We start from the raw sequence: 72,089 nt of genomic DNA on the forward strand, positions 1-72,089 counted from the left end.
AAGTCCAGGGTTGTTATACAGAGGAAGGCAATGGCAAACCACTTCTGAACACCTCTTTCCTTGAAAACCCTACTAGGGCTGCGGTCACACGGAACAGAAGCCACACAAGTGAGACGGAAAACAGGTGGAGTTTCCGGGCGCGATCTTACCAGCACATCTGGGAAGCGTAGCACTCCCATGGCACAACCGAGGCTTCCAGCCGAAACTGCGTGGCAAAAAACTAGTACCTCAGAGGTACTAGTTTCCGGAAACTGCAGGGCAAGGGCGGGCATCTGATCGCGTTTCCGGTGGCATCCGGCGCCCACCCATGTCCCCTTGCAAATAAGGTGGGGTTTTTTTGTCCACATCTCTGTGGATGCGCACACGCACCCAACGGAGCATGCACATTAGTCGTGTACACACAAAAATAAAACATTTTGCCGCGGTGCGCGCTTCTTCATTGCGCGCCGGCTTGTCCTGTGATCAGCACCTCTCCCTTGCCATGGAACCTCCATGGTACCTCCACAGGACCTCCACGGGAGGTCTGATCGAGTAACTGCGCAGTAGTTTGCCCCAGGGCAAACAGCCACACTTCTCCCCCGCAGTTTCCTGCCCGTGTGACCGGGGCCTAGGTTGTCCTAAATTGGGTGCAACTTGACTGCAAAAAAGAAAGTCAAGGGCCCCGGTCAGATGTGCTGGAAAATGCGGGGGGGGGGGGGTAAGCTCGGCTATTTGCGCCATCGCATTCTGATGCGCCATTATGCGATCAGACGCGATGACAGCTTCCCCAAGGCAAAGAGGATGATGGGAGAAAGCCACGCACTGGCGCGATCACACCCAGGGAGTCCGCATGCAGCCCATGGCAAATCATTTGCCAGTAGGTCATCCCAGGTACTTTTTAAATGCGCATCTTTGCCGGAACGCCACGGGTGCGCTACACCTCCCAGAAGTTCCGGTGTGATCACGCCTGGAAAATCCACAGGACTATCGTGCCTTCAGCACAGCAAATGCTCCGTGTGAACGGGGCCAAGGTTAATTTTTGCTGTATGATGCAAAACCTCATAGGGAGATTCCTGAAAAGCTACTTTTCCTCATGTTTCACAAACCTACTATTTCCCCTTGTCTGTGGAACACTGGAGTTGGTAAAATGAAGGTTAAAACTATAAAATCTCTTGTAAACTTGGCCCTTTTTACTTACAAGCAATTTTCCAGAAAAAGTTTTTTAGAAATTGAAGAAGAACGGAGAGCGCTGGAAAGTCAGATGTGTGGCATAATGATGATGGATGAATTCTAAAGTCTGGCCGCATTGAAGTCAGAAAGGCTTGTGATGGATCTCTAGGAATGCGAAATAGGGTGATGAAGCCTGTAATATTAATAACGGTCCTAACAGTTCAATAATTATCTTGGTGAGAGCTGTTTTCAAGAACTGTTTGAAGGCTACTAAATAAAATGTCAGGGGTTCTCCATATAGTGCTTTCATGCTTACAGTTGTGGCTGATAGCTAAACTGAGTAAATAGATGGCCAAGTGCTGGTGTCAAGGGCTGCCACCATCCCTTCAACACCATCCCTTCAACACCATCCCTTCCATCAGCATCTGAGCATTATCCTCACCCAGTTGGTGTCTTGATCTCACTAGTTCTCGGTACCCCTAGGGTTCGTTTCCTCCATTCCTCCATGGCCAGTTAATTCCTGACAACTACTAGTGTCCCAGCCCATATGGCAGAGTGGCTATGGTGACAGACTGGGGAGAGCTGCATTCAACAACTCTTATCTGGAAAAGCTCATTGGGTGATCTTGGGCCAGTCACACAGACTCAAGTGAGCCCTGTCTCACAAGATTGGTGTGAGGATGAAGGGGAGAACCCTGTGGAAGAATGATGGGATCAAAGCATGAGATACCTTCTTCCCCATTCCTTGCCCCATGGCAGGTGTTTTGTGGTCTGCTATGCCCCTCATGGAAGCCATTTTGTGGTGGCTCCACTACCTATTTCCAAAATCCAAAATTGCCCACAGGCTCAATAAGTAGGGATGCCAGCCTCCAGGTGGGGTCTGGGGATCCCCCAGAATTACAGCTCATCTCCAGCCTTCAGGGATCAGTCCCCCTGGAGAAAATGGCTGCTTTGGAGGGTGGACTCTGTGGCACTGTACCCCACTGTCCTCCCCAGGCTCCACCCCCAAATCTCCAGGAATTTCCCAACTTGGCAACCCTACTTCCCTATTCCCTGCCGGAGAAAGGGGGGGAGGGACCTGGAAGCCCCATCAACAAGGTAGGGCACCACTGTTGTAAAGTAGGGGGAGAAGGGTTGAGAACATTATGTAAAACAAATCGGGAGAATTCTGGATTGCAGTATTTCAAACTGCAAGTAGAGGTGATTTTTTTTAAAAAACAAAACATTTCCTCACATAAAAATTTCCCTGAATGTAGCAAGCTGGCACACCAGGGAGATGTCTAGCTTTCATTAGGATGAGCTTGTTTACTGCATCCAAGGAAGTGGGTTTTTTTAAAACATGGGTGAACATGAAGGAATGTGTCACTGTCAAAAATTCTAACGTCACAGCATATTAAGAGATGAGAATCTCTTTCTGTGTAAAGATTGGATTTAAGCCTGCAGTGGTGCTGGGATAGCAATCCTAATTTTATCTCACCCTTCCTCCAAGGAGCTCAGGGGTATCCATCTTGTGTGGTTCTTTCCTTCTCCCTTTGTTCTTCACAACAATCCAGTGAAGTAGGCCAGGCAGGGAGAGTGATTGGGCCAAAGTCACCCAGCAAGCACCATGGCAGAGTGAGTATTTGAATCTAGGTCTTCTGGACCTTGGCTGACCCTCTATTATAAAATGCCATTTATGAATATGCAGAGATATAAAAGAATGGAAGGAAGTTGGGAGGAGGAGAGATGTTAAAGGTCTGCTGGATCCTTGATGATACTGGGATGTACTTGGTGGCATCTATAAATAATAAATTTGCTGCTAGCAAGTCCTTTTATGTTTCCCAATGTCAAAGGAAGCGGATCTTTATTTGTTTAAAAAAGGGAGTGACATTTGCCATTTATATTCAGTCTTTACGTGGAGATGTCTTTTCCTCTCAGTTTGTTCTGTACCCCGGCCGCATAAGGAACTGTTGTCACTTCCCCTGTTTTCCATCAGCAATGTTTTGAGACACTCTCTGTCTGACATGTTTCCAATTTATGTCATTGTCTCTCATCTCAGCAACTGGCAATCTCTTTGACTCCCGGAACATTGTAATCGTAAGTCTGTATCAGAAGAGTTCTTCTGTGGGCCAGGATAAGTGACAAGAGCGTGCAGAAGGCATCGTGTTGTGTTTGAAACTATGGCTACTTCGCCCCGGAGTGGCAGTGAAAGAGTTTGTTATTGTAAGCTTAAATGTACAGAAATGCATGCCAAGCATGTTCAACTCTTCCACAGCATACAATGATGCTGGAGTCATAGCTGCTATCGTGCTATAAACATGTCAGATTAGCAGCACCCTCCTAAGTTGAGTTAGCCCCTTCTAAAGCCCATTGACTTCAATAGACTCTGAAGGCAGTAACGCTGCTTAGGAGGGCACTATTGGTCACTTAAGCTGATATAATGAGCTTGGTTTAATAGGCAACATGTTTAACATGAATTGTTTATGAGAATCCTTCATCTAGCTAAACCAGGTGAGGGTTTTTTTGTAGAATTTTCACATGATTTGTTGGGGGTTGCTTAATAAGTGAATTGTAGGTTAGTGTGGGCACTGTGGGGAGGGAAAGCAGCCTGGTAAAGCCCTATTGCATCAGATCGCAGAAGTGAAGCAAGGTCAGTACTTGGATGGGAGAGGGAGACCACCAAAGAAGGATCTGCAGAGGAAGGCAATGGCAAGCCACCTCTGCTTCTTCAATTGCCTTGAAAGCCCCTTGCTGGAGTTGGCATAAGTTGGTTATGACTTGATGGCACTTCATATGGTGACATTGTGAGCCTATTATCCCTTTGTGAAGTCACTGCTCTTCTAAAGAACCAGAATGAGGCCTACCTGTCCTTCACAGAATGTAGTGATGCTATGATTCCTTGCTCCTCTTGTAGCATCTTTCACAATGGTCTGGAAGGAACTGATGGTGTATCTTTCAACTTAGGGATCTGCTGGTCTTATTGAGCCTCAAAATCCACCTTCAGTTATGCTGCAGACAAAAATTCCTGTGGCAATCCTAGACTCTCAGTTGATAGCCCAAACAGATGTTACCCAGCATGTTTAAAAGGCCAATAGCTGCAGTTCTGATTGGTACAACAGCACAGAGAGGAGAATGGTTTAACCCTTCCACCTCCCACCTCCCATCATGTTTTCTCTAGTAGAAACTGACTCCACCTACACATCCTGGAAAAGAAAAGAGATGGGCAAAGAGATTCTGCCCCTCTTCATTCTCCCTCTCCAGGGCTAATTGCATGAGGTGGGGATGAGGGTGGATGTTGCTTTTGATAAGCAAAACTGTACTGAGGAACTGTGCCACAGCCCTAGTCTGCATCAAGGAAGCTATACACCTTTTTAAAAAAATACTGGGAAGATGCAGTTATGGATTTCCCAGTGTTATCTGTTCTGGCCCTCAGCCAATCAAGTTGGCAGCATTCATAATGTAGTTTTAGCCTACTGGATAACAGGGTTTATGTCTGCACAACAAGGATATTATAAACAGATTCATATTATAAACACATTCATTCATGCACTAAGAGAAGAAGAAGAGATTGGATTTATAGCCTGCCCGCCTTCACTACCCAAAGGAGTTTCAGAGCGGCTTACAAACTCCTTTCCCTTCCCCTCCCCTCCCCACAACAGACACCCTGTGAGGTAGGTGGGACTGAGAGAGCTTTGACAGAAACTGCTCTTTTTCAAGAACACCTCTTATCAGAACTACTGCTTGCCCAAGGTCATCCAGCGAGGTGCAAGTGGAGGAGTGGGGAATCAAACCCAGTTCTCCCAGATTAGAGTCTGTGCATTTCTACACCAAACACTATACTAGTATTTATACCCCACTTTTCTCCCCAACTGAGACACAAAGTGGATTACAACACTATTCTCCCAGCCTCCATTTCATCATAACAACAACCCTGTGAATTAGCTTTGGCAGTGTGAAATGGGACAATCCACTCGCAAAAGGTCATTGAATTGGATTGAAACTCCATTATTTAGCATGTGGGAAAGTGGTAAGTGACCCAAAGTCGCCCAGTGAACTTCCATGGCAGAATGGGGATTCCAACCTGGGCCTACCAGATGCTAGTCCAACTGCTACACAACCATTACACGGTGGCATGTGGTATCATCCTGACATTCTCTGTGTCAATCCCAGTATTTAAGGCCAATTCTTTAGGAGCTCGTCCCTTATAGAAAATGCCCTAGGTTTAAAAATAGAGATGGTAACACATTCATAATGCAATAATAAGTTCAACAACTCGCTTCAAAGACACTTTTTCATTTCTTTTTTTTTTAATATGAAAAACATCCAAATAATACACCCCAACAGTGGCAGTTCCCCCTCCCCCAGATTGTATGTGTAAAATGAGGCATAGAGGCAGCTAATTTTTAGCTTCAAAGTGTTGAGAACATATTTGAGAAAGGTCTTCTTATAAACGATGAGGGTTTTGACCCCCATTAATAGGCTTCTGTGGTACAGCTGCTTTTGTGCTAAAAACAGAGCTGGCATATTTAGTGTATGGTACAACTCTTTTAAAAATCTGAGGATTCTGGATGACACAAATAAATAGATTTCCAATCCAAAACCCTTTCTGTTTCATAAATAGTCTTCACTTCTCACTTAATAAGGGAGCGTTCTGGCTTAGAACACGATAATTAGATTGAGTGAGTCTCCTTCTTTTGATCCATTTTCCCCCAACAGGGCCTGATCTGAGAGCACATTATATAGAATAATTGGTTTGCTAGTACACCAGCTACTGAACACACTAAATTCTTTACACTTTCCTCCCCATGTAATCATTATTACTCACTCCAAAATATAATGTATGAACAGTTTTGAGAAAAGAGACAGGGAGTGGATGGTAATAGACCTGCAACCCACACAAATTAAAAAGGCAAAAAAAGTGGGATTAAAATTGGTATAAATACCAGTTTAAAAAATACAGGGGCTACTGTAAACTCTTGGAGGATTGGCTACATTATGGATGTGTCGCCTAATATGCAAAGGAGTTCCTGCTACAAAAAGAGCCCACCCTTTTCAGAAGAAAACAGCATGTGGTACATCCATCCCGTACATGCGTTCACAGTGCAACAAACATGACATCTGAAAGGGGATTATATCATAGACCAGTCCTATACCTGTATGCCAGAAAGTTTGGGCTCAACATTTTTTTATATATAATATTTTAATTTTATTTTCTACATAACACCTACAAAAACTACACACTAACTAAAATTACAGCTATACAATGACCATATATGATAATAATTATTGTCTTAAGTCAAAGCTTTTCTCTTATTCAGGTTAAGAATAAAAATTCCATTCTGTTGTTTCAATAGAATGCAAAAAATTAAAATTGTTGACAATGCAAGATTATGTAATGTAATATAAACATTTCTTATAAACTTTAAGCTATTTTCTGCCTTTCTTTTCTCTCTTCTTGCTTTTATCATGCCGGGGTGGTTTGGATGCTGCCGCTCCCAATTCTGATTCAGATTCTACTTCTGAACTGCCATCTACGGATGTTTCGTGGCTTTCCAAGCCATGCTGGCTGTCCAGTTCTCCTTCTTCTTCTTCCTCTGTGTTCTTTATGTCTTGTTTGGGTTCTTTATGTCTCTCCAAAAACTGCTTCGCTTCCTTTTTGCCTTTGTAGTTGAACATCAAGACTTCAGGTAGTATCCATCGGTAGGTAGTGGAATTTTCCCATAGATAGGTGGTTAAGTTCTTGTATTGTTTTCTCTTCTTTCTTATCTCAAATGGAATGTATTTCAATATTCTGATGTCCTCTTCTTTAATTTTCAGTGTAGTCCCAGATGTTGCTTTCAATATTGCATCTCTTATAGATCTCTTAGAGAGTCTGACATATATTTCACCAGGCAGGGGTTTTTTTCTTAAAAAATTCTGAATATATCCGATAGATCATCATATCCATTTTGCTTTGTAGTGCTTCCACCTTAATGCCTGTCACTGGTGCAAGCGCTTCACTAAGGATTTCTTTCAGATTCTCGAATTTGTCTTCTGGCACTCCTTGAAATCTCAATGCATATGAAGATTTTTCCACTTGTAGCTGCAAAAGTTGAGTTTTATCTGAAGATCTTTCATTTCCCACAACTTCCATTTTTTGGTCAATTGCTTTAGTCTTGTTTTCAACTGCCTCTGTTCTTTTGTTAGATTCTTTTAGCTGTTTTTGTAAAGACTCCAAGGTCTTGCTGGTGTTAGTCATCTGAGCCAAAAGAAGATCACAGGTTTTCATTAGCCAGGTCAGATAACTAAAATCAAGACGTTCAATACAAATAAAATAAAAAACGTACTGGAGGCAGACATTAAAACAAATTTCATTAATAACTAATGTAAACTTACCTTATGATCTGGACTCCATCCTCTTGGAGACATAGCATGCATCTGTAAGTAACAAAAGTACAGAAACATTAATTTCTACCATATTGATGTTAGCAAAAATAATGATTGAACAAAAATGGAAGCAAAAAAATGTCCCTACATTAACAGATTGGGAAAAAATAATCTGGGATTGCTTTATCTATGGGCATACTTCATATAACTCCTCGGCTTTGCTGTCAGAAAAATATCAAAAGTGGTTCCAGGCAGTATGGTTTCCTATGATCAATTATTTAGAAAAAAACGAAACAATTCCAAGCAACCCAGCCTATAGAAATTTACTATTCTTTTGATTGCATTGTACTTTATTTGATTATATTACAATCCAAAATATCTTAAAGTTAGCATAATTTCCTGTTTGTATTGGAAACCGGATGTGTTGAGCTGGCAGTTCTTTGTTGAATCTTCGCTTTCGCCACCATCTTTTCAGCGCGATAAGACATTGTTTATGTTTTTATAAAAGTTCGCTTAAGTCTTTAGAAGTCTGGTGTATTGGGGGGGATGTTCTCTTTTACTGGAGAGCTTCAAGAAGAGGACCATAAGGCCCCTTTGAACTCTGTAAATCTATGTACTATATCCCACTGTATCAGTCAGTCTAGAAAGTCTGTCTCTCTCTCTGTGTTGTTGGAGTGTCTAAATCTCTGCACTGCCATGGAACGTTATTGAGTGACCTTATGCCACTCTCTTTTCCTCTACCTAACCTACCTTACAGGCTTGTTCTGAGGATAAAATGAGGGAAAGGGAAATGATGATATAAGCTGCTTTTGGTTGTTAATTGGGGAGAAAAGTGATGTATAAATATCTAAATAGATACACACACATATATCCTTGGCTATCCCATCAGACAGAAATTACAAATGCATGAGAATAAAATGAGAATTGAAACTTAAATCTATAAAACAATGTGAAATGAGGTTCTTTTCTGCCTCTCATACAATCACCTTACTGATATTATTATAGACCAAGCTGCAATCATTCAGAATTTTCCCCTTCTTTTTTAAATGGCTTTTCCTCCCAGTTAGCAGGTATTTTATGAATAAGTGATGTCTTGCTAGTCAACATGATTAATGTTAGGATATGTAGGGAATAGTTAAAGAATTTGTTTTAACTGTTATGCATTTAAATTGTTCTATTAGATCGGATGCTCTCGCCTTTGCTACCAATAAAAATTATTTTTTGAAGCATAGGATGTCCTCTTAAAGGAGCAACTTTTGTTATCTTGCAATATCCTGGACTAAATAAGTTATTATGAGCATGAAGTAACAGCTCAGCTCTTTCACACATTTATTCTTTAAAGCACTCTTTTATATCAGGTTTTTTAAAAAAAGAATCTCGGTATTACAAGGCACATGTTGAAGGTCATCTTAAAGATATCAGGATTAAAGTATTAAAATCACTGACTTGCCGATGCTAAATAAATGTTATGGCGGGGATGTGAGCAATAATATATGAGACAGCATGAGTTTCTTCAGGGTTCCACTCTCATGTAATCACTTGGGAAGAACTCTAACAATAACACGTCTGTCTGTTACATTTTACCTAGGAGCTTATAATGGAACATGCGGTTCTTCTCTCTTCCATTGTATCATCACAACAACCCTGTGAGTTGGGTTAGGCCATGAGAAAGTAAATGGTCTGCAGTTGCCAGTGAGCTTGATGTCAGGTTGCCAGTAGGCCTCTGGGCTCCAGTAGGATAGGAAAAAATGGGGGGAGCAATATTGTGACATCACATCCAGTTGTCCCTGGAAGTGATGTCACAAGCTCTAGGAATCATCCAATCTCTATGATAAAAAATATAAAGATATGGAGAATTCAGAGAGCACTGTGACATCACTTCTAGGTCCCACCAGAGCTCAGCACCTTCTTTCCTGCACAGCTACACCCATGAGCAGGTTGAACAATCTAAGCCTGATCTGAGCCACAATGCCACCCTGCAAGTGGCCTCTCAAGGAACAGCAGTTTGGGCCAGCCCAGCAGAGGCATGAGATGGTAGGAGTCAGAGCAGATCTGGGCCTATACAAATTCTGCCTCACACTTGGCTCTTCAGTCCTGTTAGCTTGTCCATGCCCTGACCTGGATATCCCAGGTTAGCCCGATCTCATCAGATCTCAGAAGCTAAGCAGGGTTGGCCCTGGTTAGTATTTGGATAGAAAACTACCAAGGAATATCAATGTCCCTACACATAGGCAGGCAATGGCAAATTACCTCAGGACATGTGTTGCCTTGAAAACCCTACAAGGTCGCCATAAGTCGGCTGCAACTTGATGGCACTTCACCCACACACACAGCTTGTCCATAATGGAAAAGCCTGATTCCTTTGAATTTGTTCCCATGGCTGCTTTTATCTTGACCTCTTTCTGGGTTATGATCATGCCTCTAGCCCATTGGATCTCTTATTTGCTGACCACCAGTAAGGTCCATTCTTGGCTCAGTTCACAAGAGGAAAGTCTTTCCCTCAAAAATGTACTTCTCTGCCACCACGAAAGTGTATATCTAATAGTCAGATACCACTCTTCTGTGTAATTTTCTGTCTGTTGATCAAACCATATGGTGTATCCTTGGTAACTTAATTTTTTTAGTTTTCTGCTTTGTCAAACAGAGGGTTGGAGCTAATGGAAGGTAACCATCCCTCCCTAACTGTTGCCTCCCATTGAGAGCAGCAAAACCTTACCTGTCCAATGGAAGTTGGAGCAAATTGGTTGCAAGTACCAGGGCTTGTTAAACACAACCCAAGGGTGCTACCACTATTGAATTTCTAATTGCATTCTCCTTCAGCCATAGCTTTCTGCCTGGGATGATAGTCAGGTTGCCAGTTTCCAGGCAGCAGGGGCAATCCCTTGCCAACACACCCAGTTGTCCACCACCTATCAGTGTGACAGTGAGACTAAAAGAACGGTGTCACCAATGCCTTCACATCATTTCTAGGCACCATGTGTTGGGTATGATGTCACTTCAGGTTTTGCCTGGAAATGATATTATAGCATCAGCAACACTAATTTTTTCCTCTCACCCCACATGATCACAGCCAGGCGAGCCTAGATTATAGGAGTCAGAGTTCTATCAGCATTCCAAATTAAATCTTTCCCAGCAGGAACGTTATTACAGTATTGTTTTTAATATTGTTGTTACTCACCCTGAGCCTTGCTGTGCAGGGGACGGTGGGCTATAAGTCCAATAAAATAAATAAATAAATAAGTTGTAACTGCAGCTAGGATTGCTAACAACTCTGGAGAAAAATATCCTGTCCCTTTAACAGAGTAAATTTACTGTGTGGAAATGGGCAGATAAACTTTTTGTGGCCCAGAGCTAAACAACATCATCTGGTAAATAACATCCCATTAAACCTGTTAAAAAGACTGGACATTTTCTCTCTCTCCAGGCAGCAGGCAACCCTGCCAGTCTCTGTCCCACCACCCCTTCCCCCATCCTTTACCTACTCTGGCAGTAGGGTTGCCAAGTCTTCTTACCTTGGCAGCGGGGGAGCCTCGCCGGGCTCCAGGAGCTCCTTGACGGTGTGTTTTCCCTCTAACGATCCCTCTGACTATCTGGGCCACGCCCCCAACATTTCTACAAGTCTGTTGTCAACCCTAGATGTAATATTTATGAGTCCACAAATAAAAACTACAAGAATGAAAAGTGGCTTAAAACAATTTAAGTCTGAAGAACTACTAAAACGTCTTGGACACTAGTCTCTAAGCCTTGTTCTCAAATAAAGGTCATGCAATCTTAAACCAATTCACAAATTACCAATTCTGTAACACTGTAAAATGGAATGGAATTGTACAGTCTAGCACCAGATTGGTGGTCTGAGCACCCTTCCTCCTGGAACCTGCATGGTAATTTCCATGTCACCTTAGCCTACAGGAAGTCGAGGGGCCTTGGCTCAATGGTAGGAAACCTGCTTTGCATACAGAAGGTCCCAGGTTCACCTCCCACCATTTCTAGTTTTAAAAGGACCATGTAGTAGGTGAAGTGAAAGACCTCTGTTGGAGGCCCTGGTAGGGATGCCAGCCTCCAGGTTGGACCTGAGGAGCCCCTGGAATTACAGTTCATCTCCAGACTACAGAGATCGGTTTCCCTGAAAAAAAATAATGATGCTTTGGAAGGTGGACTCTATGGCATCGTACCCCACTGAGGTCTCTGTCCTCCCCAGGCTGCCTCCCCAAATCTCTAGGTGTTTTCCCATCCTGGATCTGGCAACCCTACCCCCATCCTCCACTGGTGACCAGGAAAGCTTCTGGCATTCAGAAAACACAATGCTAATATTTTAGGTAGAACAGCTTTGGTCTATGCCTTTACTGCTGCCAAATAAGTTAGTGAACACATGTGAAACTGCTTTATCTTGAATTAGACCATCAGTACATCAAGGTCAGTATTGTCAACTCAGACTGGCAGCAGCTCTCCAGGGTTTCAGGCTGAGGTCTTTCACATCACCTACTGCCTGGTCCTTTTTAACTGGAGATGCCAGGGATTGAACTTGGGACCTTCTGCATGCAAAGCTCTTTTACTGAGCCACAGCCCTTCCCCCAAGTGCAGGAGGAAGGGTGCAGGTCAGTGTTTTGGGGCTCATTTGAGAGTGGGGCCATTCAGAATTTTTGGGTTACTTCTGCATCAGAATTACCTTAGTAACTTATTTCCTAGCTCTTTTCAATTCCAAATCGAGCCCAGGGGAAGACTGCTATCACTGAATAAAATACAGAAGGCAATCTTTTGCTAAGTCTTTCTTGTGCTGTACTTTCATGATTTAATGCTGGTAATTGAACTGTTTCTTCAGTTGCACTAACTGCATTGTTGAAAGATCCGGGGGGCAAGAAAACGTCTGACTGGGGAAGACACAGCATGATATATATAGCACAATTAAAGTTATAAACTGCGGCTTGAATAATAGTTGATTTTTGATCAGATGTTTGCTGTTGAAAGGGAGAATTGTCAAACGTTAGAACCAAAGAACAAAGCTGGGAGAAGTACAGGTGTTAATGGACTCAGTAGACTTTTTTTCAGGGATCTTTTTTCCCTCATTCTGCCTGTCTTCTCTGTGATATTGAAGTCTGCAGACATGGAGATTAAAAAAGCAAATGGCTACAGTGCTGCATCCTTGATTCTTTCCTCATCGAGTGCACTGAGAGAAGCACAGTAAAGATGGCTCTCTCCCCCTTAACAAACAGAAGCAGCGGGAGCTCATTATTTAATAACTGTAAGCAACTGCATATTCATTCTGCCTCCTCAGCAGTTTTAATTGATGTCGTTGTTTAATCTGTTTGCCGTCTGTGGCAGAACGTATAATATGCTTTTAGACGTGGAGTCGTATGCTTAATTAAAAAAGAATGGACAAACCTCTTTGAAATGAACCGTAGTCTCACAACAGCACAACACTGGAAGAGATCCAAGTGATGTGTGTCCAGACAGACTTGGTGGGTCTGGTGTCCCTAGCCCAAGTCAGCCCCCGCATAGGAGCTGCAGATTCTTCTCAGTACCTGCATGTGCAGTGCCCCATTAGGGTAAGGACCATGGTGCATATGAAGAAGGGGCTTCAACCATCCCCCAGCACCATTTTGTCAACCTTGAAGCAGTACCAGGGGACATTATTTGGCCTGTTGGGGGAAACACATGTATTTCACATAGAGTTGCCAACTTCCAGGGGGTGTCTGGAGAACTCCTGGAATTACAACTGATCTCCAGACAAGAGAGATCAGTTCCCCAGGAGAAAATGGTCACTCTGGAAGGTGGAATCTATGGCTTTATACCGTACTGAAGTCCCTCTCCTCTCCAAACGCTACCTTCCCCAGAATCCACCCCCAAAATCTCCTGGAACTTCCCAACTGGGAGGTGGCAACCCTACTCCACCCCAATTCATCAGGAATTTCCCAAACAGGAGCTGTCAACCTTAATTCCACAGAACATGTGGGTTTCCCCAAATCTCGTAATGTGTGGATCTGTATTTAAATGCAGTTGCTCCAGATAGCAAATTGGCAATACTAGTTAAGCTTCCTTTCAGATTATCCCCACAGGGAGTCCTGAAAAGGGAATCTCTATATTCACCTCAGTTTTCAGCTTTTTGTGAAATCTGGTGGTAATGCACCTGCATTATATCACAGAGGACATTTAGACATTTATGACTAATCCTCCTTTGGCCTATCTCCTCTATCTCTGGTTGCTGTGAGAGACAAAGGCTTTTCACATATACAGCGCTCATCACTCCCAGCTTTGATGAATGTGAAATATGTCTTCAGGTTTAATTCCCAATGTACAATGCTTCATCCCTTTGTCACTGAAGTTCTGTAGCTACAGTCTGCTCCTCCACAAAATATGGATGATATTTCAATACATCACAAGAGTGTTTGGTTGGGACTTAAATTAAGAGTTGTGGGGAGTTCTGGGAATGGGATAACTGAAGAGAATAAGATGCAGTTTGGTTCATCCCTACTTCATACATAATTACAAAACTAGCATTATCATAGACTAGGAAAAAGGCCCGTTGTGGAAATAAATACAACAGCCTCTAGAAAGAGGCTCTAGGCGGGTGCCCCGGCCTTGGACACTCAGTGTCAATTTGCTGTGGTGACCTCAGCAGGGTATAATGACACTGAGTCCACCATTTTCTCCAGAGGAATTGATCTCTGCCACCTAAAGAACAGTTGTAATTTTGAGTGCTCTCCAGCCCGCACCTGGAGATTGGAAATGATGGTTCCCCAGAAGGGAATAGTTGGTTTGGAGGGTGGAGTCTATGGCTTTGTACCTATCCGAGGTTCCACGCCTCCCGAAACCTCACTCTCTCCAGGCTCCATCCCTCACATCTCCAGGAATTTACCACCTGGAGTTGGCAACCCTATCTTCTTCCCAGCCAATCATCAACCTACCTTTATTTCCCCCTCACTCTTCAGCTTTCCACCCCCCACACACCTGCAGCCTCTCCCGTGCTCTGAAGCCCTGACTGCTACATCACATTGGCTGTCATACGGGGGCCACCTCAGCAGCATATAAGGATACAGAGACCACCATTTTCTCCAGGGGAACTGATCACTGCCATCTGGAAAGCAGTTGTAATTCTGAGTGATCTCCAGTCCTCACCTGGAGATTGGACACATTTTACCTCAGAAGAGCAAACTGTTTAGAATGTTAGAGGCAAAAGCCAATCAAGTCGCATATGCAAACGACCTCTGTGTTCCGAGGCAAAGGCCAATGAGGCTGCATATGCAAATAACCTCTGTGTTCTGACTGGCTATGGGGGGGAGAGGATTAGCAAAATGTTTAGAATGTTGGAGGCAGGACTCAGGCAAAGCAGCCAGTGGATAGGGAGACCCTCTGAATGACAGATCAGAGAGTGAACTGATTTTGGAGCGTGTGGAATGTTCTAGAGAAGTGCCATCACCATTCGGCTTTTATTTATAAGGGAGATTTCCACTGTGATTGCAGAAAAATATAGAATTTCTGGAAACATAACTAGGAAGTTTAATACAGTTAAAATAATTTTAGATTCTACTCCCAAGGCAGAAATGCTCCCTGACCTGGATAGCTGATGCTAGCCTGATCTTATTAGATCTTTTTAGATCAGGGTAATCCCTAGTTAGTACTTGGACGGGAGACCACCAAGGAAGTCCAGGGCTGCTATGAAGAAACAGGCAAGGGCAAACTGCCTCTGCTTGTCTCTTGCCTTGAAAACCCTATGAGGTTGTCATAAGCCGGCTGTGACTTGGCACTTTCCACTACCACCAGACACAAAATGGAGTGACGGTGAAAGCAATTGTGTTGCTCTGGACTGCATACCAAGGTAATAGCTATAGCACCCTGTTCCAAGTGGACTGACATTTATGCTATGTATGCATGGAGGGATCTGATATTTGGGTTTAGATTTTACCACCAACTCCCATCCAGGCTGCAACTGACACATTTATGAAGATCTGAAGTTTGTGTTTTCGTCCGAATTCTTACAGCACTGACAAAAACAGACTCAAGCGTGTCTACTACAAGTCACGGAAAACAGAAACACAGCATTTCAAAGAGTCCACAGATGCACAGTGCTCAGTACAGCTGCAATCAAGATGTGTATTCAGACAAGAATGGAGAATCATCCACCTGCCCAACTCCCCCCACCCATAACTCCATATATGCATGTATCAAAGTCCCATGTATGTATATACCAATGTCAATCCAGTAAAGCTGAGGAATAATTGGATTATGAAATCCTAGAGGACTGGAAAGCAAATTCTATCCATGTTTTCAGCTTCTTGTGATCAGTTTGACTCCATTACTATCAATGTTTCCTTACAGAAACTGTTTAAAGATCCTAAGCGTTCTAGTCAAATTGCAGGTGCAAGATAAATAAAAACAAATGGTAAGTCCCTGGTTTCCCTATAACTTATGAGGAAGATGAAGCACTAAAGAGGACACTAAAGGCTATTTAGAAGGAAATGAATTCAGTCTTTGGCAATCTGTTCTAACAATGACAATAAGGATCTTTCCTTAAAGAACTACCCCTGCCAGATGCTGTAGTGGTTGGAGGGAAGAGAAAACATCCACAGAGCAGAATGGCTTTGTCATCCAGGGTTCCTATCCTTCCCTCTCTAGTCTTCTCTCCTTCACCAATAATTTATTTATTTATGTTATTTATAGCCCTAAGACTCAAGATGGATTTATGAAATATAGAAATCATTTCAATCAAACAGCACAAAGCATCCAGGATCAATCCAATAGGACTAGAATTACAGAACTAGAAAACAATGCAAACAAACAAAAAACCAGTCTAAGGTATAACATAACCATCATGCAGAAAGTAGAAGATAATGCAGTAAAAGCAAGGGAATATGTACAATAAACACCATAATTGTTATGTATTGACATACGTTTGCTTATGTGGCTCAATGTAACCGTAGACTGGAGTTTCTGTCACAAGCTCCATAGGAGTTACGAATTGACATGCACTTGCTTATGGTATGGTTCAATATGACATTAGGCTGGAGCTTCAGGCACAAGCTCCATAGACACGACGGTATCGTAAACCCGGCTGTCAGTTTGGTCCCTGTTGCAAGACAGACCAATCCAGGAGGACCTTGTTTCTGGTGGGAACGAATCCCATTGGTCCCAAGCCTGCAAAGGTGATGTATTGTGTTCTTACCCTGTAATACTACATGTATGCCTGAGCTTCAGACAAGGCTCTATAGAAGCCTGGTATTCTAAAGTGCACGTTCTGATTGGCTGCTTTGCACATTGGGCCAATCAGAGCATAGGAATGGTTCTGGTAGGAACAAAACCCATTGGCCGTTATGTACACATTATGATTGGTTGTTATCTGTTTAGGGGTGTGGTTTTGCCCCATTCAAATCATATATAAGTCAGCCTTGTTCTATGTATATTTGTCTAGTATCGTTATGAGCTGAATAAAATGAAATCACTTGTTCAAGAGCTGCCTCCATCTCAGTTCATAATAGTAATAGACTACAATCCTGTTCTGACAGTGCCCTCCTGTACTGTTCCGTTATCCTGCAATTCTGATCCCTTTACAAAGATGCCCTCCTCCAGATCTCCACATTGCACATTCTGCAGTTAGATAGAAGTGTGGAAGTCTCTCTGACCTCATCAGGTAGGTCATTCCAATAAGAGGTCAGTTGTTGAGGCATTGCGCCAGCCTCGAAGATACCCTTTGTGAGACCATGGCCTTCAGATCCTCAGAATACTGTTCCTTCCAATCATGTAACCCTTTCCTGATCTTTCCCTTATATGCTCCAGCTGCCTCTGTGAATCTACAGACTTGACTTGTACCCTTCCAAAATGCACACTTTAAATCAGAGATCCTTGAATTTTTTGCTGCATTCAGTAGCCTGAATGATAATTTGTGATAAGGGGCATGAAATATGGCCAGACCCAGGTACAGTAAATGAGATGAGACAGTGTTCCATTACTCATCACTGCAGACTGCAATATTTATGGAGCTCTGGACAAGGCAAAGTTATCTGCATGTTCTTCAAAATAGGCATAGCTACTTTGTAGTAAAAGACAGCGAGTCTTTCAGACCAAAGCTGTCCCAATATTTTCTGTGTGGCAAAGTGAACTTTAATGTTCATTTTTAATGATGTTCTTTTTCCTGATATGTACTAAAGCTATTTTATCCAATCCCAATGCATTTTAATTTCTCATGATATTTCAGCTACTATGCTCTCAGTAATATGTCAAGAGGAGGACGCTTGCATCCTCCCAAATCCAATTAAAGAAAGCAATGTGATATTAATATGATGTTGCCTGTTTTACGGTTTAGCAAATGAAGAGGCCAACTTTCAGAAAAGTTTAGAGGAAGATCAGTGATTGTGACAGGTGTCATCAGGAAATGGAAGGAAAGGGTAAAATATTAATTTCAGACCTGATTCAGATGGCCCTAAACCTTTTCATACAATCTTCTTTCAAAAACACCTATTAAGGGAGACTTCTGAACAGATCAACCCACATTGTCACCTTTCATCCTTATGAAGAAGTTACCATACTAAATATGTCCTACCGCTGAGAGAGCAGGGACTCTACCCTTGTCCTTCCACCTCAGACTTTCTTTGTTTCTGTAAGGGGTCAGGTGTCCTACTTTAGGAAACCCTACTCTACATTATTTGAATATCAATCCTTTCCTTTTCTTTGCACTCTTAGAAGCTCATTGACTCGCAAACCTTGTGCAGCAGAAGACACTTATTTCTTGTTTTTAAATGCAAGGGTTAAGGGGACTGAGACAAATGTTGCAGTTGCTAGAATGATTTTAGGATCCTTATCACTGAGCAGAAGAGCCAGGGTTTCCAGAATACAGGGGGAAGATTGGTTGACTAAAGGTTTAATATAATAATCCCTCATAATCTCCAAAAATCTGCATTCCAGTAGGGTGTGAAAGTATGTATCAATCCTATTAAGGCCACAAGGGCAAACTATCAGTGTATGGCCTATTCAAAAATCGCCCCTGCAAAACCATTGTAGGTATAATGTTCAGTCTTGCAAACAAAAAAGCTCTGCAATAACATGGGATGGTAAGACAGTACATATGGGAGGTAAAGATTTTGGGTAAGAAAGACCAAATATAGGGGTGATCATACTCTTCGGGCTCTCAGAATCAAACTACTATGGTTGATTTCCAGGATTTGCTTTTTGATCAGAGAAAATGCTTTGGTTCTGCCTATCTCAAAAAATATCATCAATCAACATTCATTATTTGAATATCAATCACTGCAGCATCTTTTTTTTTCCTTTGCTGTCCCCATCTCCCAGGAGGTATGGAGGATCTGAAGCAAACCATAGAACCAGTTCACACATTACATGGTTGTTTCCCTGTAGTGTTCCTTCTAACCACTCTGCTAACATTTGGCCTCAATTAACCAAATGGAAGGACCGCCTTTCCCCACACAGTCCCCAAAGAGCACTTCGGTCAGGGTCACAACACCGCCTGGTGACCCCGGGCCCTAAAGAGGCCAGGCTTGCTACCACAAGGGCCAGGTCCTTTTCAGTGGCGGCTCCTACCTGGTGGAATGAGCTCCCGGAAGAGATCAGGGCCCTGTGGGACCTTTTACAGTTCCGTAGGGCCTGCAAGATGGAGCTCTTCCGCCAGGCTTTTGAGTAGGAGTCGCCGCCGCCACTACCACCACCGTGCAACTGCAGAGCAGTATCACCGGGTTGGGCCGATTGGTTATCTGGAACATCATGGCCCATGGCGTCCCCCTCCCCTTTTTGATCCCCTCCTGATATGCAAGGGGGAGTGTGTATTTATAGTCTCTCATGTATCCTGTTGGATGTGAATTGGTTTTAACTGTTTTTAACCTGTTTACCTCTATTGCTCTTTGTGCCTATGTAAGCCGCCCTGAGCCCGCGTGCGGGGAGGGCGGGGTATAAATGAAAATAAATAAATAAATAATAGATTTGGGTCTTGTTTCAGATTAGGAACTCAGAGTCTTCTGTTTTACTTTGCTGTCTCGAATTCATTAATATGATTTCTTTTTTACTGGATAAAATGTAATCACTGCCATATAGTTTGTGAGTGGTGAGAGCTGAGAAGAAGGGAAGAAATGCCAGAGCCAAGGACCTATTCTGCAGTCACACGTGCTACCCCCATCGTCCGAAATATCTCTTGCCTGATTTTCCATTCATAGCAAGTATCTTTTGACTTTCATTAGCTTGCCTGTGCTTTTTCCTTAAGACAGGCTTGCTCTTTAAAGGAAACACGGTTGAACCCCCCTGCCACTGTTTTACAAGGCTCTGGTATTTCCCTGGAGTTTTTTATTTCAGGAGTTTGAAGCTTCATCTAAAAAAGAACTGGTGCTTACAGAGCCTGAAAGCCGAGAAAATGTTGAGCAGAGAAGAAAGGGAAATGTATAACAAGTTCACTCAACCATTCTGCCGGCAAAATACTGGCTTTGTACACAAGAAATGATGGGTTTCAACCTCCTCAGACAGTGTCAACATTATAGCATTTGTGAATGAACTTATCTGGGGACATTTTGGATCAATAACACTTTCTTCATAGAATCCCCCCCCAAAAAAAATCTATGCTGATTCAGAGCCTATTATGAGCACTTTCACACATACTCATTGTCAGTCCACTTTCAATGCACTTTGCAATTAGATTTTTCTGTGTGAAATGGCAAAATCCACTTGCAGTCACTGAAGTGGATTGAAACTGCATTATTTAGCATGGGTGAAAGCAGAAGGATGTCTACATTGCTTTGTGACTCCTTTATTGCAAATTTTGAAAGGAAATTCTTAATGGTATATCACACACACACCCCCCTAAGAGGAGAAAGTAGCAAATGACCAGGGATGTACTGTGTTTATTTGAATACAATAGCAAGATTTTGATGTCATGCAGGGGTCATTTCATAGAAAAAGAGCTAGGGGAACTCATTAGCATAACTCATTAGCATATGCCACACCCCCTGACATCAGGGGCCTGGCGGTGGACCTGCAAGGCCAGCGGGAGTGCGAGGAAGCCTCGCCAAGGCCCTCCCTGGCCCCAGGCAGGCAGGGGTGGGGAGAGGCGGGGAGGAAGCAACTTACCCTCCCTCTTCTCCTGCCTCCTCCTGGATGAATGAGGGCTAGAAGCGGGGCGGCTGGAAGCAGGGGGCGGGGCTTTGTCATGTGCCCCGCCCCCTGCACCTCACCCGGGGGAACTGCGTTCCCCTGCATTCCCCCCGAAATGACCTCTGATGTCATGACAAATTATGATGATTATTAAAAAAAATTGCCACCTCTCAGAAACTTGCCCAAGTAAAAACAATACAATAAAATCATAAAACAACACAATCAATAAGTACACCATTAAAAATAAGCCATGGGCATAAAAACAGCACTTAGCATTCTAAAATGATATCCATAAAAAAGCCTTCAGGCTAGAAGATGTTAATAAAAACAGCTTTAAAAAGATGGATCCACAGTTAAAAGTCTGTGTAAAAAGAAATACTCTGGCCTAGCACCTAAAGGACAGTCAAGTATGTGCCAGGTGAGCCTTAAGGGCAAAGACATTCTAAAAGTGAGATGCCACCACTGAAAAAGCTCTAAAGAACTAGCTTGAGCGATCTTCAAACGTCTGTAGTCCCCCTTCCAATTGTACAGAGTTAATTAGATATTTCTGTCTTCTCAGCAAACCGCACTCTGTGATTCCATGAACACTTTCCTGGGAGTAAAATAGACCTGAGTGGGATTCTGAGTAGACTTGCTTAGGGTAGCACTGATAATATGCCATTACACCCAGCCCAACAAACAATAGTTTGCACTTGTCTTGCAGACCATGGAAATTTTCATTTTAGAAAAGAGACAACTGGGGGGGGGGGACGACATGATAGAGGTGTAAAAAATTATGCATGGAATGGAGAGAGTTGACAAAGAGAATTTTTTTCTCCCTCTCCCCAAAACTAGAACTCGAGGGCATCCAATGAAGCTGATGGTCAGTACGTTCAGAACAGACAAAAGGAAATATACTTTACATAGTGATTAAAATGTGAATTTACTGCCAGAGGATGTAGTGATAGCCACAGGAATAAATAGCTTTAAAAGGCAATTAGATAGATTCATGGAGGATAAGTCTATCAATGGCTACTAGCCATGGTGACTGAGGGGAACTTCCACATTCAGAGGCACTAAGCCTCTGAATCCCAGAGCCAGAAGGCAACATCAGGGGAAGTGTCAGAAAGATGTCATTTTAGTTGAAGTAGTAGAGGTTTCTGCCCTGACCTGGATAGCCCAGGCTAGCCTGATCTCACCAGATCTCAGAAGCTAATCAGGGTCAGCCCTGGTTAGGTCTTGAATGGGAGACCACCAAGGAAGTCCAGGGTTGCTATGCAGAGGCAGGCAATGGCAAACCACCTCTGAACGTCTCTTGATTTGAAAACCCAACTGGATCGTCATAAGACGATTGCAATTCGATGGTACTTTCCACCACCACCAGTAAGGTTTTACTATAGGTGATCGTTTCTCCCTTCATGAAGCAAAAAAGGGAAGGGTATGCAATAACTCAAGACTCCATCTGCAAGTTCTTCTCAGAACTAAACACTGTAAGCCATCTTGTCAATTTGTCTAATTTTTGTGGCAGAGAACATGTGCCTTTCAAGAAATGCATGACTTGCAGAAATATAGTTGGTAGGACTTTTTCCTCATGATTTTCTCTTCATGATGGGAATTTTTTTTTTCTGGCTACCTTTATGTACGGCCTTAACATTTTCGTTCAGTCATGGACTCACTAGGTGAACTTAGGCACTTCTGTCTCACTTCGAGAAGAGGCTTTGCTGTTATTAGTTGGGGTATGGGAGCCTGGTATCTTTCTCAAAGCAGTGCTTTTAGAGATATCACCTGTCCCCCAACCTCACATTTACCACTGTTAACATGATTGAGAAATGTGATTCTCCATGCTTGCACTCACATACACGTGGCTAATCCATGTATAGCGTGAAATGTGACTGGCTGCTACTGCCAGTATGACTCTACCCCAATGATCAACATTCTCTATCCCCCACCACTTTAAATTCTTAGCATTATTTATTTATTTATTTATTTATTTATTTATTAAAAAAATATTAAGTACTTGAATTATTAAGCACCATTTTGGCATTCCTACTGAAGAACAGTAGTGTTCTCATTGTAGAGGATGACAGAGGGGCAAGAGCAGGTCGCAGTAACCAAAGAAAAGAAGAGATGAAAGTGAGAACAAAGGGAACAGCAATTCTCTGAAGGCTTTGAATCCTCTGTTGGAATTTTGAGTCATTGACAGATGTAGCAGTAATAGTAGTCACAGTAGTCTTTTCTAGCTCGCCTTTCTCATTGAGACTCAAGATGTATTACGCAGTTATAAACAATGCAATATATAAGGCAACAATATGATAAAAGTAGTTGACTGTATTAGAGAACAGTGGATTAAAAAGAGTATGATATGCACAATAACTAGTATAGCATGCGACAAAATTGCTACAAAAATAGATTGCGAAATGAGAGAAACAGTTTGACAGCAAATGATAGGGTTGCCAGCCCACTCCTGGCACACAGTGGTTTAGGAATTCCACAAATCTCTAAGGTAAAGAGATATGGCAACTTCACTAGGCCATCCTAGTGGGAAAAAAACAAAACAAAGGAAACGACCCAGCATTTCATAAACCTTACTTGTGACCTATGATGGATGCCTCCTGTTTCTTTACTTTGAGGCAAATGGTTGGCCATTCCTGATTTGCTCAACTGTCATTAGCTCTCTGCAGTCTCCTGTGACTAGTTTTTTTTTTAGCCTCACAACACTGAGCTCTGCAGCTGACCAATCAGATAGTGGGGGGGGGGGGGGCCAAGAGGAGAGAAGGCAGCAGCCTGGCAGCCACATGGGAAGCAATGGGGGGGAGCACGTTTTACCCCTTTTGACCCCCTTAGGGGTCGAATTTCTAAAAATCCCTCCTTAGTGAGCATCTATGTCATGGTAGGAGTGCTCTCCCTGAATTTCATGTTTCTAGGTCCAAAGGTTTGGCCTGAGCATTAATTTTACAGTGAAGGGGCTTTCTTTTATATATATAGATGGGGGAGCAGGGATACCAATCCCCAGGTGGGGGTGGGGGATCCTCTGCTTTTGCAGGCTCTGGCCTGCTGCTGGCCAGCTGGCCGGCAGGAGGAAATTCCCCCCACCCTGATGCTGTGTGCAATGCACTGACACCACCTGGAAGTGATATCAGCACGTTGGTAATGTTGGGGGAGCGATGCTCTTCTTTTGGGGCAAAACTCTATTGTTTGAGTCCATTTTTACCATAGAGTTTTGGCCAAAAAGAAGAGTGTAGCCCCAATGTTGCTGATGCGCTGACATCACTTCCGGGTAACAGTGTGTCGCGCAACATCCCCAGAATGCCCCCTAAATCCCCCCACTGGCACAAGGAACCCTATGGGGGAGGGAAAGCAGCATGGTATAGCCCAGTCTTGTCAGATCTCAGAAGCTAAGCAGGGGGGTCAGTACTTGGAAAGGAGATCTCCAAGGAAGACTCTGCAAAAGAATGCAATGGCAACCCACCTCTGCTTCTCACTTGCCTTGGAAATCCCTTCCTGGGGTTACCCTAAGTCAGCTGTGACTTCACAGCACTTTACACACACCCATAGAGTGTCATGGATGGAGTTCACACACTCCTTGTAAGCCTTGAGGTGTTGCTGCAAGACTCCCCTTGCTCTTTTTCCTGACAGGGAAGGCACAATCAATGTTTCCTCAACAAAATGTTTCTTTAAATGATTATTTAATTGCAGTCCCTAAAAGGTAGCATTTATGTGCTCAGAAATGTTAACTTTTCAAAGAAAGCTGATATAATTTTCTCTTTGGGGATGAAAGGTTTACCAGTTAAAGAGAAAATAACTCTGAATATGAGGAATGCACTTTGCTGCTTTTAAGGTACTTAATTTGAATTCATGGTGATATTGGATGGGGAGGAAATAATTTTCGATAATCGAGCTCCATTTTCATAAGAGCTTGACTTCTTGAAGCATATTATTCTAGCGGGAAGCGCACAACAAGCTGAGCTAAACAGAGATAAAGGAGATTAGGTCTGTTTGCACGATAAGGACCACCTAAGTATGTTCCTTAAGTGATATGATCTGATGGTTTTGGATGAGGAATAATGGAAAGAAGCTGAAAATAGCAGAATGGGGTACATTCCTTTTTAAAATTTACCATCTAATACTTGAGAAATCACATCATAGTCCTACGAGTCTGGTATTGCACACTTGGAAGGGCTGTGCATGTAATGATACTGCACCCCCAAAATACTGCACACAAAAGTGTGGATCCTATGACCACATTCCGCACTTGCTGGACAATCTGACCCTCAGAGCACACTTCTGCTTTGCTAGCACAAGGGCTTATTGAATAACATTGATATCGCACGAGCGGAAGTGCTAGTGGCAGAGGAAGGACCAGAGGTTACCCAGCGCATGTGGAATGCAGTCAATGGGACTCAAGCCAATACCTTCCTGACTCTGTACGCTTGGTTCTCAGCCACCATGCTGTCTACTTTGCATGCGAAGCTTGGCAGTTGTGAGTCAGTAATGACTGGAAAGAATAATTCTAATAAAGATAATTAAATAGGCAATAATTCAGGGTCGTTAATGGGCAGTTATTCAAGTACAAGACAGAGGAGATGCTGGGAGATCCATGATCAGATCTTCCTCAGCATCTTTGTAAGCTGTCTTGCAGCTGTGCAGGACCCTGATTTGGATTGGGTCCATATGAGGAGGGGAGAGGAGGTTTACCTATTTCACACACACACACCAGGCTCATATATTGGATGAATCCTGAGCAGAAAGCAGGTTTTAAAAAAACATGAGGTATCCATCTTTTTTTCTTTGCAAAGACTAATCATGCTGTAGAGGCCCCTAGATTCAATTCATGAAATGAAATGAGTATGGAAATGTTAATTCCCCCCTGCCCTATCCATGCACAGCTCTGATCCCCATATGACCATAACATGCCTTTAAAAATACTGACTTAGGTTAAGGTTGCCAGCTCTGAGTTGGGGGGAAACTGGAGATTTTGGGGGGTGGAGCCTGAGGATGCTGGGGTTTGGGGAGGGGAGGGCCCTCAACAGGTTACAATGCCATAATTTCCACCATCCAAAGCAGCCGTTTTCTCCAGGGGAACTGATCTCTGTCTGTGGTTGTATTAGTCAGAGATCTCCAGGCCCCACCTGGAGGCTGGCAACCCTAGTAGATGCATGCAAAGACAAAGTCAGAGAGACAGGCTGAAGGAAAGAGTATCAACACACAGAGAGAAGGACAAAAAGAGAAAAGGACTGGCATTCTAAAAGGCATTTTCTTTGGCAAGTGGTTGAGGCTAAATCCAGATTTCAGGATCAAAAAAATTAAAACTGCTTTCAAGAAGAAGAAGAAGAAGAAGAAGAAGAAGAAGAAGAAGAAGAAGAAGAAGAAGAAGAAGAAGAAGAAGAAGAAGAAGAAGAAGAAGAAGAAGAAGAAGAAGAGGAGATTGTATTTATACCCCGCCCTTCACTTGGAGTCTCAGAGCGGCTTACAAACTCCTTTCCCTTCCCCTCCCCACAACAGACACCCTATGAGGTGGGTGGGGCTGAGAGAGCTCTGACACAAACTGCTCTTTTTCAAGGACAGCTGTGCCAGAGCTTGTGACTGACCCAAGGTCACATCAGCAGGTGCAAGTGGAGGAGTGGGGAATCAAACCCGATTCTCCCAGATTAGAGTCTGCACACTTAACCACTACACCAAACTGGCTCTCTTCAGTTTCAAGGGCTGTGCCCCTGCCAAATTATGCTTGCATGCTCTAGAAATGTACCTGCAGTGCACTTTAAGGTTTTAGCATGTTGAATGCAAGTGTATCCTAACAAATATAACATATGAATAGTCTGGAGACCATTTTTTTTATTCTCCCCTTAGTTTCTGGGGTTGTAAAATATTCCTCAAAATCTAGGGTTGCCAACCTCCAGGTGGTGGCTGGCGATCTCCTGGGATTACACCTGATCTGCAGATGACAGAGATCAGTTCACCTGGAGAAAACTGGCACTTTGGAAACTGGACTCTAAGGCATCATACCCCATTGAAGTCCCTTCCCAAACCCCACCCTCCCCAGGCGCCATCCCCCAAATCTCCAGGTATCTCCCAACCCAGAGCTGGCATCCCCTAAAGGCCCCTGCAAATCCAAGGTCTATGTGTCACTGGCATGAACCTTTAGAAGCAGCTGGTTTCTCATTTGAGTTTGTTTATAAGAACAGGCAGGAGGAGACTGTTAATATAGGTCCCCTGCTTTGAAATAGCCTTTCCCCAGCCATGCAGATAATTTCTAATCTCATTCAGAAGTGAAGGTTTTAGTAAAGATGTGCTTTACAATCGTGACTGTGTTTCAGCCTCTGCATGTGGTTGTGTCGTTGCAGATGGACACAAGGTAATTTATTGAAGTTCTGCACTGCGATGTTTTATCTCGGAGACTGAGCACAGCTCTGCAGCATGCTGGGCCACATTTGTGTTCCTCTTTACAAAACTCACGTAAGCAAGATGTATGAAATGAGTGCACTTAGGAATCATAACTTCAGTCGGAGCCGGATGTCTGCAAGGGTGGTTTTCAGTCCCACATCAGCTATAGCATTAATAAGCTCCAGCTTTGTGTTGTGATATCTGGTTTATTTAAACAAAGTCCACTGTAACAACACCCAATATATATTACGTAGGTATGTATGCATTTAAGACATTTTATTCATTTAGAGAATTTATATGCTGCCTCTCCAGAGACCAGCTGAAGGGGGGGTTCACATATTTAGAAATGATACAATAAAATCATTAAAATGACAAGATAAGTATCAACAGTAAAACAAGCTATAAAAACAGTGTAAAACAACGTTCAGCATAAAATGATGTCCATAAAATGGCCCCTGGCCTAGAAACAGACCAGAAAGAATGGAACTCCTCATCTAAAAGAAATATTTTGGCCTGACACCTATAGAGCAAAAAAGTAGATGCCATTAAGCGGGGGGTGGGGGAGAGAAGGTGTTACAAAACAAACCAGTGGCCACTGAAAAAGCTCTCTCTGGTCAAGACCTGCTTCACCAGAGAGCAGGACTTTGGAAGAAGATCTTATCTGGCAGTAGGAAAATCCGTAGAAGTCCTGCATAGCCTTCATTCCTTTTCTCAAGCTATGACTGGTGCCACAAAGGTATCTTGATTTCAGCTCCTTCTCACTTGCCTTGGGAGAAAACAGGGGGAAGGGTTGATGTTGTGGATTCAGTGATGTCACTTCCAGCTGCTGCATCCACAATGCTCTAGGAATTCACCCAATATCTTTAGTATAGAGCAGGGCTTTTTTTGGTAGAAAAAGCCCAGCAGGAACTCATTAGCATAAGAGGCCACACCCAACAGCAGACATGCACCAGCATATTAGGCCACACCCCTGACAGCACAGCTCATTAGCATATGGCTGTTTGGACGAGAGCCGAATTATGTTCAGTTAATAAACAATGTTAAAATTTGTGGGGAAATATGGGTTATGGATATTGGCTTCAACAACACATGTCTGAAAATTTAGATCATACAGAAGAGTCACATGAGACCTGTGCAAGGATGAAACACAACATTTGTGAGAACCTGGGCTGTAGTCTCTCATAAAACTACAAATGTTATTTTTGTAAGAATGTGGATTTGATGGATCCCTGCAGAGTCTGGAAAACAACAAAAGGATTTCCTGTGGCACTGAAGTTCTGGGCAGAGTTTGGCATGCAGTGAAGCAGTTGTGCGATTGCTTCAGCACATACCCAAGGGATACAAACATGGCTCAGCACGCTGCAGAGCTGTGATCAGTCTCTTAGATAAAACATTGTGATGCAGCACATTAATAAATGATGTGTCCGTCTGCAACAGCTAGTGCTGACATAACCACATGGAGTGTTGAAGTGCAGTCCCAATCACATTTACTACTACTACATGGCATGGCGGGAAAGGTCCTACACATTATAGGGGAGAAGGACAGAAGGACAGAATTCAATACATGGATGCTGTTTTCTGCAGCAGACCCATGTACAGCATAATGGATAGCATTGACAGTCTTCAAGGCGAGGCTCACATAGATAGTATTACAACTGTCAATCTTACTAACTGCCCTGTAGACAGAAATTTTGGGTTGGTGGTGCATGGGGAAATTTTGTGGGGCAGCAGGGGAGGGGTGGAAAGGAAGAGGTGCCGCCTCCAGGCTGCAATTTCACTGTTTGGAGATCAAGTGTGGGCAGCCCCTGTTAGAAAAACAGCATTTAAATGGAACCTTTTACATGATGTCTTTCAAGTGGGGTGCCCGCACCTGAACTCCGAGGGGCGAAATTGCCCCTTGGAGTTCAGGGAAGGCATGTGGCTGGCAGCCACCGCTCTCCCTCACCTGCTGCAAGATTTAAAGGGCCCCCTCCAGCTGATCAGCAGGCCACGTGCTCCTGCTGATCAGCTGGAGGGCCCTTCTAATGTCACAGGACGAGGGATGGGGGGAGGGGCAGCAGCTGTTGTGGGGCATGCCTCGTGTTTGAGGGGGCGGAGCCCCCAAAATGCCCCACCAACAAGATTTTCAGGGTATGAGGTTTGAGAATCAGCTCTTGAAAGCTTACACCCTGAAAATCTTACTGGTCCTTAGGACGCTACTGGACTCATATCTGCTGTTGTACTTCAGACCAACACGGCTACCCTCTGAAACTGATTATACCAAGACTATCAAATCAAGAAGTTTACCTTTGACATCAGACTGTGTCCGTCTAGGAGATACAGGATTAGTAAGAATGCGAGACTGACGTACACATTTTGCTCATGTACCTGATGGCATGTTGTTGATCAGTGGAAATCAATAGTCCTAGTACATTGCTCATTAGATAGCTCTTCATACTGATTGACCTTGATTGACTTACACTGTACTTATTTGATGTCTGTTCGTGAGGACCGTTATCAATTTACACTGCCTAGTCCACTTTGAGTCTTAGTGAGAAAGCTGGACTATAGGCCCAGTAAATAAGCAAACAAACACAGAGAAAAGCAGGGAAATTGGGGGCAGCGTTCATTACTTTCTCTGCTTTTTTGCCTTCACTAACAACATAAGAAAAAACTGGGAGACTGGTAGATTAGGTTCATTCCAAGGCTCTGAGAGAGTTTTGCTGCAGCTGGAAATACAGCCACAATGAATTTTTGAGCGTCCAGTCAATGGCATCATGGCATCAGTCTGCCAAGCCATAAGCTTACCTGCAACTTATCCCTTACTATCTCCTGTTGGTCAATGCCTGAATGGACAAATATACAGTTTAAATGCACAACTCTTGATTTGTTGCATTGATCCCCAATAGGCTGTTTTATAGTCTGCATCACTTCTCAGCTGGTGGGCTAGAAATCTTCAGCAGCTTTTGGCTTTCAGGTTATCCACAAAGAATAGCAATTGCTTTACAGAAAATACATGAAGTAAGGGTATAATGTGTACTGTCTGGTACCTGTGCAATCACTGTTGACAATTTTTAAGTGACCTGAAGACTATAGATGCAAGTGGGAATAAAAATCTTGACATCCATTTTAAAATAAGGTTCTAGCCATCAGGGTTGCAGAGAAAAACCAGAAAATATAATGATAGTGTTCTTTTAATTGCTCAGAAAATTGAAGTTTTTAACATTCAATCTCCTATAATACCAAAAGGCAGGTGAATTCTTTCAGTCTGTGAACAGATGAATGTTCATGAGATCTGACCCTTAAGGTTTCTCTGACTTGGGAACCAAGGAATACCACATGATTTACTGGTTGAATAATCAGACACTGTGGAATAAAATCCTGTTCTCTCCCCCCTCCCTTCCCCTGTCAATCTGGAGGCTGATTTGAGGGGCTATCCATGCTGATTTTTTCTGCCATAGATGGAAAACTGAAATAGTAAAACTATTAACTGGACAAAATTCCAAATTTACCACATCACAGTAATGTGATGATGCTCTTAGACATTTGTAACAACATCACAGTTTTCCATGTGTGGGGATGTACAGTAAATATGCAGTAAACATAATTGCGGTTGTATGAATAGGTCCTTACAGTGTTTTGATCATTTTTATAATACATTTTGGGCAAAATCTAGAGAGTCACTTAAAAGCATATTCAAATGTTTCAGCATTTGCCCTTAAACTTTCTTATTATTTCCTTCTGATCTTATGCTATGTCTGAGAGTTTTGTAGAGTTCCTTCAGAAATATTATTTCCCATAAAGAAACTCCTGACAAAACCCTGATCATGACATTTTGGGGAAACCTTACCTCTTTGTTTATCCTTGAACATCTGTACTCCTGAGCTACTAACCTTCAAGTATCTTTTTCTGGCATGTATTAAATCACCCCAAGGTGTTGCTTGGATATGAATGAAGTTAGCTCTCCAGGGCAACTGTGTGCGTGGGGGGGGGGGAATGCTGGACTGCGAAATTAGGTGGGCCATTGGTCTGATCCAGCTGGGCTATTCTTATATTCTTAAGCTTTTCTGCCTCAGATAAGTCTTCTACAACAGGAATTCTCAGCTTCTGGTTTTGGCAGGTTAGAACTTGGCAGCTGGATCTACCAGAATCTAGATTTGGCTAACTTTTAATATCCTGATCCTGGTTCATTGACCGAAGAACACAGTTTTACCAGTTGAGCCAGAATAACACCAGCTGGTTGGCATCCCTAGTTTAACTAACCAGACCTATCTCCTAAGGGATGGAAAATCTAATTAAATTTTTCTAGGACATCTTTTTATGTCCTCCGGTGACAGTAATTATACAATTTAGCCTAATAGCATAGTCTATTGCATAAAGTCCTTCTTAAATAAGTTGGAAGGGTTTTTTTAATGTCGCTGTGCAGAAAACTTCATTGCATTGCACATTAAATTGCTATGGCCTATGACCATGTTTTCAATCAACTCATTTAATGGCTTAGCATTAAAATGGCAGTAAAGAATTTTTTTTCCTGTGAATTTCTAATTAAGTCAATTCATGATAATGTGAGAGCAACAAACTCTGTACAGAGAACATCAATACCTTGCTAATTGATTTAGGATTGTGTCCTCTGCTGAAACAATACCTAGAACTGTTTCAGATGCACCGTTTTCAACCTGCCTCAAGGAAGTAAGGTGGAAATTATGAAAGCTTTACATGTAGTTCATCTAAGGGAGCAATCCTAAACTGGTCTAATCAGAAGTATGTCCCATATTATTCAATGGGCTTATTCCCAAGAATGTGTTCTCATCTATGAATGTGTGGTCTCTGAGATATCGATGCAGGGCTATTTACATGTTGGATTCAGATGTGAACAGCATTGGTAGTTTTTGCTTGTTCTGATGAATGTTGGAGAAAATCCTGCTCTTTGTCTTCTTGGCAAAGTCACTGACAGAGCATCAATCACTGAGGTCAACACTGGCAGAGAATTTTTGTTTTCACCCCTGAAAGCCAGAAACGGCTATCGGTAGCATCAGGAAAAGGCGCCTCATACATTACGCTTCCGTCAAAGTTAGATATGAGAAATCCTTTAATGCCTTCTCAATAACGTGAATTGCCAATTGGAAATGTGATAAAGTGTCACAAACGGCTACGAAGATTTGAACGGCATTCATAATAACATGTTTGGTTGTAGAGCGGGGAGGAGGCTAGGCACTCTCCAGTGGGCTGTCAGGAGAGCAGAAATCTTCAAATCTATTTTGTGGATTCAAATTGAGAAAAATAACAGCTCCTTTTTTTTCTTAAGACAGAGGGCTTTTCTGGTAGTACCTGTCTCCTTGTTTATGGGCTATAAGGGTGCCAGCCTACAGGTGGGACCTGGGAATCCCCCAGATCTCCAGACTACAGAAATCAGTTCCCCTGGAGAAAAAGGAGGCTTTGGAGGGTGGGCTCTGTTGCATTGTACCTCAATAAGGTCCCTGTACTCCCCAGGCTCCATCCCCAAATTTCCAGGAGTTTCCCAACCTGGAGCTGGCAACCCTGTCCTCCCATCTCCTCCACTAGTGGCCAGGGGGAAAATGGCAACCCTAGGGCCAAGCTCACATTTACTGGTTATGGAATGGGCAGGGGTGTAGCTAGCGTTTTTCACTAAGTGGGTAGTAACACTTCCAGGATGGGTCAGGCTCTCCCTGGTCAATTGACATGCAGAGAGGAGCAGTGACACACCCATTTTAAGCCCCTTATTTATTTGTTTGTTTAGAAAATTTATATGCTGCCTCTCTGGAGACCTCTTTGGAGACCTGCCTAAGGAAACTCAGAAAGTAAAAACAGAGTGATAAAACCATTGAAACAACAATGTAAGAATTGCAAATATTCAAACAATCCATAAAACGAGAAGGCAGGGGCAATAAAATGGCATAAAACGAGAGTAAGCCTCCTAAAATGATATCTGTAAAGCAGTCTTCAGGCAATAAGCAGGCAACAAGAGCCAGCATGGCGTAGTGGTTAAAAGTGGCAGGCTAGTGGCAGAAGTGGTTAAAAGTGGTGGGAAGCCATGTTTGAATCCCCACTTGTGCCAGGGAAGCTGGCTGCGTGACCTTGGGCTAGTCACACACTCCCAGCCCAGCCTACCTAACAGGATTGTTGTGATGATAAAATGGAAGAGAGGAGAATGATGTACATCGCTTTGGGTCTCCATTGGGGAGAAAAGCAGGATATAAATAAAGTAAATAAAACAAACAAATAAAATAGACTTTAAAGGACCAAAGCTCTTATTTAAAAGTACACACACACACTCAAACACACACAAGAAATATTACCATGTAGGTAAAAGCCAAAGTAAAAGAGATATATGTTTTCCCAGCACCTAAAGAAAAGTAAGGTTTGGTACCAGGCAAGTCTCAAATGGGAGGGCATTCTAAAAGTAAGGGGCTTCCACTGAAAAAGCCCTGCCCCCCCCAGTTCACCCCTGTTGACAGAAGCACAGAAAGTGGGCCTTAAGTGGAGGGCTGGATGATACAGGAAGAGGAAATGTTCTTTAAGTATTCTAGTATATGAAGCGTTATGCTAGGGAAAAAAATGGGTTAGTCTTTAAGATGCCAGAAGACTCTTGCTTGTTTTCTGTCAGGGCCTAGCTATACATGACATGTGACCAGAGGTCATTTCGGGGGGGAACGCGGGGGAACACAGTTCCCCCAGGCGAGGTATGGGGGCGGGGCACATGACAAAGCCCCGCCCCCTGCTTCCGGCCGCCCTGCTTCCGGCCCTCATTCAGCCAGGAGGAGGCAGGAGAAGAGGGAGGGTAAGTTGCTTCCTCCCTGCCTCTCCCCACCCCTGCCTGCCTGGGGCCAGGGAGGGCCTTCACGGGGCTTCCTTGCACTCCCGCCGGCCGGGACCGTTGGGGGCGGGGTGTGTGGCCTTATGACACATTTCCGGTGATGTCAGGAGGTGTGGCCTTATGACACACTTCCGGTGATGTCAGGGGGTGTGGCATATGCTAATGAGTTATGCTAATGAGTTCCCCTGGCTCTTTTTCTACGAAATGACCCCTGCATGTGACTCGAGTCAGGCTGGGGTCCCCTGACCTGACTCATAGTCACACGTGTTCCAGGAGACTCACCTTAAAAACTGCTCCATCACTTGATTTCGCTTGGAACACTGCAAGGGGGGAGGGGCTTCTGCCTTCACTTCTACACTGTTTTCCCTAGCAAAAATGGGGGGGCTGATTGCCCCTTCATCAGGCTTAATGTGTCCTGGGATCATGTGGCTGAAGACACACATACCCCAAGGAAGGGGAAAATAGGGCTCACAACCATTTCCAATGGGGAAAATGGCACAGGAGTGAAGGCAGAAGCCCCTCTTCACCCCCTCACAGTACTCTGAGCCACACTGGCAATACATCACTAAGGCCCCGGTCACACGGAAGGTTTTGGCCCAGGAGAGGGACAAATTGGGGGTGCAGCAAACGGGCGCGATCGCACCTCAACATCTGGGAAGTGGCGCGCACCCGTCCCCAATCCAGCCCTTCAGGCCGAAAATCCGCTGGGAAAAAGAACCACGTACAGAGCAGGACTTACCGGAAACGCCGCATCAAGTGCAGCCGTCGGATCGTCAGAGTATCCATCTTCCACAGCAATCGAGGCTCCCAGCTGAACTGCGCATGCGCACACATGCACAGCCGGCGGCCTCACGCTCCCTTCCGTGGCTTTCTCCCCGGCATCTGATCGTGCCGGGGAGCAACTGCACGGCGGCTCACGGGATCTGTGCAATCCCGCCGCCGTGTGTCTCTTTTGGTGCGGCCCACATCAATTTCCCCCCGTGTGGCAGGGGCCTACATTTACCAGTGAACTGCTCTCTGCTGTCTTTCACACTTGCAGCTATCAGCTTAACAGAAGTCAGCTCATTCAAGGGACCAGTCCGGTGTAAGGGAAAGGCCACAGCCTGCTTCGGCAGCTAGTCTTTTGTAAGAACTGCCGCCACAACAGCTTTTTAGTGGTGACTTGGGGCAGCTTGTGGGGAGGCAGGTCTTGGCCTTGGCCACCTACTAACTGGCTCTTTGCCTCTCGAGGGGAAAGGAATCCCCATGAGAGGACAAGAGATGGATGCCAGAGGGCATGCATGGCCTGTCATGTTACCTTTAAAAACCACTGAGCGGGAACCAGAGAGGAGGCACCCAGCTACTCTCCACAGACTGCAATTGAGGGAGCCACTCAGAGGAGGAACAGGGTACTGGAACCTCTCCTGACTCTGTGTCCTTCAGGGGTCCCCTGCAGATGACATCAGGGGGTGGATCAGTAGAAAGCTGGGGCCCTGACAACCCTTTTCCCCGAGCTTATCCAGTTCTATCAGGCCCTATAAAGCTTCTGGAATCTGGCCTTCTGACTCCTCAGTCTGCGTTACTCATTGTTGAAGCATAAACTGAGCTGGCTTTAGTAGCAATTAGACTGTAGAAGAGTGACCGGGGAGCCCTCAGTTCAGATCATCATTCTGCCGTGAAGCAAAATGAATGACCTTGGGCCAGTCGTTCCTACATACAGGAGCAAAAATAAATTGAAAGCATATGTGGAAGTGAACTTTTGTGCTCTGTTTTTTAAAGGGTTTTATGAACGCATTACTATACTAGTCAACATGTTGCTATTGTTGGGATTTCTTAAGATTAAATTGTTTACCTGATTTATATTATATTACATTATATACACTATATACTATACGATACCCTGACCTGGATGGCCCAGACTAGCCCGGTCTTGTCAGCTCTCAGAAGCTAAGCAGAGTCAGCCCTGGTTAGTATTTGGATGGGAGACCACCAAGGAGGTCCAGTGTAGCTATGCAGAAGAAGGCAATGACAAACTACCTCTGGCTCATCTCTTGCCTTGAAAACCCTATGGGGTCACCATAAATTGCCTGTGACTTGCCAGGAGAGTTGGTTTTTATACCTTGCTTTCCCCCTAGCTTACAGTCTCTTCCTCTCCTTCCTCTCCCCACAACAGACACCCTGTGAGGTAGGTGGGGCTGAAAGAGCTCTGAGAGAGAGAGATCACCCAGCTGGCTGCATGTGGAAGAGAAGTGGGGAATCGAGCCTAGTTGTCCAGATTAGAGTCCACCGCTCTTAACCACTACACCACACTGGTGCTATGCTAAGCTGTACTATGGCTGCGGTCACACATGCCAGTTGAAGCGGAAGGGAAGCAGGGCTATTCCCTCTGGAGTGATTCGACCTGCACTTGCAAGTTCACACCTCCCTTCATAGCTGCGGGCTCAGCCCGCCATTGTGTGATCAGACGCAACTGCAGGTGAGACGTGGTTTTTTCCCGTTTGCTTCCCATGCGCATAAACGAGGAATCGCACTGAGGGTCCCCTATGGGTATGTGATATGGTGCACATACTGTGAAGGGGGGGGGGGATGGCACCAAGCCAGGATGGCCTGATCAGCCGATCCTGATAGCATGCATGTGTGCTTGCCTGATCAGACAGGGGAAAATCCATCCATGGCCTGTCGCAACCTGTTTACTAGTGGATTTTCTCTGGTGTCTTTTTAGTCCGCTTCTGTGGTGGAGCAGCATGGGTGCTTCCCAGATGTTGTCTGATCATGCCGTTTAGATCCATTGGGCATTCATGCCTATGTCGGATCTACTGGCGCGTTTGATCACAGCCTACTACTACTATTACTACGATTTCTGAATCGCCCAACCCCACAAGTGGGCTCTGGGTGATTTACAGCATTAAAACAGATAAGATACAATCAACATGATAAAATTATTACAATGTACTAATAAAACAACCAATCCAGATGGCAATCAAACCCGTTTTTTGCTAGCTGCTATGCTTTCGGCACAGCAGGGTGGGGAAGGGGACGCGGGGCCAAAAGGAGGGTGCCAGTTTTAAACATTACTGTCCTCAACCAAAAGCCTGGCAGAACATCTCTGCCTTACAGGCCCTGAGGAATTGCATCAGATCCCACAGGGCCCTGATGTTCTTCGGCAGAGAGTTCCACCAGGTCGGGGCCAGGACTGAAAAGGCCCTGGCCCTGGTCGAGGAAAGCCAGACCTCCCTATGTCCGGGGATCACCAGTAAGTTGTTATCAGCTGATCTCAGTGCTCTTCTGGGGACATATTGGAGGAGATGGTCCTGAAGGTACATGGGTCCCTGTCTGCTTAAGGCCATAAAAGTCAACACTAATACCCTGAACCTGACTCAGTACTCCACTGGTAACCAGTGTAGCTGGCACAGCACAGGTTTTATATGTGCTGTATATATGCTGTCCCACCAGGACTCGCACCACCACATTCTGAACCAGTTGGAGCTTCCAGGTCAGTCTCAAGGGCAGGCCAATGTAGAGCAAGTTACAGTAGTCCAGTCTAGAGGTGACTGTTGCATGGATTACTGTGGCCAGGTCAGGGGGTGATAGGAAAGGGGCCAGCAGCCATGCCTGGCATAGGTGGTAAAACGCCATAGACAGGGAAGCATCTAAGGTCACACCCAGGATCCTGACAGAGTGCACTGGTGTTAATGGCACCCCGTCAAAGGCTGGAAGCTGATACCCCAGTCCCGGAGCCCTCCCCACCAGCCACAGAACCTCCATTTCCTTAGATTCAGTCTCAGCCTGCTCTTTCTTAACCATCCCACCACAGCCTCCAAACCCTCAGCCAGATGTTGCAGAGCAGTAGCCGGGTGGCCATCCAAGAGCAGATACAGCTGGGCTTCATCTGCATATTGATGACACCCAAGTCCGAAACTCCGGGCCAGCTCGGCAAGGAGGCACATGTAGATGTTAAGCAACATCGAGGAGAGGACTGCCCCCTGAGGAACTCCACATAATAGTGGGAGCCTAGAGGATGTCTCCCCCCCCCCCCCGCAGCGCAACCCTCTGTCCCCGACCATGAAGAAATGAGGAAAGCCATTACAAGGCTACCCTGCAAATCACCACATATGGAGGAAGGCAATGGCAAACCACCTCTGCTCATCTCTTGCCTGGCATACCTGATTAGATTTTTGAAATACATCAAAAATCAAACCACAGCCTACTGGAGTGCCTTCTGTTATTTTTCAGATGTGGTGTGCTCCCCTCTTTCCTTGGTTTCAGCCATAGCTATAACATCTGCTTCCAGACTCACTTATGTAAGGCCAGTATTCCTTCCATGCAAGAAATGGATGGAAGAGTTTTGTGTTCAGCTCATAAAGCCGTGCACTGCAGTTTCTAATCAGGAAAATTCAAGTGTGGTGTCACTGGTCACAGGCTGTGGCAAAGGATGAATGAGATTAATGAGGGCAGTCAAGGCTAGTTTTCCCCAGTGTCGCTCTTTCTACAATGTAGAGAGTGGTTCATAGTATGTACGAGGCACAGAGAAGGGAAAATGATGTCACATATTTATTCCAAGTGTTGATTGTGCATCCAGGGGATCAGCAGTTTCAAAGACAACAGAGCTATGAGGCCAGGGAAAGCAATCTCATTGAAAAAATGACTCATTTGCATCATATATATATTTGTCTGATTGCTGTTTACTAGTGTTGTGCTTTCATGAACCGTTTGTCTATCTAATTTGTCGGTTAAGGCTAAAGTACGCAGTCAGGACAATTAGAAAATGTAACTCTGCATGTTAATTGAACGCTGGTTTATTCTGTTCTGATTATAATAACCTGGAGAAGATTAAATCAATACCGCTTTCTCCCTGGATCATTGGTGCATCGACTACTTCCTTGGCTCTTTAAACATAATACAATGCTATGCTTCTGTACTGTGCTTCCTTGCTGCACCCCCTCCTAGAAGGATACAGCCATTCTCAGTCCGGTCATGATCTTTTTTGGCCATTGCCCCAATCCTCTGGAAGGGTTATAAGAAGAGGCCAGGAGGGCATCTTCCTTGCTGATGTTCAGAAGATGTTGCAAAATGTCCCTCTTTCAGAGGTCTTCCTATTAATTAGAAATATATTACCAAATGTTCTCTTGGGGCCATTTTTGATGTTGGTTATTGAGTTTTCATTGCTGTTAAAGGGGAGGGGGGGTTGGCATGTTTTTTTTTAGGTGTTCTTTTTGCATATTTTTCTAAACTCTAGGCCTCTTTTTAAAGGGAGAAAGGCAAGATAGAAATTGTTTACGTAAATAAAATAATGTAAGCCTACCAGCAGATTGGCATACATTGCTTTGGTATATAGGCAATCGTTTTTGTGGGAGTTTGGAGACCAGGGCCTTTTCCATGGGCACCCGGGTGGCAATAACCCCATTCTGCAACAGTGAAGAGACAACAGTACAAATGCAGTGAAGACAAAAACAGAACCATTGGGATAGCTGTACAGTGGGTAGAGTGCTTCTTCCCCCTTAAAGGAAAAAAAAACCAACAACTGTAGTGTTGGAAAGGGACACAAAAAGAAATTAAGGACAGTCTCCTGAAATGAGAGGAAGGGACTAGAGAAGACCTCTCTCTTTTTGGTCTGTATTAGGGTTGCCAACTCCAGGCTGGGAAATTTCTGGAGATTTGGGGGGCAGATTTTGGGGGAAGGGAGGGACCTCATTGGGGAAGTGATGCCATAGTGATGCCACCATAGTGGCATCCCACCCCATAGTGATGCCACCATCCAAAGCTATCATTTTCTCCGGGGGGGGGGGGCTGATCATGGCAGTCTGGAGATCAGCTGTAATTCTGGGAGGACTCCAGCACCCACCTGGAGCTTAGCAACTTTAACTGTTTTAAATGGTTACAGGAGTGCTCTTGTCAACATATGCATGTGGCTGCTGCCTCAGAGCATTCATGTTTCAAGGTCAGGACTGTCTACTCTGGCTGGCAGCAGCTCCTCAGGATCTCAGATCTCTCGTATCACCTGTTGCCTGATCCTTTTAACAGGAGATTCCGGGGCTTTGACTTTCTCCATACAAGGCAGATGCTCTGCCACTGAGCAATGGCCCCTCCAATCTCAGCTGTGTCTGGAACTCCTTTCTGGGCGTTCTAGCCATGTGCATGAATCAAATCAGTGACTGCGAGTGTGCTGTGCCAGTGCCTCCCTAGTATGCGTTGCCATTCTCTAATGTTGTAAGCTTGAAGCAGTAACAAAGAACCAAGCACCTGCCAACTCAGGACAGAAAAACATGCACTTGCACATTCAGGACATGTCATTAAATGTTAAGCACTTCTCCATGTTATCAGAGATAGGCTCTAGACACCCTCAAAACCAAATGAAGAATATTGCAATGTTATCCTGCAGCAAAGAGATTAGGCATGGTCCAAGAAAAGCAAGTCCTTACTTGATTCAACATATAACTTTAAATTAATTTTAAATTAAATTAAACTGGGCCAACTCCTGGTTTTGGACACTGTAAGCAGGATGCCTTCCAATGATTCCCCCTGCCCAGCGTGCAATTTCTTCATGCTTATGTATTTATGCAAACACTCCTGTAGGAGAGAGTGGCATTTAGGGAAAATCTAGAGCCCACACATGTTTTACTTCTAGAGGCTGTGACCCAAAGACTTTAACCATGCTTGTGTCATCCTGCTTTTCAAATGTTGCACGAGTAGTAACGATCAGCCTATTTATACACAATGCTGGCAACATGGAAGCCCATGTGAGTGATTTCACCTGAGCCACTGACTTCAAGAAACGAGGGAGCTGGATAGATGTGACTAGGGTTCTGAGCAGACACCACCCAGTCAGAATGGAAGAAGAAGTAGTACTAGAAGAGTTCGTTTTTATACTCCACTTTTCTCTACTGTAAGGAGCTGCGGTGGCTCAAGTGGTTAAGACGCTGTACTGCAGGCTGTGGAAGGTCAGTAGTTCAGCAGTTCGACCCGGGTGCCGCAAGACGGGGTGAGCTCCCGTCTCTAGTTCCAGCTCCTGCCAACCTAGCAGTTCGAAAGCAAGAAATTGCAAGTAGATAAATAGGTACCACTTCAGTGGGAAGGTAACAGGGTTCCGTGCGCCTTGGTGTTTAGTCATGCTGGCCACATGACCACGGAAATGTCTTCGGACAGCGCTGGCTCTTCGGCTTTGAAACGGAGATGAGCACCGCAACCCTAGAGTCGGATTCGACTGGCTTTCGAGCAAGGGAACCTTTACCTTTACTTTTCTCTACTGTAAGGAGTCTCAAAGCGGCTTACAATTCCCTTCCCTTCTCCTCCCCACAGTAGTCACCTTGTGAGGAACTAGGTTGAGAGAGTTCTGAGAGAGTTCTGACTGGCCCAAGGTCACCCCAGCAGGCTTCATTTGGAGGAGGAGTGGGGACTCAAACCCAGTTCTCCAGATTAGAGTCTGCTGCTCTTAACAACTACACCATGCTTGCTCTTCACAAGTAGCCATACGGACCTTACAACTTTGAACACAGTTATTGTCCTGGACTTCTGTATCTTAAGATCTGTGGTGATCAGGCTGAATCTTCCAGAACTAGATAGTTCAATCCAGATAACATCTTGATTGTGACTACTTTTGATACAGAAGCAGGATTTGGACAGACTCAACTGAACCTTTGCCAGTTCTGGGAAGTTCTGCCTTTATATTCTTACTTTATCTGAACTTGAGGAGCTAGAGAAAGTATTCAGGACTGCTGGGTTAAGACACAAGGACCTTTTGGATTTACAGTACAATCCTAAAAAAAAACACTTTCCAGGGAGTAAGCCCCATTGAATAAGCCTGGGTAGGATTTTGAATAGACCTGTTTTGGATTGCTTTCATATAACCCATACATTCACAGACAGTAAGTGGGGATTACACCATTGAAATGTAATATGTTTTACACTTTATATTCCAAATCAATGTTTTTCTGTTCTGATATGAGTTATGACCTGTTTGACATTTCACAGCAGAGATTCAAACAAATAATAAATCAATCTATAATTTAAATATGATTATTGAAGATGTGCTTATTTCAGGCACTGGGTTTCTGCTTATTTTAACAGAAACATCTGTCCAACCCCCAAATGCCTACAACCCTTCCAACAGATGGGGGAAACACTATCATATTATCACAGTTGGGTACACCATTGATTTTGCTGTACATTTTCATATTCATTTATAATTTCTGGTTTCAAATTAAATGAAACAGCTGCAGAAATTACCTTGCAAGAATGTCAAAGGATTTTGGAAATCTTGGCACAGCAATTTTAACAGCTATAACATATTTTCTTCACTTTTCATTTAATAAGACCCATTTTAACTTATATTATAAGGTCTTATTAAATAGATCTCTACATGAAGAAAAGACTATGATCCCTCAAATGCAAAAAAGGAAGTCTGTGATGAGAATATTTTATTATGTTTTCAGATCCCATAGTAACTATTGCAGTATGATCAGCATAGGTTGGTCACCCTTTCATAGCAAGTGAACTTGTTCATATGGCATTCACAGTTTGTATATTATTGATTATAGCGGTAGTCATTTTGTGCATAGAACCAGCAGGTTAGTCAGAAACCCTATGGACTGGATCCAGCCAGCTTTTCAGCTGGTGAAAATGGAGCAAGGGTCCCCATTGACTACCACCACCAAAAAAAAGAAAAAAGGCTATATTGGGGATCCTATGACCATCATAGGCAAAAGCAATGTGTAATGGAGGCTGCTTGTAAGGAGAGGAATTGGCCATGAGTGATTTAAAAAGCTGGCTGGATCCAATCCCATAAGCATTCTTCATAAATAGCTAATGTGGCCTGAAACATTGGGGACAGAGGCAAGGGATGGTCGCAGACTTCTCTATCTAAATGGCACCTCTGCTGCCAACAACCCTGTATGTAGGCTACTCAATAGACAGGTGTTGGCTGAATGAAACTGTGTCCCAGTGGACTGGATTCTCCATTTTATTGCACCAACACAGTGAGACTCTCTTTAATGAGGCATTAATTTGGTTGAATGACCTGAGCATAAATTATATACCAAGAGGAGCTAGAGAGAGAGCCAATATTTAATTCTGAAACATTTCATGGAGGTTTGCTCCACCGCTTCCTAGTCAGTCGTGGCATAGTAATTATGGAACCATACTTCAATGGAGTAAAGTTGTTCTGCTACATTTGTGGGGAGGGAGGGATGAGTTTGATCAGGGGATACTGTTGGCTGCTTTGGCTCAGCAGTCTTTTAGGATGATGTCCTAGCAAATTATAGGACTATGTGAACTGGGAAGGAGAAAACATTTGGAATCTTTCAGAAGTGGAAGCATACCAAAAACTACAGGTCCAGAAAAGGTAATTTTATTTTATAGTGGGGGAAAGGGAGAGGACATGAATGTTACCCAACTTAATATGATTGGCTAGCCATCTTGATACCATGAATTATTGGAATTACTTATCCATTTATTTAAAACATTTATATCCCACCTTTCCACAATGCCCAATATGGCTTACAAAATATAAACATACACAAATAAAGTATAACTAAACAGATGAATTAATATATGTTAGCCGAACTGCGGGCGTCGGCGTTTTTGTTTTTGTTTTAAGCAGTTTGAGCATGCGCAAAGGCAGCTATTCAGAGAATGGCGATTTTTGCGCATGCTCAAACCCCCCCCATTACATTTAAACTTTAAAGGTAAGGACTTACCTTTAAAGTTTAAATCCCAACCTGGCCTCCCTTAAGTCCCGGACTCCTCCGGGAAGGTAAAGTAAGGTGTTTTTTTAAAAAATTTAAACAGACGCTCAGGGCGAAGCTTCGCCCGAGCGCATATCGCTTAGGGTTAAAATAAAATGGCGGGGGAAAGCCGGAAGCCTCAGGCTTCTGACGGAAATGCCTAGGCACCGGTGGAGAGCGATCAGACGCCGGGGTGCATCGTTTACTACCGTTGCACTCTGTATACCACCACTTGGGACCTGGTAGCAGAGTGCAACGGTGTAAAGGGCTTTACACCGGTTAGGGAGAGGATTCTGGCCTGTGTATACCAAGGTCCAATCTACCCCCAAGGGTGCATCAGTGAAAGAGTCGAGACAGGTGTGTTCCAAAACAATCTGTCTTTTACTTAAGAATATATTTATAGCATACACACAATCAGATTCACACATACAATCAATCAAGTTCCTCAGAAAAACAGAATTTACAATAGCACCTTTAGAAATCACAGGTAGGGGTAGGTAAATGGGTAGCAATACTTATCTGTCCTGAAGCTTGCCAGTTCCAATGAAGAATAGAGGGGTTGGAAAAATATACTAGGGAGATTTAACACACAGCTAGAAACCAGCCAGCATGTGTGGACCTCGTGGCTACAGACCAAGAGATCAAGTAGGAACAAAGGATTTTTGTATAGGAAGCTGGGCTTGAGAGAGGTTTGAAAGCAGACAGGGGATGTTGGGGGTGAAGGCGGCTAGCAAAGACCAAGTACGTGGTCCTTAGCATTTATAGGTGAATCTTTGGGGTAGGTGGCAACTGTGCCATCCTCTGGATCCACCTATCTGTTAGTCCATCCCATCACTAACCTCATTGGTGCGTGTAGAGAGGGGTGGCTACCTAAAGAGTTTGGCCAATATTGAAACTCTAGACTCTAACTCAAGGGATGGCATCTGGTGAGGTGTGAAAGTTTGGTGTCAAGGAGCATCCTTGATGTGTAGATGAAGCTTGCCTTTCCCAGGTAATCAGAGATGCATCTGGTAGGAAACTGTCAATTCAGATGTAAAACAGAGATGTGTAGTGTGTGTCTCTCAGCAGTTCATCAATGGGGGATGCTTGTCCTTCAGTTGTTATTTGGCTGACAACAATGGCTATGTGTGCTTCTTCTTCCCTCAGACCAGCAGCTGTGTATTGGAAATTTCATTGACATGAAATGCAGGCACCTTCTATGTGTAACTGTCACAACAGGTGATTTGAACAGCTTCCATTGAGCCTATGGGTATGTGTGTGTGCACAATCCATGTCGTGTGTGTCAGCAAATATAAATCCATAAAGCAAATATCAGTTCCATTTCTCAACATATACATCAATTTAAAACCACAGTACTGTAACTACTAGTTGCCAGAGACATTTCTTAGCAATTGCAGCAGCAGCAGCAGAAGTAGCAGTAGAAGAAACAGAAACAGCAGCAGAAGGAGAAGAGTTGGATTTTTTTTTTAATTTATTTTTTCAATTTTTAACAATTCTAACACTTCAAACAGTGAACAATTAATTTTCCAATTACATTCACATCCTGTAAATAGTCCCTGCGTATGTACAACGTTATAACATGTTCAAAGAATTACAATACATTACTCAACACACTTCCGAATATGATTTCAGTAGAAAGATAACAGACTTAGCGTAAACTTGATAGGAACATTAGGAAGCATCCCGAACTATTGGAGCGGTAAGAAAGAGAAGAAAGAAAAGGAAATATTAGAGCTAGTGGAGATGATATAAGTAAGTAAGTATGAGAATTTGCGGAACTGGACATTGCATTAATCTTATATCCATTTGTGATATTGAGACCAATCAGATGAGATAAATTGTTTTTGTGACAGATAATCTAGCACTGGGTACCATTTCTCTATGAAATTAGAGTTGGATTTATACCTCGCCCTTCACTTAAAATTTCAGAGTAGTTTACAATTTCCTAACCTTCCTCTCCCCACAACAGACATCCTGTGAGCAGTGTTCCCTCTAAGCTGAGTTAGCTCACACTTTTTTAGCCTCTGTCTCACACATTTTTGTTTTAGCTCAGGAAGGATGGCTCCAGAGCAAACTGATTTATGCAGTAGCCAAATTGCTTGCTCACAAGTTTAATGCCAATAGCTCACAAAGTAGGATTTTTGCTCACAAGATTCCACAGCTTAGAGGGAGCATTGCCTGTGAGGTAGGTAGGTGGGGCTGAGAGAGCTCTGAGAGAGCTGCTCTTGAGAGAACAGCTCTGAGAGAACTGTGACTGACCCAAGGTGACCCAGATGGCTGCATATGGAGGAGTGGGGAATCAAACCCGGTTATCCAAATTACAGTCTGCCACTCTTAACCACTGCACCCAATTGGCTCTACACTACACCAAACTGACACTACACCAAATTGGCTCTAAAGGCATCTGGAAATAATTTCACTTTACATCTTTTATGGAAGGAGGAGAGTGCAGGAGTTTTCCATACCATACCTGGCAGGCTGTTCCAAAGTGTGGGCACCGCCCATTGAGGCTGTGATCACATGAGCAGTTTGGCCCGATGCAGCCACTCCTCCCCTCTGGATCAAATAGGCCCAGCCACAACTGCCAGGCATTTCCCAGCCATACTCACCCCATCATAGGACGACTTGGTTAAAAAGGCACCACATCACAAGTGGTGTTTTTGGTTCCCCTGCAGTCATTGCACATGGCTGGATGTCTGAACATGGGGGAGCGCACATAGAATGGATTTGGCAGTCTGAACTTGCAGATCCGTTCCGCCGCTAGGGAGGTTTTTTTTAAAAAAAATGCCTATATGCACATGTGCGCACATGCATTTTGGAAATTTGGGGGGCAGCATGCTCCATGGCTGAGGCACTGCAGTAATGTGGATGCTTGGCCACGGGATGTCTGCCTGATATGCCCTGCAACACTTTAAACCAGTACAATTAGAGGTGGCACCATATCGCGCCAAGCCGCCAGTGTGACCACAGCCTGAGAATGAGCATGCACAGGCTGTAGCCAAATAGATCTCCAAAACAGAGCAAACGGTCATAAGTGAGGAGCCTGGTAACCCCAGTTAGCACACAGGTGGTCCATTAGATATGCAGCTCCCAGGCTGTAAAAGGCTTTAAAGTTAACAAACCACCCAGTTTGGTGTAGTGGTTAAGAGCATGGACTCTAATCTGGGAGATCTGGGTTTGATCCCCCACTCCTTCACAAGCTTGTTCTGGGCTTGCAGATGCACATGGCTCTTCCCTGTTCATTCTGCATTCTCACATGGATCATGAGGAAGGAATTAAGACAAATTCTAATTACTTGTAATGTACGAGTACAGGGATGCGGGTTAGTTTTTCTTCCCAAAGCCAGCATTTTTAACTGAGGTTTAATCCCCATTTCGAATTCCAGGTAGTGGCAGAAAAACTAACTCCAGTCAAGCCACATTTGTACATCAAAAATAACTAGAGGGAGTCATAAACAAGCCACGTAAGAAGGGAAGAGGAAGAAAACCGGTGCATGAGCTCAGAACAAGCTGGATACATACATGTTCTTTCATTATCACAGTGAAACTGGGCTTCTAAATGTATCCAGAGAATATTGCTAAAAAGTTCTTACAGTTCTACAGAAATGTGGAGATTATTTTCATCACTGCTTATCATGCAGGAGTGGATTGGTCATTATGACTACTGGGGTGTCTCTTGGTGGGCCGATGGCCTCCTTCCCCACCTGGGCTGGCACACAAGGCAAGTGAGGCAGTGGCAGCAGTGAGCTTCATGTGAGGTAAAGGAGGTGGCATCCAGCCAATTGGGTAGCAGGCTGCCTCTTCCTTTCTCCCTCCCCCTTGGGGGGGCAGGGATGGGGTGGGGTAGTGGTAGACAATTTCCCTTTTCTCTCTCCCTCCTTCTTTTGTAAGGAGATAGGGCCCTTTTCCAGGGCCCTTTCCCCCTCCCAATCTATCCCATTATTGGATCTAGTTGAGTGAATGATGACCCCTGTCATGACCCCTATTGAGCTGTCATGGCCCCTACTAAGCTGGCTCTGGACTCCTACTCTGAGGAGCCTGAGGAGGCAGAGATGTGGCCTGGGGAAGTGCAGGGAACTCTGAAAGAACCCCGCAGGGCAGAAACCCCTGGCTCATCTGCTCCAGAAATGGTCCCTGAGGAACCTGCAGTGGGAGATCCTCCAGAAGCCTGCAGAAGGAGCTCCTCTACCAGAACTTCCTTCCATCCCTCCAGGTCCTGGGGCAACTAAGTCTGAATCCAGGACTTGGTCCACAAGTCCACCAAAGGGCTCGTGCTGTGATAGCCCAGTGAAGACACACTGCCAAACCCGCAGCCCACCTCCTGAGGTGGATGGTGGTCAATGTAATCCTTTGCAGGATTCTGGCCCCAGTTAAGCCTGGTAAGATGAGTCCCAGGTGTTGCTTTCAGAGCAGGTGGAGTTGCTGTCCTCTCAGCCTATTTAAGCCTTAGGCTGGGAGGGGAAGCTTGCTGGATCAAGCAGTCCACAAGGTATAAGCCTGTGTCCCTGGTCCAGCTCCTGTCAATGCTCAAGCTTTGCTATCTAAGCCTGAGGGCACTACCACTTGAGAAGACCTGACTGGCCCTGCTTGCAGAATATGGGACACTAGGATAGGTATGGTTGAGTAGGGATTGGTTGATGAGAAACTCCAAACAGGACCAGTATCATTATGTCTTTATTAGAAGTAACTACGCCTCTTGAGTGTAACAAAACTCTTCCTTGGTTAAAGAAGGAAGGGGAAGATTGAACAAGCTGCTTCTGGCAGAGGTTCTATTGGAAACTGTTGGCAGAGTGTAGGTGTACAGTAATGCGGAGCACAAGCTGTTTAAAGAATAAAGTTAGTTTATTAAGAAAAGAATGAACTTTGTAAGAAAGAAGAGGCAGAAAGAGAAGTCTGTCTAAGTAGCTAGGAGAGAGTCAGTAACAAAGAAATCACAGCACAAGCAGGAGAAACCTTAGTTGAGCCAATCAGGAGACAGGAAGGAGAGTATTTGAAACTAGCAGGAAATTCCTAATCTCACTATGGTAACTAGTTGTCCCCTCTGCTGCCCCCTGCAGGATGTTCTTGTGATTTTCTTCATCTATGCACAATAGACCTTGCATATTCCAACAGAAACTTCACCTGCAGGATGTTTAGGATAGCAGTTCAGGATACACTTTGCAGTCAAGTTTTGCTAAACTCCAAAGCCTGTTATCATTAATGTTGGAAATCAGACTCCCCAATGCACACCAGTTTACTGTTATTTGGTGTGTTGTTTTTTAAAAAAATAGTAACTGGTTTCTTTGATGGTCATAATGCTGCCAATTGAGGCAGTTTTCCTGGGTTTTTTGTTGTTCACAGTAGAGTGAGAACATTTGCACAGTTTCCTACAAACAAGCCTCTCAATCATGTTTATTGTTTCATGACATGCTTTACAACATCTTGAAAATTCCAGCTGCATAGGAATGTGGCTGTCCTAGGTGTTTAGTCCCCTGCATGCATCGCCAGTTTTATAATGCCTGTATTAGTGCTCGGTGATTTAATTACCACCAGCGGAGGCTATGGCTCAGGAATCGCTAATAAAAAAAGTTAATGAAATGCATGTTCATTTTTTTACATTTTTTATTGTTTGGGGCTCTCTGTAATAGGCTGTGGGTATGACAGGTATTTTTATTAAATTTACGCCCTCAGAATTTTTTTAAAAAAACATTGGCCGTGTATTGTGTAGGTTTCTTTTTTCCCCTCCAAAATTACTAATGGATGAGCTACAGTTAAGATCAGAAAATTAAATCTGTGTAATGACTTCATCTTTGTGGACTCTTATCAGAAGGGAGAGATAAGAAGAGGTATTATTTGGCTGTTGAAATGACTGCATTCAGAAATAATCTTGGAATATATATCTTCCACTGATGTGCCTGGGGACATGCAGATGATGAATTTTGTTCACGAACATATTTTATGCAAACATATCCATGCAGTCCATTTTTTTGTATCTTTGAAGTCCTACAATTAATTTGTTCTTTCTGTTTCCTTCCTTTGCCTCCCCTTTTTCTCTGCTGCTTGTGTGACTGCTGGTGTTGCATCCGGTCATCTCCCCACATTTCAGGTTCTTCACAACTGTGCTCCTTCCTATGTATTCTCATGTGGTTGGTCGCCTGAACAGGGAATAACATAGTCTAAACCAGGACTTAGAGAGCCACCTGAAATTAAGCAAGCTCAAGACTGGAAGTTAACTTCCTGCACAGAAAGGCATTGGAGGGCCCTCCCCTCCCCTCCCCGAACAGCTGGGTTTGAGGGGGGGAGGCTGCGCACAAGCTACTGCGAAGACCACAGCTTAGAGGGAACATTGGTTGGCAACCCTATTGGCAAGCCCTGATCCCCGCGGGTTTCCCCTCGAGTAACCCTGCAAGCGCCCTTTCCTAGGCCCGCCCACCCCAGAAGCTCCCGCTTTCCCGGAGCAAGTGGTGGCATGCAAAGACGCACGCTCTGGCTCCAGAGGCCAGCCAGCGTTTCCTCGCCTTCCCTGGGCGCAGGGAGAAGAGGGAGGGAGGGCGAGGAGGACGTGTTCCTCCGCAGCCCCGTTCCCCGACCCCGAGGGCCTGAGAGACGCCCGGGAGGCCCTCACCCGGACCTGACCCCGCGCCTCCCAGCTGTTCCTCCGGCCCGCCTTGGTTCGCCCGGAGGAGGAAAGCCGCCGCCGGCAGCGAAGGGCGACCCAGAGAGCCGAGCGGCACGGTGGGGGGAAGATGAGAAACTTGCTGTGGTTTGGGAAAGGGGGGCAGACAGATGTGGTGACTCCCTTCGGTCAGCCGTCTCTGCTGCGCCCCTCCGCTTCCTTCCATGGTTCCCTGAGTGATTTTCTTCTCCTTGGGGGAAGCTTTCCAAGTCTCCTTTCACCCCTATTCGCTGGAGACCCCTGACCTCTCCCCCCAGCACTGCAGGGAAGCGTCTCCCCAGTCCCAGGGACGCCCCCTGTCAGTCTCCTGGAGAGTAGCAGGAAGGGTCTCTCTTCCTCCCTCCGAGGCTCCTGCAAATGCCGGCCAAAGGCAGCATCTCCCCACCAAGCTCTGCCTTCCACCTTTTTCTAGCAACTGTTGATGACCAGGCTGTCCATTCTGCACCAACAGAAAATCAATTTGCAGGAAGGGAAACGTTGCGGCTTTGGAAAGCAGGAAAACAAAACTAACACTCTCTCCCCCAATTCCCCTCCTCCAAGAGCTCCTTGGCTCCTGCTCCTCCAAGAGGAGGATGGCTGCATTTCTGGGTGCACTGAAAGACCTGGCGGCGTGCAGCAGTCACCAACTCGGTCAAGAAAGTTGCAGGGCCTTTGGCGGGGGGGTCGGGGTGCAGTTTGGTGCCCCTAAGTGCCAGCGCGCCCTAGGCGAGCCCCTAGATCGCCTAGCGGGCGAGCCGGCCATGGGGGTGATTCACGTCACTTCCTTTGATATAGTCTTTGTATTTGCAAATCCGGTATAAAAATGCCTTGTTTTCTGCCAGGGATTTTCACTCAGATCTCCCCAGCCATAGTTTGACACCTTAACCACTGCACTGCTTTAGATCTTAGTTGTTGCAGCTGTTTCTATACAGCTTTCCCCCCCCCCCCACCACATTCATTTATTAAAACAATTCCAAGCACTGGTAAAATCAATGGTCATTATTCTATTCTTGGTCATTGCAGGCAGTCCAGCATGATTCTTCCCTGACTGTAAACTCAGTATGATGTCAATCAAACTAGTCTTTGATTTTAAAAAATTAATTCAAAGCCCAAACTTTCAACTGCAAGGAATAAAAAACAGGGCTGGCAGCTGCCATAGGGCCTAGCCATCTCTTCCCCTCGTTCGACATGGAGCAAAATTACTCTCCTCATTAAAATCCTGGCCTCTGTTTGGTACCCAACAGATGTGTCCAGGGCAAAAGGAAGACACCAGACATCTACCCATTCATGATGTGGGGGATGACAGAGAGCCATTGCAATCCAGCTCAGGATGAGGAGGCTTCCACCATAGGGTGCCACTTTGGTGAACATGGAGTCTCCTGTCAGGGTGCGGTAATAGAAGAAGAAGAGGAGGAGGAGATTGGATTTATACCCCGCCCTTCACTTGGAGTCTCAGAGCGGCTTACAAACTCCTTTCCCTTCCCCTCCCCACAACAGACACCCTGTGAGGTGGGTGGGGCTGAGAGAACTCTGACACAAACTGCTCTTTTTCAAGGACAGCTGTGCCAGAGCTTGCGACTGACCCAAGGTCACATCAGCAGGTGCAAATGGAGGAGTGGGGAATCAAACCCAGTTCTCCCAGATTAGAGTCCGCACACTTAACCACTACACCAAACTGGCTCTCCTGATAGAGGGCCCTGCAAAACATCCCCATACCCATGGAGAGGATGGTCCCATCCACCATGGGGTACTGGCAGTGGGGGACCGCCAGGACCGCCAGGCTGTGGAGGAAGTGGTACTTGGTGGTTGTTTTGTAGAGCTCTTTCAGATAGTCATCTCGGTCACTGCAGCAGAAACCATGAGCCCCATAGGTGGCCGCCCCCACGTCCACAACCCCGCTGAGTGCCCCAAGTTGTTGGAAAATCTCTCTATACGGCTTTGCTGTGTTGAGTACAGGTCCATCTGCTACTGGTTTAGAATTTTGAATAGGGTATCCAATATGGCTACCCATGTAAGTTATGTTGTTTCTTGACTATAACCGCTTCTGCATGAAAAATACTTGCATGATGAATGCATGAAGCTGCCTTACACTGAGTCAGACCATTGGTTTATCAAGGTCAGTATTGCCCACTCTGACTGGAAGTGGTTTTCCAAGATCTCAGATAGTCCTCTTTTGAAACTAGAGCTGCCAGTAATTAGAACCAGAACCATACAAAGTAGATGCTCTGCCACTGAGCCAAAGCCCCTTCCCATGTCTATTACTATTGGAAAGACTTTTCAGAACTAATACTATCTACTGCTGTGCAATTCATAATATTGAATGATGAACTAAAATTCACAGAGTTCACTGGAGAACAGCATTTGAACCAAATAAGTGTGGTGACTGGTTAGGCAGGCAAGTCTGCAGACCTTACATTCAGCAAGTATGTACTTGCCAATTCCATTTGTGAAAGTGTTAAGTACATTAATATTCTTTTCAGGTCTAGAGGAACTATTCAAAGAAGTTTTGAGAAGTATGTGTGCAGTGGTGACTAAACAAAAATTTCCAAATGGTCTACAGATTTAATACAGGATTCTTCAAGAAATGCTCTGATTGTTGGTAGATGGCAGAGAGGCTACATTGATAAAGGTTGCCATGCATTGATAAAGGTTGCAAGACCTGAGCGAGACAGTTAATGATAGGACATTTTGGATGTCATTAATTCATATGGTCACCATAGATCGGAAGCAACCTGACAGCACATAGCACACACGCTTGCATTGAGATCTTGCTCTTAACATCTGAATGAGCTGGCTGAGTGTTATAAAATAGTATGCCTATAAATAGAGTGAAGTTATACAGGAGTCAAGAAGCACCTTAATGACTAACAACATTTATTTCAGCATACATTTTTGTGAATCAGAGCTCACTTCTCCAGAGGTGTGGACAGCTATTGGGCCTGCTTTTAGGTGCAGCACAGAAAGGCCAATGGAAAGCAAGAGCCAATCATAGGAATGATCCATTCATACATAATGGGTATCAGACACTCCCAGCCAACAACAGAAAAGCTGAATGCACAAGTCCAATACAGGATGAAAGGGAAAAAGTAAAATAAATTAGCAACTTAGTGTAGTGGTTAGAGGTTGAACTATGATCTAGGGTACCGAGGTTTCAGCCCCCACTATGCTATGAAAGCTTGCTAGGTGACCATGGACCAGTCACACACTCTCAGCCTGGCCTACTTCACAGGGCTGTTGTGAGCATAAAATGGAGGTGAATAATATAAGCCACTTTGGGTCCCCACTGGGGAGAAAAGTGGAGTATGAATGAAGTTGTAATGTACTGTCGCCATTACCACGTGTAGTGCATTCAGCCTGACATGCCCGGACTTGCCCGGGCTGACCAGGCAATACTCCTCAGTAGCTTCAGTCGAAAGACAAAGGATCCATAGGATCCTAGCCGGCCCAATCAAAGGGCCAGCTTCCCAGCCGGGAGACCAATGGTCGCCCGGTTACTGTAAATAGTCTATCGGGAGTAGGGGGTGTGTTTAGGTGTGCTTGGTGGCGGGTTTTCTGAACGCATATAAACCGGCCTGCGAGCTGGTTTCTTTGTCTTGTTCCTGAACTAATAAAGTACTCTTGCTGAATCACTCTTGCTGAATCACTCCACGTTCTGAGTACTTTTCACTGGCGACGAAGGTGGGATCTACGACCCCATGAACAAGACCCGGACGCCAACACGAGTACCGCACCGAGCCTGACGCCGAGACCTCTCCGGGAACCGCGCAACTTCGCATCCCAGCTCTCCGGCAACTGCTCATCGCTCCGCTCCCGGCTCCGCTTGCACACTGCTGACCCCGCGAGCAGCAGCATCGCTCTCCACGCCTAGCACGCTTCAGGCTAAGCTCGCTCGACCAGCGCGCCCGCCTCACCCGGTCCTCCGAGCGTCCACGAGCATCCGCGGAAATGTCGGAGCAAAACGCCACCTCCGCTCCCTCCGCTGCTTCCACGTCCTCATCCTCCGGGCCCAACGCATCCTCCGGGGTCGCCACCGCCGCTCCAGCAGGGACCTCGCACGAAGGCATCGCTCCGTTTGACTTGGCCCACCCCGAACGATGGACCACATGGGTGAGGATCCTCAAGCACTACCTTGCCTGCATGCGGGTCACCGACGCCGAATTGAAGAGATCCCAGCTCATCCGGCTGTGTGGGATGGACACCCTGCTCCTTCTGCAGAACCTAATCTCACCGAAGGAGGTAGAGGAGGTGAGCTTCGAGGCCCTCATCACGGCTCTCACGGCCCATCTAGCGCCACAGCCCTCCAAATTTGCGGCCCGCATGGATTTTTTTGTGAAGGTCCAGGGCCCCGAAGAGAAAGCTGCGGACTTCCTGGCCAACCTTCGCAAGGCCGCCATGAAATGCGATTTCAGCAACCTGGACGAGACCCTGCTGAATCAGTTCTTGTTGGGTTTACGAGAGGCCAAACTGAGGAGGCGCCTCATTCGGGATGATGACCTCACGCTAGCCACGGCTTTAAAGGATGCGGCTGCCTTCGAGAATGAGCACCCGGGCCACGGCGGCCATCGGGTACACCGCACCCAAGCCGGAGGGGATTCGGCAGACTCCGAAGAGGAGGCAGTGGCGCAACTCCACCGCAAGCCGTCACAACCTCACCGTTCGAAGGGCGCACCGCCAGCGAGGCCGTCGGAGCCAGCTTCCTCCTGTGCCAGCTGCGGGGACGCGCATGAACGTCGGAGCTGCCGTTTCCGCGAGGCGGTCTGCAGGTCCTGCAACAAGCAGGGCCACATCGCCAAGGTCTGCCGCAGCCGCCGCCAGCCATCCAGGAAACCCAGCCACCAGTGGGAACCCATCCACACTGTGGACCTCCATTCGATCGACACAAATGCCGTCGGCCACCAGCCCCAGCCCCAGGTAGGTGACTTGCCCCGTCAGAGCCGAAACAAAGTCCATGTTACGGTCCGGATAGAGGGGTCCCCCTGTAGCATGGAACTTGACACGGGCTCCGAGTTTACCATTATCTCGGAGGAGACGTTGCGGACAGTGTGTCCCAACGGGGGACCCCCTCTGCGCAAACCACACATCAGGCTTCAGGATTTCAATAAGAATCCTGTGGTGGTGCGGGGCTGGGGCACGTTCCTGGTGGAGTTCCAGGACTTCAAGGGTTGTTTGGACATTCTGGTGGTGGGGGGCCGGCTTTCCAGTCTCCTGGGGATGTCGTGGTTTAAGCCGCTGGGCCTGACCATCGGGGGCATCCACCAGCTGCAGCAAGCCGATTTCGCGGACGTTTGCAACGAATTCCCCCGGGTTTTCGATGGGTCCTTAGGCAAGTTCACGGGGGCCCCCATCTCCCTGGACCTGGACCCGGCGGTCCGGCCCATACGGATCAAGGCCAGGTTTCCGCCCTTAACGGTAAGGCCGAAAATCGAGGCGGAACTCGACAAGCTGGTGGCGCAAGGGGTGTTGGAGCCGGTGGCATCGGCACGCTGGGAAACCCCCATTGTCACACCGATCAAACCAAACGGGGACGTCCGGATCTGTGCGGACTATAAGTGCACAATTAACAAAGCACTGCAGGACCACGCGTACCCCGTTCCGGTGGTCAGCCACGTGCTGGCGGCGCTCGCGGGGGCTCGCATATTTGGAAAGCTGGACTTGGCGCAGGCCTATCAGCAGCTGCCGGTGGACGCCGCCACGGCGGAAGCCCAGACGATCGCCACGCACAGAGGGGCTTTCAAGGTCCACCGGCTCCAGTTCGGCGTCTCGGTGGCTCCGGGGATTTTTCAATCTTTCATGGACTCTCTCCTCAAAGGTATCCCCGGGGTACAGCCCTTTCTAGATGACGTCTTGATCACCGCCCCCGACGCCGCGTCGTTTGCCACCCGACTCCGTACCGTTCTCCAACGCTTCGACCAGGCGGGGCTGAAGGTGAAGCGCGAAAAATGCTTGCTCGGCGTGCCCAAAGTGGAGTTTCTAGGGTTCGCGGTCGACGCACAGGGCATTCACCCCACGGCGGAGAAGACCAGAGCGATCTCGAACGCCCCAGCCCCCACATCAAAGACCGAGCTACAGGCCTTCTTAGGCCTCCTGAACTTTTACCACTCTTTTCTTCCCCTCAAAGCTGCAGTAGCCGAACCCCTCCATCGGCTCCTCGACAAGGGCGCGCCGTGGGTCTGGGGGACGGCTCAGCAGGCGCCTTTCCAGGCGGTCAAAGACCTCCTCGTCTCAAATTCGGTACTCGCACACTTCAACGAGGACCTGCCGGTGGTGCTGGCTTGCGACGCCTCTCCATATGGGGTCGGGGCGGTCCTGGGGCACAAACTGCCTGACGGTCGGGAGGTACCTGTGGCCTATTACTCCCGTACCTTGTCTGCGGCGGAGCGCAACTACGCGCAGATTGACAAGGAGGCTCTTGCTATAGTGGCCGGGGTGAAAAAATTTCACCACTACCTCTACGGCCGGCCCTTCACGGTCCCCACGGACCACAAGCCTCTCCTGGGTCTGTTCGCCCCGGACCGCCAGACCCCCCAGATGACTTCGCCCCGAGTGATCCGGTGGTCCGTCTTCCTGGCGGGCTACAACTACAGGCTCCTGCACCGGCCCGGGAAGGCAATGGGCCACGCGGACGCCTTGAGCCGCCTGCCTCTGCCGGAAACGGAGCCTGACCCGGCCCCAGCCCATCACATCGCGCTGCTGGAAACGCTGCCCGACCAGCCGGTTCACGTGAAAGAGGTGGCCCGGCGCACCGAAAAGGACCCTATCCTCTGCCGCGTCCTGGACTGGGTGAGAAGGGGGTGGCCGTTGGCCTCGGCGGGACCCGACTTTGCGGCCTATGCCTCGCGCAAAGACGAACTGTCTGCTCACAAGGGTTGTGTGCTGTGGGGAGGTCGGGTGGTAATCCCTTCCCCACTCCGAGACCGAGTACTTGCAGCATTGCACGAGGCTCACCCAGGAGTGGTGCGGATGAAAGCGCTGGCTCGGAGTTATGTGTGGTGGCCCGGCCTCGATCAGGACATTGAGAGACTGGTGAAACTGTGCCAACCCTGCCAGGCGTTCCGGCCCGCACCGCCCCGAGCGCCCGATCGAGCTTGGGAGTCTTCCCACAAACCTTGGTCCCGGCTACACTTGGACTTTGCGGGGCCGTTCCAGGGACAAATCTTTTTCATTCTAGTGGACGCTTACAGTAAGTGGCTGGAGGTGGTGCCGGTACCGTCTACCTCCTCGAAGGCCGCCATCAGAGCCATGCGCCACATTTTTAGCTCCCACGGCCTTCCAGACACCCTGGTGACCGACAACGGCACAGCATTTACCTCCAGCGAGTTCCAGGACTTCACGAGGTACTGTGGAATCCGACACGTCCGGTCAGCGCCCTTCCACCCGGCAACCAACGGCCAGGCGGAGCGCATGGTGCGCACCACCAAGGAAACACTGCGCAAGTTCGACAGTAAGGACTGGGACTACAAGCTGGCGGTGTTCCTGTTCGGCCAACGCACGACCCCGCACACCGAGACCGGCTGCAGCCCGGCGGAGCTCCTGATGGGTCGTCGCCTAACCTCCCGGCTGGACCGTCTACACCCAGACAGGGCCCCCGAGATGGAACCGACATCGGAATCACACGCAGCCGCCCGAGGGTTCTTCCCGGAAGACCCAGTCTACGCTAAGAACTACGCCCAGGGGCCACCCTGGATCCCTGCGAGAGTGGTCCGGGTGCGAGGCCCGCGCTCCTATGAGGTCTCCTGTGAGGACGGACAACTGCTACACCGCCACATCGACCAACTGCGGCGCCGGGTCCTTCCGAACGACCCCGAGGACCTGGAGCCCCAGGAGCACAACGAAACTTCAGGCCACGCAACCGAACCGCAGAACCCGGCCTCGGCCCCGGTCACTCTAGAGCCCCCGGCGTTGCACCCGCAGGACACACCGCCGTCGGAAACGCCACAGCAAACCGCCCCGCCACGGCCACAAGGAGCAGCCCCGAACAGCACCCCCGGCCCAATCAAAGGGCCAGCTTCCCAGCCGGGAGACCAATGGTCGCCCGGTTACTGTAAATAGCCTATCGGGAGTAGGGGGTGTGTTTAGGTGTGCTTGGTGGCGGGTTTTCTGAACGCATATAAACCGGCCTGCGAGCTGGTTTCTTTGTCTTGTTCCTGAACTAATAAAGTACTCTTGCTGAATCACTCTTGCTGAATCACTCCACGTTCTGAGTACTTTTCAGAAGTATAAATAAATATATAAATATATGCATTTCTCAAGTGTGTGTAGATCTGCAGATTTCTAAATCTGCAGATTGGGCCCACACTGAGATAAGGGATATTTTCCTCTAAACTTGGGGAGACCCCCAGGTTTGCAGGTAAACCTGAAATCAGTAAAAATTATGTGTCTGTGTGTGTTTAAATCTTCCCTTAAAAACAAAAGCATTGTCTGTGCATGTGCAGACAACATACCTACCTCCACTTTTAGCGGCCCCGGCTGTGTTGCTGATGGTGGGGAGTTGCAAGGAGTTGTTGTGACCTGACTGCATTGCTTACCATGGGTGGGTGGGAGCTCTGATGGGCCTGGCTTCATTGCTCATGGTATGTGCAGGGGAAAGGCTGGGAGCCACAGTGGGACTGGCAGCAAGGCTAATGGTGTGCCTTCTCCTTTCGCCACTGAAGGAGCAGTGCACATCTGGGCCACCAGCAGCTTCAAAAGCCAGTGTAAGGGTCTGGGAGGAACTGTGCGAGGCTCCCAGGGGCTGGCATAAGGTGAGCTCCACAGCTCCTGAACTCCTCCCTGCTGCTGGGGCCTGCTGGGGCTCGTTGACTTCACTGGGCGGCAGTGAATTGCTGGTGTGTGTGTGTGTGTGAATCTCCACTTTTATTATAGATAATTTACATATAATTTAACTGATCAAGGCCAGTGCACTTTCCCCTCATAATGGTACAAACAGAACAGGAAGTCTTGTGTGGAATGGGTGCAGTGCTACTTCCCTTCTTGTATTAGTTCAAGATGATCTTGAGTCAGAAGTGTCCAGTCGTGGCTGAGTGACTGCAGGGCAGACTCAGATTCACACAGGAACCCCTAAGGGTAGAGGCAAGCTGCAGGACCTTGGATAACTCCAAGGTGGCTAAACTTGTTCCAAATTCCAATACTACAGTAAGCTTAGCTAGATCCAGCCCAGCCCTGTTTGCCTATGCAAGAAGTATTTCGTAAAGGGTCCATGCTTGCATTTGGACTCTCGTTCTCTGGCAGAATTCTGCAATGCTTTGGCAATTCATCTGAGATCTCCAGCAAGTGAGACTTAGAGGCAGTGGACTAGGAGCCTGTTGGGTGGGCAGATCTTCTGGGGACAATGGCTGTGTGCTGCTCCGCTGCTTCTGGGGTTCAGGCTCCAAGGTGCTGCTTCTCCCCCCCCCCCCAACATGTCCCTGGATTGGGTTACTGCTGGTTTTGTGTGCCTGTATCCAGGACTGGACATTTGAATCACTTTGCAGCTCACTGGGCAGGGGCATGACAAGTTTACTGAAAGCTTATGGAAGGCAAATATGTGGTCTGCCGCATGGCATGGGTATGATTATAAGAACGAATATGCTAATAGAAAGCATAGTTCTGGGGAAAATCCCTGGGCTATATTTTGCCTGGTGTTAAAACCAATAAAACCCAGCAAATGACACTAACATAGCCATTATCCTGATGCACTTCTACAGTGGACTAGATCTGACATGTTGCCTGTAGATACGCTCCCTTGCTTTGCCATGAAGCTCCAGCATGTTGGCCATATTGGATCATTTTATCATAGCCTGATGCCCTGAGATTGTTTTTGACAAATCCCACAGTGTGACATGCACTGGTTCTCTATAAATTCTGCACAGCAAAATAAATGCCACAAAAATAGAACCTCAGCTTGGCATGCAGAATTTTCCGGTTTCAATCCCCAGCATCTCCATTTAAAAGGGCCAGGGTAGTGGGTAGTGGGTGAGCCCCTGGAGACCTGCTGCCAGTCTGAGTAGACAATACTGACCCTGATGGACTGATAGTCTGATTCATTATAAGGCAGATTTATATAGTCATGTTTGTATGTAAAATAAATAAAGTAAAAGAGCTTCCACCGGTAATATAAATAGGATTGGTATAACAGAGACTGCAGTACTGGGCACAGTCCAGTCAAGGTTACAAAATGGGCAATGGTTATTGATGGCTAATAAAGTCATGTAAAATTCTGCAACTGTCTTAGTATGAGGGTAGAGGGCTAGCCAGAGTGGCATCATTGTCATTTCATTGGCTCTGTGCTAGTCAAGAAGGCCAAATGCCTGGTGCCCTGTTTCCAGCCATCCCCTAGTCCATGTTGGGCCTTTAAAGAAGCAGTCTCCTCTCTGCTCCATTTCCCCAGCCACCAACCCACCCCAATACCATATAGCAAGCAAAAAGGGACAAAGCTATGAGTTGCAGTGCAGGACCTGTGGGCAAGTGCCAATGAAGGGTATAACCATCCAAGACCTCTTGCTCCCTCCCCCTTCCACTCTTGTTTATTCCAGGGAATTGGATTTTCAATGACCCTCTGCAAACAACCTGACACTCACAGTCAGCTTTCGAATATCCTGAGGAGAAGTGAGTCATAACCATGTGACTGAAGCTAGCAGGCTTTGTGTTGTGTGTAGGGTGACTGGAGAGGAGCTAGTCATAAACATGTGACCACAGCTGTCAGGTTTTGTGAGCAGGAGGCAGAATATGGAAGCCCCAGAAAAGATAAGTGCAGAACTGAGATCCTCCTGTAAAGTATTTATTTGACTAGACAGCAATGCACCCATCACTGATAGAAGGCATCGCATAGCATATGAATGAGTGTCACTGTAAGAAATATTCAGTTTCAGTTTATTGATATGGTCAAAGACCAGCACAAGTCACATAAAAGCAGTACAGATGGGTTGTATATGAATTAGTTCAATATTAAATATATATAAGATGTATAAAATATATAAACATACAGTATTACAAGTTAAAATAATTAATAATTACTGTTTGGGGGGGGGGTTAAATCCGCGGAGGGATATTTTATATATATATATATATAAACTATATAAAAGACTAGAAAAACTACAAAGAAAATATGAGGGAAAGGGACTACATCTATGGATAAAGGAAAGATAACCACACTAAACTAAAAACCCAAGAGGAGGAGATCATATCCGTGTTAAACTAAATGTTAATAATTAAAGTGTTAGTACAACAATATACTTGTAGAGTTCTTGTTTGTCTCAGTTTCAGTGTTAATATGTTAGTTGTTATGAGAGAACTTTCTGAGCATCTTCTTGTTTACTTCACAAGGCCATTTTCAGAGTCCTTCTGCCTTTACTTCAGTTTTTTATCTCTGAAATCATATGTAACTTTTGTTGCACCCGCACCCGTTTCTACAGCAGAGTCCTCATCCGTTCCAGAGGTAGCAGAGTCACTTGATTTGGATTCTTCATCTTTGGATTCTTCCTCCAATCCCAACTGACGTTTCAAAAATTCCTTGGCTTTAAAAATGGAATCAATCTTTTCTCTTTTGTCGTTGATTTTAAAGATGACATCCTCAGGGACCTGTATGAAATTCCATTAGTTTGAAGAAAAGAAATTAAGTCCTTATAGCTTTTCCTCTTTTGACGTATTTCAAATGGAATGTCTTTTAAGGTCTTAATGATTGTATTCCCCATTTTCAGTGAAGTTGCTGAAGTCGCTTTTAAAATAGCATCTCTGGTCTGTCTTCTTGAGAATCTGACCACAATTTCTCCAGGCAGGCTATTTTTTTTAATGTAATTGGAGTAAGCCCTGTAGGCAGTCTCCATCTCTTTTTCTACTTCATCCGTTGTTGAGCCTATTGCTGGAGCGATAATCTCGCTGAATAGCTTCCTCAGATCCTCCTTTTCCGATTCAGGAACTCCCTGGAATCTGAGAATCATATTGGCTTTTTCCATTTGTAGCTGTAACAAATGGTCTTCTTGGAAGTTTTGTTTTGTTTTAACTTCTCCCATTCTTTTCTTCATTTTCTTGTTTGTGGTGTCTATCTCTTTAATTCTCTCAGTCGCATGCTCCACCTTCTTCTCCGTTTCTGCCAGTTGGAGCTGCTGTGCTGCGAAGTTTTGATTCATCGAAGTCAGTTGCTGGTTAATACCATTGAGTTGCTCCATCACCGGCTTAAGCATATCCGCTAACATTTTCATGACTTCTGCTCCCTCTTCCGGTTTTGGGCTCTGACTGCCTGGCAGTTTCGTTTTAAACATTCTTTGCGAGGCCGCCATTTTAAACGATTGTTTACAATTCCAAACCGCTTCTCACGGGCTCGAAAAATCATCACCTCAATGTCAACGCTCAAGTAAGTCTCTCAAAACAAAGTCGCTGCTTGTTTCCCCTTCTGCCCCTTCGTTACGCTTATCTGTCCTTTCGCATAAGAGGCGTCCCTCTTTGCGCTCCGCTTTTCCCACGGGGGGGGGGATAGTTTGCTTTTAAAATGTTCCGTTTATTTTGAACTCACGTTCATTGTTGGTCATTTCTCTGACCTCGCTCACAACATTCGATACTCCGCTCGATCTCCAGCGTTTGTCCCGGTCAAATCAGCTTGTGCCTGAGGGCCACACAGCGGCAGGACCGTCAGGGCAGAGGGAAGCCTCGATTCTCTGACATCAAGCCATCAAAGAGGGTACCCCTCAAAAGCCCTCTGGCCTGGAGCCTATCGCAAAGGCTTCGTGGGGATGCCACTTGAGGTAGCACCCCTCCATACTGCTGGTATGCTAATCACTCCCCCGACGTCCGGGGAGAGCGACCACCATCGCCAATCCACAAAGCAGAAGGGGAATAATTAGTTAAAATTCTGTTACGGTACATAATTTTTTTCATCCATCAGAGGCAGATCATTAAAAAAAAACTTTAAAATTCCACTGCAGTCTCTTCTGACAGATTTTTCCCCCCAGCACAAATAATGTTGGTAAGAGGCATGTTGCCATTTTGTATCAGCAAATAGTTTCGGTCTAGAAACTGATGTCTATTAAGAGAACAATTGCCCAAGGTTATGAGTTGACATACAATGGATTTATTTTCAGCCCATCAAAAACCTATAGAAACAAGAGCAACAACCCCCTTGTACCAAAGCTCCAGGCTGACTTCAAAACCACAGGACAGGACATTACTCACAGGACAACCTAAAATGAAAATACAGGACTGTGGAAAGTTGTTGTAACAGGGAGGAAGGCAGGGCTCCTTTCAAGCAGAATGTCCTGGAGGATGGAATAGGACTTTCCATGGTCTGGATGGAAAGGGAAAGGAATGCCATCTGGACATCTAAAAGGAAGAGTGCAAAGAAAGTTTGAGAATGACTGTTTTCAGCAAAATAGAGTTTTAATACATATTTTGCCATGTTCATTTCAAAGCCTGTGGCTAATTCTAGAAAGCATCCCTAAATGCTGTGTTCAATTTCCGACTCAAAAGCTAGCTTTTAAGTTCAGCCAACTGTTCAGAGGCAAAGCGTTTATAATTGCCTGTCCAATTAGGATGGCAATTACCACTTTCAAATCCAAATGTGTGAGATTTTACACTCAAACTCTCTCTTTGAATGCCGTATGCAAAGGTTGCCAGCCGATGAAATATAGCAGAGCTGCACAAGTACATAGAGATTATCCATAGTTCATTGGTTTTACTTTTAGCCTGTAACAGACCTCACTTCACTTTGTTGTTCAGAGGAAATTAGGAGAACCATTTTCGCTCCTTAATAATATTTGTGTAACTTATCTGCTTGACAAAATGTGCAGCTCATATCCATGATTCCCCTTCCCTGCCTTTTTAATCGGTTAATTTCTTGGTTAATTGTAGCAACGTGATATTATGTGACCCTCATCACATGGCAGGATCAGCCATTCAGAAACAGCATTTGAACATGCTTTGATTGGCTATTTTGTTCCATTTCAGCTTTCTTTATTTTCCACAAACTGAAAACATTGCCAGTGACTCTAGCAGAATTGGAAAACACTTGGAATTTGCCATTCGTACTGAACAAGTAATAGCTGGAAATGTTGCTATGAATATTTAGTTCAGATGTCGAATTTTCCCCCCAATGAATCATGTGCTGCTTGCGGTGCCAGCATGGTGTGGTGCTTAAATAGCCTCTGCCTGTGTGGGTTCTATGGGACTAATCAGGAACAGGATTTACAAGACAATTTAATATTTTTTTTTAAATCTCTCTAACTCAGAGCACTCCAGCATATAGAACAATGTAACAACATTCATACAGCTAAATGCATAAGTTTGTGCAACAGATGGTCTCTGTGAATTCAGTCGAGGAACTGGTTCTTGCCTGCAACAACACTGTGGCGAGCTTCTCCAATCCACCACAGTGGATCCATTGCAAAAAAAGCAGACATCACATAAACCAAGATACAATCTTCAGGTTGAAAAATATTGCCCTCATACAAGGCTGTAAGAGCCCCCAAAATCTTTTCCCGTTTCCAAGCAACAGACTCTCCCTCTTCTGCTAACCTCCATACACTGAGGCCACCTCTACTGGGCTACTAGTTCTTGGGAGTTATACTGAGAGTGTTGAACTAGGATCTTGGAGTTCTAGATTCAAATCCCTCCCCCTCTGCTACCATGAAGCTCATTGGGTGACTGGTAGTTGGCCACAGTGTGAGACAAGATGCTGGACTAGATGGACCACTGTTCTGATCTGACAGGGCTCTTCTTATGTTCTTATGCACTGTCTACCTAATTTAGCTCACAGGGTTGCTGTGAGAGTAAAACAAAGTAGGGACTGCTCAGCTACACTAACCTAAACTGTCTGAAAGAAGCTTGGGGCAAAAAAGAATGTACAAAATTAATTTCAAGTGTTTTAATTTTAATCTGGTACCACCAAGTATGAGAATACTCTTCAAAATTCCTTATGAGACGTTTCTAAGAATACACATGCCTTAGTGCAGAGGTGCCAAACTCATTTCTTATGAAGGCCGGATCTGACATAAAAGTTACTTTGTTGGTCCAGGCCACATGTGCTATAAAATGCAATGCCAGTTATAGGAGATATAGGCTTTAGAAAGGACCAGTGTTCCCTCTAAGCTGAGAGTGTGAGCTATCTCACAGTTTTTTAGCATCCAGCTCACACATTTTTGTCTTAGCTCAGGAAGGATGGCTCCAGAGCAAACTAATTTATGCAGTAGCCCAATCGCTCACTCGCAGCTTTAATCCCAATAACTCACACTCTGGTTTTTGGGCAAAACTATGTGGTTTGACCCCAATTTTCCATAGAGTTTTGCCCAAAAACCAGAGCATCGCCCCTGATGTCACCAATGCGATGATATCACTTGCTCACAACTTTAATCCTAGTAGCTCACAAAGTAGAATTTTTGTTCACAAGACTCCACAGCTTAGAGGGAGCCTTGGAAAGGACACAGGCAAACCTACTTAGCAATATTATTTTTTACTCAAAATACAAACATGCTTAAAACATTAACACTCTTACAGTATTTCCTTACAGTATCTCCCTGATGCTCACCCTCTCACTTCCACTGTCCTTTACTCATTAGCACTGGACACTACACAGGGGCATAATGCACAGCCTTAGTTATCTGGCAATAAAGGTAATGTCCAGTTGCTTGCAGGCCAGGTAAGAGCCCTGAATGGGCCAGTTTTGGCCCGTGGGCCTTATGTTCGACACCCCTGCCTTAGTGTATTGATCTAGTTTTAAAGCACCTGTGTTGCCCAGCCATTGTGTAATGAGAGGTGTTATATCATATAGTGTCAAGTGCTAAATGAATAATATAAGCTATATTAAAATGGTGATATCAACAGACTATGGTAGTGATCCTTAAATGATCTCTGTGTCCCTTAAATTATCACATTACTTCATTTTGTCCTTAACGATCAATGTCATTCTGAATTGCTCTTGGGTAACTATTAGTTTTTTTAACTGTATTTCCTGTAAATAGGATTTACACTTATGCCATGTTAACACCAGTTCCCCATTCTGTTGCTTCTATTACCACAGGACTTCGATCAATTGAATGAAAGATGCTTTTGCTTGGATATTGATTTTCATTTATCCCGGCTCATCTGTTCGCTTTGTTGCATGCTCATATTTTCTTCTGCTCACATACATGCATCTGAGAAATGAAATGGGGAAATGTACTGTACCCCCAAAAGGTCTAAGCCCCTTCCAGCCCACTCAAAGGAGTTGAATCTTGGTGCATTCATGATCCAAGATACTGATTACTCGCTCTAGATATGGGAGGGGGTGATTCCCCAAGCTGATGAAGGGACTTTTAGACCACCCAAGGCTGAAACATAATGCACACAAAATACATTGATTACTAGAATAGTCTGAAAAGGCAGCTTTTTAAAACTAGAGCCTTGTGAGATCTTATTAGATCAGGGTTCCCCCTCCCTTGAACTGCTCCTTAGATTGCATCCCCTGAGCAGTCAGGCCAAATTTGGGTTTCTAAGTTTGCAATTCAGAACTGTGCTCTAAATTCTGGCACTTCCAGATGGTGCTTTAAGTGTACAAATCTCCTGTTCGAATAAAGTTCTGGGCTCTAACAGGAGATTGAGGCACTTAGCTTATCTTCATTGTGTGATAAGCATGCACCTGTTTGATCTTGTCATTTGGATCTCTTCCAAATGCATTTTCATAGTTTCTCTAGAGAACCTTAGCACAGGCATGCATGTGTATTTGCCCATGTAAACTGCAGGGCAAACTTGTGCAGAGTAACTTTTTGATAGGCTTGCACTGTAAATTGTGTAATCTCACAAAGTTTGCTCCTATGGCACTTTGAAAAAAAGATTCTCCAGGGTCCATGATGTCATGGATATGGCCAGAGGTATAGGGGAACAGTTGCTGGACTTGGCCCAAAAGATCATGGAGAATGTTGTGGCACACATAGAAAAAACCTGGCCTCTCAGGAAAGTCTGCCAAGAGGAGAGTCCACAGATCCAGATCAGAATAGCCTTGAAGATCAGTAAGAAGAAGACACAGTGGCAAAAATTATATGGCCTTGGGTAGATTAGAAGCCATCTAATTCATTATTGATAGATACAATTTGTTGAGACCCAGGTGCAGAAGCGTCTGAGAATCACAAGAACGTTCAACTACCCTAAAGTGAAGATGTTATTTGAGGATGAATGTATTGGTTGAGAGCCAAAAGATATTCACATGCATGAGAAACTTGTGATTATTATTTTTAAATCAGCTTTGTTAAGATAAAAAATAGTGAGAACGAATTAACATTTTGTTTATATTCTAAGAAGTTTTGAAGTATAGATAGCTTTTTGTGGAGTTTGAAGATATAAGATAGTGAGTTAGCCAAGAATGTGCACCCTAAACAAGTGAGAGAGTTCACCTTGTTAGATTACTCTAAAATCCTGTAAATATGGGAAGCTGTATTGAGCAAAAGCTTCTTCTCAGAAGGGGCTCCTTGACTGTGACCTGCTTATTTTTTGGGTAAGAACGGATGGGTGGTCATATGCTTTGTGGATTTAGTCTATGTTAAGAATGCCATAATTATGCTTTAATAAACAAGCTTAGAATGGAAGCAGAGATTCCCTAATCATGTTTATTTGTGTACCATATCCAGAATAAATCTATGGCATTACCGTCTAGAAGTTAAATGATCTGGTATAGGGAAGCTAAGTAGATGCCTTGAGTTTCTTCTATACCTAAATCAGGCATGACCAGAACAATGGTGTCATCTAGAGGAGTATGCATAAAAGGGAGGAAATGGGTAGACTGCTTCCTCTGTGCTCCTGGAGTTTTGCTGCACTGAAGTTCACAAACTCTGACAGAATATTTGTGGATCAAATCCCCAGGTATGGAGAGAGATCAAAGTAGAAACAGGAAAGAGCAATGGGAGGGCCTTCATTTTAATTATATGCCAAAGCTTAATGCCATACAGAAGGCTAACGTAGCAGACCTAGCTGCCCCTTCCAGAACAAAACTAAGTTGTCCATGTGATACCATGTTGGTCCATTGCTTCATAACAACTTGGATATTGTGATTTGGATTATCGCCATCATCTGTTAGTTTTTATCTGTAACTGTTGCTGTTTTAACCGGTCTTGTATTTTTAACTGTTTTATCTCTGTATTGTTTACATTATTTTAACACTGTTAGCCGCCTTGAGCCAGCGCATCCGGAAAGGCGGGATATAAATAGAAATAATAAATAAATAAATAAAAATAGCTGACTGGAACATGTATCTGTGCTTGCAAAATGCAATACAATATACTGGCTCTGATGTGTATGTGTTTACGGTTCATTTCTAGAGCACTTTCATAGTGCTGTATGCTTTAAACATCTTGTACATTAAAGTGATGGACACTGAAGGGTCAATTTTTCATTTTTCAAACCAGTGGATTCTAACAGACTGCATAAAATGGTGCGCACATGCAAGACTTGTGGTCAGAGTAATTATTGACATAGTATTAACTTGTCCTTTGAAATGGATAATTGTTAAATGAATGCAAGGCTGGGTTCAGTTCAAACATTTGCCAAGAGATGGCAAATATACTTTGCTTTGCATTGCTGAACAGATGAAATGTAGCTGATAAACATTTGATGGCGCTTATCATGTACGTATTAATATTGTTGGCTTCTACAAGGTGCATTTATTGTGCCTTGTGATAATCACTTGGCTGAAAAGTGTGGGTGGTAGGATTAGGAGCAGGTAAATTCTTCACAGACTCTTTCATTTAGTCTGCAGGACACCTTTCTATCTTCTTATTCCCCCAGTCATAGGACTTCTGAGTCTCATTGTGAGCAACATAGGTATGTTCCTAGATCTGGCCCTTCACTTTCAGCCTGTTCCAAGAATGAGCAATTCCTGTGATGGTTGTTTTTGTGGACTGTGCTTCCACAAAGGAAATCATAAGAACTTACCTTAAGAACTTGGCTTATGCACACAAACTGAGGGCCTAGCTACTCAGCACACTTTTCCCAAGTCCCCAGATCCAGTCAACAGATGAGATCTGTGTATTCCATGCTCAAAACTCAATTCCCAGCATGTAATCCATCCTTGAAGCTTATGGCCTTGTAGCAGTTGGCATAAGATGGTTTCTTACATATGTACATAAGTGCTACCAAGTCACAACCAACTTATGGTGACCCCAGCTAGGGTTTTTCGAGGCAAGTGAGAAGCAGACATGGTTTGCCACTGCCTTCCTCTGCAGAGTCTTCCTTCGTGGTCTCCCATCCAAGTCCTGAACCTGCTTAGCGTCTGAGATCTGACAAGATTGGGCTATACCATGTTGCCTTCTCTTCCAGTTTCTTTTGTAGCAGTAATAAAATAGTATTCTGTGGGCACTTAGGAGATTGCACTAAGGAATTTGTTTTACTTTCCATGCAGTCATGATAGAAATTATATGCAATGCTTAAGATATGTGGGACAAAATACTAGCCATGTGGTTGTCTTCTGGTACTTTAAATATAGGATTTGTTGCTGGTTTATAAGAGAAGCCTATGACTCACACCGTGTGTTACACTGCAGGAAGCAGAGAATGAAAACAGAGTGAAAGAGTAATCCTACAATCACTGTAAGGTATGAGTGTTGATCATAGTGATTTTGTATGACAGAAAAATGTATCCTTTGGGGGGGTCTTATTAATACTTCAGAGCAGATTATACTATACTCTTCTGTACATTGACTTTACAGCAATTGTTGCCTTTTGACAGCTATACTATGCTGGCTCCCTGCTGAATATTATGAATTTAATGCTAAACCTTGAGAATGATAAGTATAGACTACATGGCAAGTAACCACACATTATTCAGAAATTGTGTTCAGCGCTCATGGATCATCTTTCAGAAAAAAGAATTTGTCTCCAGACTTCCTGTTACGTATTTTCCATATTTCAATACTAATTTCAGACTGCAATTATCTCCCACTAGGCTACAAGCTTTTTGTCCATAATAGGAAGCAAAAATGACATATTTTGGTTATATATTTGGATTCTGTATATCTGGATAATGAGCCATATGGTGATCGGACATGATCTATAATTACAAATATTGGTCTCTGAGATAGATGGAACACATTTGAGGATTTGATTTGATAAATCAGACCTTTGTTTTAAAAAAAACCAACCAGTTCCACAATACCCATTCACAAAGCCCCATAGAGACATGGGGTCAAATCCTCTGACTCCCTTCTGCTAAATGAGGAGTCTAGTAGAAGGGAGTCACAGAATGAAACCCATGGTGGTTATGGGTCGTAACTGGGCAGTCCTATGGAAAGTTAATTCTGCATAGGATTTTTCCTGTTAGCAGGGAACCAGAAAGTACCCACCCAGGTCAGCTCTCTTTTCTGCCATGAATTCAGTAGTCGGGCATACACAAACAGCTATTGCTTACCTCCGCCATCTGTAATAGAAGAAGAAGAAGAGATTGGATTTATACCCCGCCCCTCACTACCCAAAAAAGTCTCAGAGCGGCTTACAAACTCCTTTTTCTTCCCCTCCCCACAAAAGACACCCTGTGAGGTGGGTGGGGCTGAGAGAGCTCTGACAGAAACTGCTCTTATTCAAGAACAGCTGTGCCAGAACTACGGCTTGCCCAAGGTCATCCAGCAGGTGCAAGTGGAGGAGTGGGGAATCAAACCAGGTTCTCCCAGATTAAGTTATGTGCACTTAACCACTACACCAAACTGATAACAAGAAGGAGGCCTACAAGGACTAACAGGGGAGGGTAAATCCCATGCCCCCTGTGGACCGCGCTTCCTTCCCTCTTGATTGCCCCCTCCCCTCCCATTGCTGCAGCTTCTCCTGCCTTCCAACCATTCCATCATTACTTTCTCACTCTTAGTTCACTGTTTTTTCCCCTTGGTCCCTCTTACATTTGAAAACATTGCTAAGCAACCCCACAATATAGACACTGATCTCATGAGATCTCAGTCAGCCTTTTCTTATATTTTGAAGTTGTTATGTGGATGTCTGTTTTATGCCTGTACCTTTTTGATTACTGCAATTCATTCTACGCAGGCTTACCCGGAAATTACAGCTGGTACAAAATGCAGCAGTGCGCCTGCTAACAGCGATGCCTGTGCGGGCTCACATTCAGCAGGTGCTCCGCCAACTGCATTGGTTGCCAGTTGAGTTCCGGATCCACTTCAAAATGTTGGTAATAACCTTTAAAGCCTTACACGGCCTGAGACCAACATGCCTGAGGGACCGTCTCTTCCCATATATGCCCCGAAGAGAATTACGCTCAATGGATCAACACCTCTTGGTGGTTCGTGGCCCAAAAGACATCTGTCTTGCCTTTTTCTGCCCTGGCCCCAACCTGGTAGAACAGGCTCCCTATTGAGATTAGGGCCCCGCGAGATCTTCTCCAATTCTGCAGGGCCTGTAAGACAGAGCTGTTTTGCCAAGCCTTTGGGTCAGGCAGCGGATGTCCATATATGGCCTCCCTGAGGTTTTTGCCACCCATTTTAACAAATGCTGGCCTTTATCTATATCTTATTATAAGCCAGACTTCTCACAACTGTTAAAAATCTTTGCTGTAAGACTGTGACCACTATTTTAATGTATATGACAGTTTAAAAATTTTAATTATTTATTTTGTTAATGAAATGCTGCTTTGTATTGTTGGCATGTTGTTATCTGCCCTGTCAAGGCTCAGGTGGAGTGTCACCTGACGCTGCCACCGCTCTGGTTCCAGGCTCCCTTGAAAAGGCCCAGAGCACCCTCCCAAGACCTTCAGACCTCCCTTTTGGCTGAATAATAGGCATGAGGACCAGGCAGAGTGAAGAATGAAAATAGTTTATTTTATAGGAGGTCAAACAAACAAGGTGCAGAATAATAAGAGTAAGTGGGTGAAAAGAAAAGAAATCAAATGCCCTAACACATCTAAATATATACTGTCCCTAGCTCACTATCAAGTGGCCTTAGACTACTCACCCTTCTCTCAGGATGAGGGTTTCTTCCCCACAGCAGCTTCAGTCCCTTCTGGCTCTGTTCCCTGGGAAGAAGAACAGCTTTTCCTGCTGCACTAGATCTTTTATTCCAAGCCCTCCTCTTTTCCTATTGGTCA

The sequence above is a fragment of the Gekko japonicus genome, unplaced genomic scaffold, assembly GCF_001447785.1.
Source record: "Gekko japonicus isolate JY-2015 unplaced genomic scaffold, Gekko_japonicus_V1.1 scaffold17, whole genome shotgun sequence".
Lineage (NCBI taxonomy): Eukaryota > Metazoa > Chordata > Lepidosauria > Squamata > Gekkonidae > Gekko > Gekko japonicus.